This window comes from Cinclus cinclus, chromosome 6, assembly GCF_963662255.1.
Source record: "Cinclus cinclus chromosome 6, bCinCin1.1, whole genome shotgun sequence".
Taxonomy (NCBI): Eukaryota; Metazoa; Chordata; class Aves; order Passeriformes; family Cinclidae; genus Cinclus; species Cinclus cinclus.
In genome coordinates, this window is record NC_085051.1 from 59,168,191 (window position 1) to 59,240,279 (window position 72,089).

Genomic DNA, 72,089 nt, shown 5'->3' on the forward strand with positions numbered 1-72,089 from the left:
CTCAGAGCAGGAGGGATTTCTCAGTGAGCAAACCAGCGAGGCAAAGCTTTCCAAATCGGAGATGAGTGGTGTTTTATCCAGGGCTGGAGAGGACAGCGAGATGAAACAGCATCCTTCCCCCTTCCCAGTGCTCCTGGGGAACCAGCCTGACCTCTCCTCACCCTTCAGAGAGGGGATGAGGCTGTGCTCAGCTGAGCTCTCCAGGGGAATCTTTGCACAGCAGCCTTTAACACCTCTGTTCATCCCCTAAATCAAAACGAAAACCTGTGCTTAAATTTCAAAACAAAAGTATCTCCCGTCCTCCCCAGGGAGAATTCCTGCCATGAGAGAAAGGGAATGATGCTGCAGATCTCTCCCCTTTTCAACTGAGCACTGCAGCAGGACCTTCACCCTCTGCTCTGCAGATCAGCCCTGGACACACAGCCAGGCTCCAAGGGCTGCATCCAGAGGCTCTCCAGGCACTTGTGTCTGTTCCAAAAGCATTCATTTCTTGAATGAGGCACCTCCAGAATTTGTAAACCCACCTTTTTAAGGAAGAAAGGACATCACTGTACCTGCAGAGCCCAGGTCCCACTGGGATGATGCTTCACAGTTTCCCGGTATGGGTGGCCAAGGGGACTCCCCAAGGGGCAGGAAAGAATCAGAGCCACAGGAACACCCCCAGCCCAAACCATCACCACTGAAGCTCCTGGGTTATGTTCTCAAATCATTTCAAACCAGTCAAACCTGCATGGATCCACCTACCCCCCCAAAACAGGTGTTTAGACCTGCTAAAGCCTCTGACCTCAAGTTGGGCAAGTGTGGAGACCCTCCAGAGTTCAGGTTTTCCTTGGATCTACAGTTGCAGGAGTGACTTTCTACTTTCTACACCAAACACCTATACGAGTCAAGCTAATGGCATTTGGGTTTTAACTCCATGGAATAATATTTCCATGGAACATAACACAGCTGGAGAGCAGGGGTAGCTCCTGCTGTGAGGAAACCACATTTTCCAGGTTTTTCTCCCTCTTCTGTGCTATTTCACAGCTCTCAGCAAGACTTGGCATGATCCAGATCACTGGAACTATGTGAGACAGAGGCTTTTTTACCTCCTGCCTGGTGAAGGCCAAATATCAACTAAAAAATAGCACAGAGGGGAGTGTGAACAGCTCAGAGTGAGAAGCTTGATCTGTTTCACCTCTGCCATTAACCCCCAATTAATGACTGAGCCCTATTTTATTGCCTTCCCTCAGATAATCACGTTCTCAAGTGTTTTAAAAAACCAAACCACCCCTCACCTTGCCCACCACAAATCCCACAGGACTGAGGCTCCTCCAAGACACACAGAGGTTGGGCCCCCTGATCTCCCCCTGCCCCCAGCAGAATCCCTGTCCCATCAAAGACCCTCCCCACATTTGTTCCCAACAAAGCACAAGGTAACAGAGCATCCAAACCCTCTCACAGAACTGCTTCCACCCCAGACTCCCATCCAGGGGGTGGATCTGGGGCAAAGGGACACACTCTGCTCAGCACATCCAGTGGCTTTGCCACATCCAGTGTTCCCAGCTGCTCCTCCCCCTGGCACTCCCTGATCTTTCCCAAAGACAACACATGACACAGAACCACAATTCACATGGCATGTTGATGGCAATTTCTTGTATTTTTTAAAACCCTAATACCTTTTATTTTTTAGAACAGAAACTTGCTCTGGAGTTGCAAAATATCCCCAGTTTGCCTCTTCTCAAGTTGATGCTTCCTCCTCTGCCAGAAAACAAGCACAGTGGGTGCAGCCTGATGCTCATTCTGGGGAGGGGAGAGGTAGAAACCTCACCTGAGTCATCCAAATTCACTTGAAAGAAGAGAGCAAGAACACCTTGAATAATAGCATCCCTTTATTTGCTGACACCATTACAAAAACTGATTACATTAGCAACCAAAAAAAAAAAAAAAAGAAAAAAAGAGGAGTGTTTACTTGAGGTTGAAGTCAGAGGCAGCTAATCCCAAAAATGTAATTAAGTAAAACAGTGTACAACATCAGTATTAAAATGTCATTTCCCATCGGTGACTTTACCACGTTGGAGTCTTCTGAATAAGTTTTATTGAGCAAAATAAGATAAAAGATTACATGTTTACTGTCTCTCCAGGAATGTAAAGGTCTAATTATCCAAACAGGTTTGTTTTTATTATAAAACTAAACTCTGGAGGTGTCTACAGAGTTGGGTTTTTTCTTTAAATCAGTAGTCTACCAAGGATTAGAAAAGACAAAACTCTGTTCAGTGTTTCTGACAAAGTAGAAAGGGTGAAAACATAAATAAGGCTTTAATTTGGCAAAATATAATACAATGCCTTCTGCTATCCTCAAATGAACGATTCCCCCGTGACTTCACCCTGCAAGAGAAACACAAATCACAGGTCAGAGGAGCAGCCCCCAAGGGAAAATCCAGCACCCTGCCTGCATTTCCTTGGTGTCAGCTCACGAGGAAGCCCAGGGGAATGAGCCTGGGGGTGGAGGCTGAGCAGGAACAGCCTCCCAGAGCAGAGGCCAAGGTGCAGCAGCACCTCCCTCCCACCTCAACACCCAGCTATCCTCTACCAGCTCTGCTGCCCCTGAATTACAAAAGCAGGGACATAAAAACCACCTGAATCAGGAATACAAGTCCCCATCCCCAGCAGATGAAAGGGAGCTCTGACACTCTTTGTTCACTGCTGCTTTCCAAGACAAGCAGTTCCCAATTCAGACCCAAATCTGCATCACCTTCCTTAAAAGTTGAGTGTCCTGAACTTATCCAACCTTCAGCTAACTCTGGATCATTTAACTTTATCAGCACAAAGGTTTAGGTTTCTAAGACAGCTGTGTATTTAAAATTAAATTGTAATTTAATTGTAAAATTAAAGCCTTGTCCACGTGTCTGTCAATGGATGAAGAGCTCATGCCAGGCTGATGCTTCAAACACCCAGAGCCAGCCACTGCTGCAGCTCAGTGAAAGCCCAGGGGGTTATTTTATATCCTCCATCCCAAAGCAATCCGAGCATGGCAATTCAGAAAGTTTGCTGGTGGAGCAAAGAGGAAAAAAGGCACAGGCTCTGGAAGAACAAAACTTGGGGCACCCTGCTGCAGGAAGCAGCAGGGAGTGGAAGGGAGGGGGGGAATTACATTCCTACAGAGGGACATGGAGACTCAAGATCAGTCTCAGCTAACTGACACCTGCATACAGAGAAGAACAAATCCAGTGCCTACCAGGAGCTCTTTATGATTATGTGGAATTTGGATCAGTATTAGGAAAATATTCTTCACTGAAAGCATTACCAGGGTCAGGCATTAGAACAGGGCAGCGATGGAATCTCCATCCCTGCATTTAAAAGCCATGTGGGTGTGGCTCTTTGGGACATGGTCAGTGTTGGGCCTTGGCAGAGCTGGAAGAATGGCTGGACTCACAGTCTTAGAAGGCTTTTCCAACCTTAGTAATTCACTGATTCTATGATCTGATTCTAAAAAGTCTCATACTCTGGCGTAAGAGCTGTTAATTTGAACAAAGTCCCACCATAACACACCAGTGGCCTTCTCAACAGCTCAGCTGGGGGGCCACTGTCCACACCCACCTGGCTGTAGTGTCCTCATCCCTTTGACAGCATTTGGCTTATTGATGCAAGCAGCTTCTTGAGATGACCCACATCCTGGGTAAGATTCACTGCCACATTCCGCCTTTTATCACTCAATTCCTGGAAGAAGGGAAAAAAAGGAAATCATTAAAAACTCATTTACAATCTAATTACCAAGAAAGCCTAGATTTAGACCCTCTGTATAAAATTACAACTCATGGTACAGATGGGAACAATTCTTGTCAGTCGGAGGGTTATGGCCACGTTTATGGAGAACATGGCTCAGAGTCAGGGAGCCCTTTTCCTGTTCCAGGGTATCACCTGCACATCCAGCTCCTATCCTCCCTGCCTGGGATTCCAGCACTCCTTGCTCCCAGGAATTGTGCTGGTATCCCCATCTGATCCAGCCTCAAGGGTTATTTCCACACCAGCCTGGCTGAACCCCAAGATGGGGTTTATTACACAGGTCAGAGTGCACAGCAACCACTTCTGAGCCCACAGCTGGAACTGCAAAACTGGACCACCAAGGACTGGATGGGACTGAGGATCTGTGGGATGGTGTCTTCAGCAATACCCAATGCCCCAGCACAAAACAGCTCCAGCTATGAAATAGCATTTGGAACAGCTGCCTGGAAATCCACACCCTTCCCATGGATTCACCCTCTGCTCCAAACCCCTGGAAATTACCACTTGCCAGCAACACTTAAGACTTGGAGGAAGGCTTCACAAAGCAGTCCAAGCACCAGAAAACACAGAAAAAAGGAAAAATGAAAGCTACCACAAGCTACAATGTTTCCTGTGCTGAAATGAAAATGCTGAGCTTGTGTTTTGAAACAAAAATAAATGCCTTTTTTTTTTTTAGGAATTCAACAGTTTATTAATCAGGAAGTGTCACAGCTGAAGATGGACTCCCCCTTCTGCTTCCCTGCCTGTCAGCCTTGCTGGGCTAACAGTGCTGTGTAATCCCTGTTTTATTAGCTTTATTGATTACCTCCTCCAGAGATGCACAGAGCACTCCACATCTAACACACACCTTACTGCTCCTTATTCAGCTCAGAACACAGACATGCAGATCACCTGCAGGAGAGCTTTTCCTTGAAATTTAACAGCTTAAAATAAGCAACTCTGCCATGGTGCCAGCAATGCAGAAGTACCCAATTCTCCACAGGAGCACAGAGGTGCTTGCAGGCACTTGGCATCCGTCAGCCCCACTCTGGTGTTACCCACAGAATGAGACTGATGCATAATGCGGGTGCAAATCTCTCCCCAGAGCTCCAGGGAAATTAGAGAGAATTCAGGGAGGGCCATTTTCCCTGCTCCCATTTGGCTGGAAATGCAGAATGAGCAGTAAATCAAACTCAAGCACCTGCACCATTACAGAAACTACTCCGAGCTCAGAAAAGAGAACAAAAACCCACAGCAAAGCCCTTACTCCTGTGCAACTCATAAACACTTGTCTACTGTAAAAATATCATTGGGATCTGTATTAGGGTAGCCTTAACCTGTTTTACCCTTATTAAAGTAGAAAATTGGGTCTGTCAAGGCTGAGACTTGGCTTAGCAGTCTCATACAGACTAATGGAAGTGGAAAGGCAAAGGCAATTAGCAGCCCAGTACATGAATTAATCCAGCACTGACCAGCAGTGAGGCTGCCTGGGCAGCAGCACAGAACCAGCAGGAGCAAGCAAGGAGCTCTCCAGTCCACTCCCAGGCTCCTCTCTGGGAACAGCTCCTCCCTTCCTCCTTCATTTACTGCATCTCCCTTCTGTTTTGTGACCTCACTAATCTCAGGCAGTATTCACTCACAAATTACAGACACATCCCCAATCCCCCAGGGGCCAATCCTGCCTAGATCCCAATGGATTTGGGCTCAGCACAGTCCTCCTGCAGCTCCTGCTAACCCAGAGTGCACAGCTGCCTTGCACAGCCACTGCTGAGCCCCAGCCCTGTGCTCTCCATGACTTGGGGGAAAGAGGGGAAATTTAGGTCAGACATAGAGAAGAAATTCTTCCCTGTGAGGGTGGGGAGGCCCTGGTACAGGGTTCCCAGAGAAGCTGTGGCTGCCCCTGGATCCCTGGAAGTGTCCCAGGACAGGGCTTGGAGCAATCTGGGATAGTGGGAGGTGTCCCTGCCCATGGCAGGGAAGGGAACTATAGGGTCCATAAGGTGCAACCCAAACCATTCTGGGATTCTGTGACTCCACTTCTTTGGGACATGAGGATGAAGAGAGGAAGAGGGTGGTAGTGGGGATGCCCCTGTGATTTCAGACCCAGCAGCTAAAACAGGAGCTGAACCGTCTGGACAGATTCCCCTCTGCTGTTTCACACATATGGCATTCCCAGTTGCCAGTGATGGAGTGTTCTGCACTGAGATTTGGGGGGAAAAGCACATTAGATTTCACATAAGCCTCAAAATAAGCTCAGTGCCTAAGCAAGCTGCTGAATATAAATGACTTCCTTAAAGCATGCTAAAAAGCCCCCTTTAGTCATCAGCTGGTCCCAAAAGTGACAAAGCAGCTGATTAGAAACCCCAAATGGTCTATTTTTAAATAGGAAGAAAAGGAGTCTAAAGAAAACTCTGAGTGTGTTTGAGGGTTTATGCAAGTATCATTTTTCAATTTTGTGGGTTGGTTCCAGCACCCAGAAGGAACAAATATGTTCATTTTGAGCATGTGTTTTCAGGTCCTACATTTAAATAATAAAAAAAAAAGGCACTGTTGCTAGGTGGAAGTGGCTGGAAGACTTTCTTTTTTGATCTCAGAGCTATTTTCTGCTGGGTTTTTAGGCTTCTGGGGAGACAGTTCCCTTTTCTCCCCACAAAAAGAGAAAAAAACAAGGCAGCAGAAAAGGCTTGGAGAAAAGAAAGTTCTAATTCCAGCCTCTGCCAATGGCTACCTGTCAAGAGCACTGCTTAGACAATTAATGTATTTTTACTAATGAAGGCTTAATTGCAGGTTTATTAGGACTGTTTTTCCACACTCCTCTTTAGAATAAAGCCATGGATATTCTGGCAGAAACCTGGGCTCCACGATGTGCAGCAAGAGCAGAGCCATGCGAGAGCCAGAGGGGTTTTGTGAGTTAAGCCAATTAAGCCAAACGAGCTCTTTTGGGCCACCACAGAGCACTTCTAATGACAGCCCCAGCCCAGGAGGGCTGCCCAGAGCCACCAGCCACGAATGCCATGGCTGATGGCATCACTGTCCCCATGCACCACATGGACAAGCCATAAGGGCACAGCAGAGAGAGCTGGGCATTGGCTTGAGGGGGGCTTTTCTCCAGCCTGCTGCACACAGGGACACACAGCACCTGACTGGTCTCCCCCTGGCAACACAGGGAGGGCTCAGCAGCCTTCCCATCTTCCAGGAATCAGCTCTCAGGGTTGACACATCTCAAGTCTCACAGGCCCAGCTGCATCTCTGACTCAGACAGAGCAAGCCCAGTGCAGGGGTCCATCAGCATCCATGACTGATTAGCCTGGAAAAGCCATTTCATTCCTGCTCTTGACTACAAAGGTTTTTCTGCAGCTCTCCTCAGAGGACCCCAAACTTCCTCTCGCAGCTGATGAAGCCCCTTAAAGCCACAGCAGCTAAAAGGAGTTGCTACAGATTATTTGTCCCATCAGCAAGTGCTCCTCTCCCCCTCAAATTACAGCAGCTCCTTCCACTCTGTCCCTCAGAAGAAAATGGGTAATGAGTTCCAGTGACACCACTGAGCTGGGAGAGAATCCCCTTTGCCTTCCCAGCTGCCTTCTGGAAAGCCATTCCAGGGCTGGTGTGAAAGTTCTTTTCTCTGGAGATGGAAAAAGCCAGAGACAAAGCTCCAACCTAACCCCCCTTGTGCATGTGGTGTCTTCAGGGCAACACTCTGAGCACCAGCTCCACAACCAACCCACAGGCTCAGGTGAGTCACCTGCAAAACTGCCCACCCAATTCCAGATCTTAAAAGCTGGAACGCCATTGCTGGAGGATACAGGAACACCAGCAGTCTGCAGAGTCACCCACTCACAGCACTCAGGGCTGTTCCCTACTGAAGCTCATCTTGGCAAGATTTTGCTGCTGGGCTACATCAAGGTCAACACAAATTCCCAGGAGCCAGGACCAGCTGAAATCAAGTTCTGGCTCTTGGCCACAGCTGCAGAGGAGCAGAAGGAACCATGTTCTGGCAACACAATCTCTGCCTGAGTGTTACAGGTCATGCAAGACTGCCTTTCTTTCTGACATTACTGATGTCAGAAGGGCCAGCCCAAGAGTGTTTTTTTCAGCCCACTGAAGTCATCAGCAGAGTTATATTTAGCTTCCCTTTTCTCTTCTTGAAGGGACAAGCCTGAGGATCTCCCCACTTTTGCCCAGACCAAAGCAAAACCCATCAAAAGCCCAGAATCTCTTCCCCTCCCCCTCCTTGCAAATCTGAGCCACATGAAGGAGGTCACAATCCAGACAGCAGCAAAATTCCCAGTGAATCCTTGGCAGCCTGGCAAGCTGTAGCACTGGAATCTTCATAAAGCCCCAGTCACCCAGCAGAGGCAAGCATCCTGCTCCTCTGCTGGACCTCACTTCCCAAAGTTGCCACTTTGCTGAGATTTGTGTGAGCCCTGAGCAGGAGCTCCAGGGAACACTCACCGAGTCTGTGCAAACGTCGCTGTTTTCAATAACATTGGCATCCCCAAAAACCTTCCCCATTTCTCTCTCCAGAGCTGCCAAAGACTCCTGGGCCTGTAAAGGAATGATGTTATTAAAATAAAACAGGGGAAGCACAACAATTAGTAAATCCCCATCTCCCTGAGAGCACCAGAGACACAGGAAATCACTGCTCAGGAGGAAATCTGCTTTATGCCAGATTTGCCCCAGGGACCAACCCATTCGCCAAGACTAACATGTCTCCTCACAATCAGCATGTTGCATGTCAGCCTGTCTGCATCTGAGAGCAATCCTATAGGGAAGCTTTAATAGTTTCACATCAAGTTATTAGGTAAAAAATCATGCAATGAATTTCACAAGTGCAGGTCTGCAAAATCCTAACCCCAGCTCTGTATTTACATAGAATATACCATGAGCCATGGAGATCAGCACAGCTGGCTTTGTATGTCAACACCCAACATAACTGCCCAGAACAAAATGTTTTAAATTCTTTATTATAGCAGGTTTCCTTTAGCTTCTCACCTCCTCCAGTGCTTTTGTGATCATCTATCCCTGTCCAGGACAAGATATGCTCCCCCAGCAGCATTTCCCACTCCAACCCTGGAAGAATTCAGCCCCACTTGCTTACTATGCTGAAGCAACAAGGTGTTGTAGAATCTGGAGCCAGAGCCCAGCCACTCCACAGGCTATTCCTGGCTCCATTTATCAATTCTCCCATGACAGCACTGAGACTTTTCATGCCTCAAGATTTTCCATTCCAACCCATCTTGTAAGAACAGTCATTGAGGAAAAGCACAGGAAACCCACCTGTTTGCCCCACAGATAAAACTTTTAGGACTTGCAGTCTCCTGAGTTACAGTGGGTAAGTCACCATGTGCAAAAGGGCAGATGCTTTGTAAACCAGCTTGCAACCCTTTGCCATTTGAGACTGGATTTAAAAGCCTCAGGCTGTAGCATAGGTGGAGGGCTGTGGGATGGGCTTTTTGTTAGGCTGGGGTTTCATTTAAATAGTTATTTGTCAGCCCCAGATCACCACTTGTTCCTATTGGCATAAAATTATCATGAACAGAGGAGTCTTTCAAGAAGGATGATTAAACAAGAGCTTTTAGTTGCAGTTTCATCATTTCTGCAGACATGCAGCTCTTACAGTCCTAGCCAGTGGAGCAAGACACCCCACCAGGCAGGCAGCTCAAATCAACTTCCTCCAAATTATCATTTCCAGCACTGCAAAACTACAGACATTGAGGGGTTTTGCTAACATTTCTATGTGCAGCTGCTAAGGGTCTCTGCTTACCTTGGGCAAGTCACCAGCTACCTTTTCTCTCTCGTTTTGATCAACTTTGAGTTTTGATAGTGTTTCATTTAGCTGTGTTTTCAGCTGCAAAACAGTAACAAAGCAAATCAGTTCTCCTCACTCACACAGACCTCATCTGTCTGTCCCAGGGATTAACCCAGCGCACATGGACTGCAAAGGGAGTAAGATTTACTAACAATTACTGCACACACTGGATTAGTCAACATGTATGATGAGGTTTACAAGAACAGTCAAGGAAGAGAGACTCCATCTGTAAAGATAAAGAATGGAAACTACAGAAGACAAAAATGTGGTTGGCATTGGCTTCCTTACAAGTGGTTTTAATTCTGCAACTCCATTCCAGGAGAAGCATCAGCCTCTCCAGCATCCTTATCAAAGGAGTCACCCAGACTCCAACTTAATTCAGGGCAAATATGCAAAAATGAAGATTGTCATCTTCCCAGAGCGAGCTAAACAGTCTCTCTACTGCTGAGCAAACTAAAAAGCTCTACTTGTCATCTTAATAAAGCACCTCTTACTACAACTATGTTGACTTAACCAGTCTGTTAATGGCACATCAAGGCATGAGTCACTGACAGGGGGATATTAAGTTGTCGATTGTGTTTAGATTCAATCCAAAGAACTGAAACTATTTCAGTCAAGAGGGATGAATACATCCTATACTGGCTGCAGTCAGTACTTAAACTGCAGGCCTTCCAAAGGATACAGTTTTTTTTAAGGATATTTCAATTGCTCTTCAACACAGCACACAGAACCAGCCACAGCACTTGAGGCTTGAGCCTCAAACAGAAGTGCTAACAAGGAGCTCGAGTGCCAATTTTGTTGGATTTGTGCCTCTGAAGTGTGCTGTGCTAATGTTCACTATTCCTGCTGTCAATCTTCCTGGAAGGCAGCAGGAGATTAAAGGAGGGAACAATGGGCTACTCAGAGCCCTGAATTCTCACTGACTCCAAACCTACACATGGTTTTTGTCTCACCCTTGGAAGGCTTCCCCCTTTGGAGCACCTGGGCTGGTGAATGCTGGGCTTATACACATTTTGGGGAAGCTCCTCTGAAATCTCAGCTTCTCCTTGCTTACTTTTTAAATAGTGGGGAGCCCATTCTGAAATCCCATCATTTCTATTCCCCAGCCTCCTGCAAAAGCCACTCACACACACTCAGGACAGCATTCCTGAGCCAGCTGCATGGAGGTGGTTGTTTAACACATCCTCACACTCCCATCAGCACAGCACCATCATATTGCACTCAAGCTGCCCTAGCAGGGAGCTCAACTTTTTAAGCTTTTGTTGGGCACAGACATAATAAATTGTTGCCTCAAAGAGGTTAGTGTTTACTGATTAACTTCAAGATATGCATTCAATTCTCATTTCCCTTGTTTTCAGAATGAGAGGCTTTGCTTGCTGAGGCTAGTGTACTATTAACTTAAGCAGATTGTTACTGTGGTGGTGGTGATTTGTCTAAATCAACTATTTCAACTCAGTTACATCACAGGCAGTGGCCTGGTTGTCCCATCATACCACAGACATGGTGACAATGACAACCCTCCCGAATTCTGGCTCAAAAGCAGGAAAACACTGGCCAAACACTAGCTGTGGAAGGCTCTGACTGCTCCTGCAGCCTTAAAAAAATAGGTCAGTGAAGGAAGTGAGAAGGGAAAGGGCTCAAAATGGAAAACCATGCATCCTCAGGTCTACCCTGTTAATCCAAATCCTTCTTGAGAAAGCTGCTATAGGAGCATTATTGGCTGGAAGCATTTCTAGCCAAACACATTGTAACACATGCAAGCACCAAGCCAGCACAGCCATTCAGCCACAGCAGGGTGTCAGCAGCTGAATGACTGAATACTCTGAATTAATCCAACTTTGGGTCTGGCCAATTTCTGTTCCTACAGAGCAGGATGGAAAAGGCCCTGCACAGTCAGAGCACGGATAGCACTGCTGCATCCTCAAAAGCTTTGGGGCAAAAAAAACCAAAACAAAACACCAGAGAATTATCCTCCAGTTAAACCAATAAGAGATTGAGCACCACTTTTGTTGCTCCAAGGACCATTACATTTGCTGCTGCATATGCCTACACTGCAAAATCTTCTCAAGAAGTTTCAGGAATTAAAGTCTTACAGACTTTGGGAAAAAGTCTTAAGAACCAGACATGCTATTGTTAGGAGCAGAGAAAAGAGACAAATTGTAAAAGTCAAGACTACATAAATGATTTCAATGGACAAAAATATCAAGCTGAAGAGGTTAGCAGAACAGACAGGATTTGAAATAAGTCTCCGCTTCATACGTATGCTGGGAGCCTCGTTTGTGCCCAACGGAGAACAAGCTTCTTACCAAATTTAACTCTTCATTCTGTCTTACTGCTTCAGAATATGAATCATCAAGTTTTTTCTGCAATTCAGTCAAGAGATCTTTGAGCTGAAATGAAGTTTAGAGTTTTAGGATTTGTCTCCTTAGTATGCCTGTTCTCTTCTGCTCAGTTATTAGTGTGCTGCTCTAGCCTAAGGTCACAAGCATACAAACTCCTCAGCCACAGAGGCTAAGCACTAGGTTAGTTTGCCAGCCAACTGGTAATCAAAAGGGAAAAAAAAAAAAGGTACACAGCTTGGACAATTATGTTTACCTCTCTGACTTCTGAAACATAAGTAGATCGTTCTATTTCTGCCTTTTCTAGTTCACTTTCCAAATGTTCTCTCTCTTTTTTAAGCTAGAAACAGAAAAACAGAATTAAAACAGATGTTTTCAGTGCTTTCTTGCAGTAGCATTTGCTTGATTTATAATTTGCTTTAAATTTCTATTAAATATTCCATGACATTTAGAAAGCATTTCAAGCCCAGTGATTGCACAGTGCAGATTTAAACATCAAAAATAAGATAAAAAGAATCAAGTCCATGATTGCCAACAAGCAGTGTGAACTGCTCGGTCTCACAAGGAAGAGCTCCAGTGGGTAAGTACAGAAGTAAAAACCAGAACAGTTTTTCAGCTTCTCAGCCTTGTGAAAACACTGCCCCAAAGGCTCAGGTTAAACTGCAGCACAGGCTTTGCCACTGGCAGGAGGGAAGCTCAGATTTAGCACAAACCTAAACTGTGTTTCAACAACAGAAAGCTTCAAAGACAAGAAGAAAAAACCACCTGCACGTACAGTTTCAACTTCTTTGTTTTCTTCCTTTAACCTCTCCACCTCGTGCTGCAAAGAAGTGACCACGGAACGCATCTGCAGTTTGAGGGGAAAATAGAGATATTTATTTGGGTTGGTCTATGACAAAGTATGCACAAACAAACAAGATTAGATCTTGTAGATCTAAGAATATTAAGGATGAAATCAGAGTGGCTAAATAAGATGCTCACTCAAATAATTCAATATACTGAGCCTACACCATTCCTACCTATTCCCAGCCCAAGTTCTTTGACATATTTAGAGCCCACATGCCTGAAAGATTTAGAATATAAGCCCTAGTCCAGTTGTTCATTAGCCATGGTAAGGAATATAAACTTCCCCAGACTGGGAATAGCCACCATCCACATACCCAAACCCAGCATTTTAACCTTTATTTGGGGCTGTGTAAGTGCAGCAGATGGCAGCACATCTATAGTTGGAGATCTGAAAGCCTTTATAAGCCCCTCAAACAAGATGTTTATAAATAATCTGTTTGCTGCCAGGCTCACACAGTGGCACCCGTATTTACTAAGCTGAGATACTTCAGAAATTACTTCTAAAAAAAAAAAAAAAAGGCAGTTTGACCTATTTTAATTTGGGATTGGAAAAGAAACATAAAAGCCTTTTTTCTTCCCACTTTTGCTATCAACAGAGCCTTCCTAAAAGGAAAGCCTTGCAGCCAATTTCAAGTGTAATTAGTTGACCATAATGGCTTGAGCATTACTTTAACAGCTTTCAAAAAACTGTTATGATTCCATGATACTTCAATTTTAGCACAAAGAGCCCATACCTTCTCACAAATATACTTGGGGGGGAAAAAAACAATAAAAAGAGAGTCCAAGTTACCAGGATTAGAAAAATATATATTCCTGGACACATTAATGGGACACTTGTACACTGAATCTTTGGCTTCCTATCCCATCAGCATTAATATTACTTATTATTTGGCTGTTTCCTGCAGCATCTGCAAAGGATTCCTCATCCCTGGAATTGCCCAAGGCCAGGCTGAACAGGGCTTGGAGCAACCTGGGATAGTGGAAGGTGTCCCTCCCTATGGCAGGGGTTGGAATTGGATAAGATTTAAGGTCCTTCCAACCCAAACCACTGTGATCCTGTGACTGTGACACAGATTTATCATAATGGTCAAAGACTTTATATCTGTGCTATTTGTTTTTCTTGCTTCTGTAAAAATGGCAACAAGAAGTAGTGACACAAATCTAAAGATATCAACAAATCCTCAGTTTTTCAGTCTATTCAGTGAAGATACACTCGTCCAAAAATGAAAACCTGGTCTTTATGGCCTTTAAGTAGCAGAGCACCAAAATACCACTGATAGAGGAATTATTCCTATTATACTTGTTGCAGGCTTCACCTTTTTCATCCCCTGATCATGCACACATCAAACCAGGCAGCCAGGGCTGTTCCACACCTGCCTTCACAGAGCTCAGACACCCTCTGTGACTTTAAGCAGAACCTGCCTGGCTGCTGAGGAAAAAAAAAAAAAAAACAACTTCAGAAATACCTGTTTAAGTTCCTTCTGTGATTCTTCAACTTTTATCTTCCATTTGCTTTCTTCCTCTTCCACACTCCTCTGTAGCCTTTGTAAAATCCCCTCCTAAGAAGAGAGAGGGATTTGAAAGCTCAGAGCAGAAGAAAGGTAGCTGGAACATCACAGAGGTGACCAGGCATCCCACTTACTGTCTCTGCCAGAACAGATTTGTATTTTTCACACTCCAGCTGCAGCAGGATGTGCATTTCCTCTGCCTCCTTCAACTTCTGCTCCATAACCTGGCAAAGGAGGAAAGGGACCACAAGAGTCACATCTCAGTGGATGGATTTCAGTTCTATTCATCTTATTTCAACATGCTGCTATCACTCCTGGGCAGGTCTCTCTTTCCAACCCATGAAAAGACAACAGCACATGCAGTGCTCACCTACAGTTCTCAATACCCAATAACAAACTTTGAGTTACTGGAAAAAAGCCCAGTTACTTAAAAAAAAGAGAGTGGAGACTTTCAATTTCACAAACTCACAATTCTACAAGGTACTTATCAAAGATGCAAATACATTTCTGTCAATATATAAACAGCAGGTTGCCCAGAGAAGCTGTGGTTGCCTCATCTCTCAAAGTGTTCCAAGGCCAGGCTAGATGAGGCTTGGAACAACCTGGTCTAGTGAGTGGCATCCCTGGGCAAGGCAGGGAGTAAGAACTGCATGATTTTTAACCCAAACCATTCTAGAATTAATATAAAAAAATTTTCTTGTGACTTGTCTGAGAACCCGAACTTCCCAACTCACAGCACCATTTGTGAGATTTATACTGGACAAATACATTATGCCACACACCAGCTGTCCATCTTTTGTGCCTACCTTGACATCTTCAGATCCTGAAGCCTCTCTTAAGTATTCTTTAGCCATCTTTTCAAACCCACATATCCATTCGCTGTGGCTCTGTTGGGAAATCATTCAGTAAAGGCTGAATAACCTCAGGAGAACTCTCCTCAGGACATTTGGCTCCCCAGTGCAGGCTCAGGGAGCAATGTCTCAGTGCCCCAAGCTCCTGGAGCTCACACACAGCCTGATGGTTGTTGTTCAGCCAGTGCCACACACAGCTGGCAGCAACCCAGGAGCACGAGGTGATGAGACACACACAACAGTTCAGGGGGGCCTGGATGAGCTGAAATACAGCTGGATGACACAGGACTCCCTGCAAGTGTCAGGGCTCTGCATAAACATTTGAAGATTCTAAGGAATTTTTCCCAAAATCCCTGAGCACTTCAAGCAGATGCCGTGTAACTCTAAGTAAAGGTTGTTTCATAACCTTACAGAAATTCATTTTGAAGACTAGTTTACCAGGACACTTACTTCAGCACATTGGGGAACAATTTTAAATATGAATACTCAAAACTTCTGGAGGCTATAAATGAAATGCACCCATTTTTCCAGGGTCACTTGATGTTATTCACCCCATCTGAACCCCATGACCCCAGGGCATTTTCCCTGCAAACCACTGAAAGCCACCAGAAATATAAAATTAGAAATCTGTGCTTGGGAACAAAGTAAACCCCCCTTAAACTGTATTAACTGTCACTGAGGCACTGCAGCTCCTCTGGAAAAGTTGGGAATATACACATCCCCATCATGCCAGTCAGTGAGCAAACACAGCAGGCATTATCCACCCCTGAACATCCACTATCTCAGTGAGACACAAGATATCACAGACAGGTAAATCAGATGTTGGAGCATAAAAACCACAAGATAACTTTTATTTTGCTCTTTTAACAGTTCTTGAAGCAACCTATCTGCAGCTTTGCCTCCCTGTGCAAGTACAGGCATCACCAGCAAGAGACACTCTCACCCCACTGCAAAAACCTTGGGATAGAGGGGCCGTGAGGAAACACTCCAGGACTGCCCAGCACAGCAGCAGGTTAAGAAAAGCCACTTCTCTTACCATGTTGGAAGGAAGAGAGACTTTGGGGAAGAGCTTCTGGAGGAGCTGGCGCGTCTCCACCTCGGCAGCTTCCAAATGCTGCTGCTTCTCCTAAAGCAAGAGGAGGGCACAGGTGAGACTGGGCACCACTCTCACCCACCTGGCAACAGCCTCTCCTCTGCCTACAGCTATTTGCTTAACCCAGGAAGTCTTTTTTTCTAAGTCAAAAAGGTGCTACAGTCTCTAAAACTGCCAGTAAATTGCATGAGAAATGGGCACGGAATAGCTTCAGAATTCACATTTGTTCTCGCTTAAGCTTTTATTTGCTGAAGTTCTCCTCCAATCTAACCTGTACAGAAATTGCACCATTGTTCACCTGTCCACAACACAAACTGCACTGTGCTGAGTAACTGCATCCACAGATCACACCAGCCCTGCCACTCAAGTTAAGTGAGCTCCAAATCAAATAGTTTGGTCAATCAACTATTTTTATTTTTTTAATCTGTACTTTTAAAATAATTTTAGGTGTGAAAAAATCACTGTAAGGTAATGTCATCATATCAAAAGCAGAGAATTAAAGTCAAAAGGAAACTTTGTGTTAATGCACATTTGAACCAGGCCAAGAAAGTAAGACTTTTAAACATTACTTTTAAATACTTAGGAGGAAGCCACTTACATCCTCTTTTCCCAACCCTGGATGCAATGGGAAATAATTATTAGAGCTGTGTGACAATCTCCAGGTGCTTTGTTTGTTAGTGCTCTGCAAACATAAATACCCAGAGCCACAAGCACCAGAGACATGTCCTTCCATGTATTTAACATTAAAAGCAGAGCAGCCACAGGACACGTTCTTGCTGTGCTTGTGGCAGATTGGGTTACTTTAGCCATACAACACTCGGGCTCCCATTTAAAATTAAATGTAGAAAGCCTGAAACACTGCACAGAAGGGCAGCTTTCAGCCAAAATCCTCCACTGGTATTTGGGATTGTTCTTCCCTTTGACATCAGTGCTACTGCTTGGCTGCTCTGAGTTCCTCTGCTGCAAGGTACCAGTGGCAGGTTGAGATTCGGACACAGAAACACAGGGGTGGTGAAGCTGTGCTAAGTGTGTTAGCTGGCAGCAATTTAGGAGCCACCATGAAGTGGCAAAAGGCTGTTTTGCTGAAGTTTTCCAGCTGCAAGAGAAAGCAGGCAGGTGTTAGCACACAGCAAGAGCAGGGACAGGCTCTTCTCAGAGCAGAGATGGCCCCAAAACACAAACAACCCCAAACCAGAGCTCCTCTGCTCCTGGCTGGTGTTCTGAGAGTTAGATGGATGCTTTTTTTTATTTTTTGAGTTCTGCACAGTGGCAATGAACACTGAATCAGGCCCACAGCAAACACAAACTCCTTTCAGAGCAATTCATACCCTGTATAATTTTGAACATTCGTTCAATAATCCCTGTCAACTTTCACATGCCTTCAAGGAGGAAGCTCACAGCTGTGGGCACATCATTTTTCTGAGAAGCTCCCAGGTTTATCAGTAATAATACTAATAATAATTCAGTCCTGGTTCTTCCCAAGTCCAACAGATTTGTTCAAGCACAGCCAAAGTCCAGTAGAAGAAAGCATGTTGCTCACCAGCACAGCTTTTAATCTGGAGCTCCCCACAAATCAAAAACAATTCACAACAGCTCTAACAATTAATTTTGCAAACAGAAATCAAAAGTCAGCATGCCCACAAACTAACCATTTAAAAAAACCAAAAACAACAAACAACCTAAAGACAACAGGAAGCAGCAGAGGTGAAAGTATATGAATGATCACTCAGAAGAGATTATACTTAAACTGCAGTAAAAGTTAAACGTCTCCATTTCACTTAGAAAAACCAGCTGCAGATTTGTTTCTAGCTTAACGCATCATTTCTAGCAGTCAACATTACAACCTTGGCAGTCTTGTTCACTTTGTCCTGCAGCAATTTTTCAGTTGATGCCAATGCTTCCATTGCTTCCCAGTTTTTCTCCCGAAGGTCCTAATCATTTTTAGAAAGAATGATTTCAGTTCAGCCAATATTCAAACTGTTTTCGCTTTTTACTTCAGAGAAATATTTTGCATTACATTCCACCATTTGCATTTAAATGCTGGTTACTGCAAGGTGATTTTGCTGGGGAGTATGACATACACTAGCAAAAAACAAGTGTGATGTTCAAAGAGTCTGAATGAAAAGTTGGGGGGAAAAATGCCAATTTCTGCCCAACCTGTCCCAGTGTCCAAAACCGATGCAAGTGTCACTGCAGAGCGTTATCACTACTGCGACCCCACACTTTGACTGCACTTGTAAGAAGAAAGAGGGAAGTTTTCAAAAGTAGTGAGGAACACAGACACCAAACCACAGATCACACAACAGAGTGTTAGGCATGTTGCAGTGCAGAACCCAGCATGGACCCAGGAGACATGGAGGTGTGCACAATGATCCTGCAACCAGACCTCAGCCCAAACCCGCTGCTGAGCCGCGGCTGATTTCGGGAACACGCAGCTCTGTCTCCACTGCACCCACAGAAAGCTGGGTTGGTGCTCACCAACCCTGCTGGGGAGGCTCTGGGATTTCAGCAGTGGTGAGCACATCCCAGATCCACGTGGGAAGGCCACGGTGCAGTGCTCCTGTGTCTTTCTTGGCGAGGTCGTCAAACGTGTACTCCACAAGATGTCAACACAATCAGCTGAGCTCCTCTAAGAGCAACCTCACAGCTCTTCTCTAGGAAGGGTGATGGGGCCTTGCAGCAAGGAGATTACAGTGCTTGGGATTTAGATTTTTTTCAACCCTCTGAGCAAATCTCCTTTAGCAAAGGGCTATTTTGGAAAGGTTGCATTTTAAATTCAGCAAAAGCCTAGCAAGCACCTACACTAGTTTTACTTTACCACTTCTATTTGCCCACAATCCTAAGGGCTGTTCACAGAATATAAACACAACACTGGATAAAACTGAGAAAAAGCTGGGACCTACAGGCCTGGTGTGCCTTTAGCAGCAGCCAGACTTCAGCCTGCAGCACAAGGGGTACTCAGACCTTGTGAAACCACGGGAAACAGACCTTCTGTTCTACCTTTCCAGCTCATCTGTCTTCTGAGACTACTCAGCCTCTTTCTCTCTATTTTATTACAGCTCTTAAACAGCACTCCTTGCTCAAAAGTTCTCAGCATTTTCCTTGTGCGCTTTCCTTAGATTGTCTGACTATTTAGAAATCAAGCTTATTGCCTGGAATTCATTGCATTTTACAGGGTATCAAGGAGAGACAGGTGAGATAAACACCCCGTATTTTACTTTCTTCCATTTAACTTAAAAGATAACACTCCCCTGCCCTGCACAGGTACTGCATTACGAGGAAGTAACTCCACAGCTCTTCGATGGAAGATACAATCTTTAATTCCATCTACAAACAACCCACACTGCACCATCAGCAGCTGTTGTAAAGGAAGGCTCAGTCCTTCACTTCCTTTGGAACACCAGGATTAGTCATTCTTAGGAATGGGAAGAGCCAGATGTGAGCACTCTGAAGGTAATGCTTCCCCCCATATCATCACACAAGGACCAGAACCCCGTCAGAGCACAGCACCTTTCCTCCTCCCATCATCCCTGCCCTTGGCAAAGGACACATTTCTGAACAGGGTTAACAAGGTTTGAACCCAAATCCAAGAACTTGCTGTGGGATGTGTCCCCTAGCAAGTCTCCCTCCTCTCCCCCAATCAACAAATTGTGCAGGAGCTGACACAACTCTGAGCAGGGAAGTCAAGTGTGCTGAGTCACTCCCAAGAGGAAAGGAGTGCCCAGGGACAGCAGACAGCTGTCAGAAACACTCTCTGCAAAATGCCCCAGCCTTCAAGAGTGCTGAGAACACAGGTTTGGTTGTTTTGAGGGATTTTCCGGGGTGGTGGGGGAAGAATTTCCTTACGTTGTTCTTTTTCCTCTGCTGCTCAAAAGCATTTCTCTGAGAGGCGAGCTCGCTCTGGAGACTGGCAATTTCCTTCTCTTTGCCTGCAACCCTGAATTAACAAAGGGAACCACAAACAAGTCAGGAGACATTGAAGAAATTTCCAGTGAAGCACTGACACCCTTTCCCACACACTAACTTGCCTTCCCTTCCAACAGCACGCTCTCTCTGAAAAGCTGTTTTCACTGACTTGGCAGCATTGCCTGCTTCCCACTGCTCCCTCAACCACTCTGCCTGAGCAAACCCATTGTAAAGCTGTTGTTTGCCTACAACAGGCATCTGCACACATTTATCAAGGCCATGGAAAGGCAACACATTAGCTGAGGGTAGAGTCAGCCAGCCCACACCAGTACGACACCACAGAACAGGCACTGCCTGCTGGATGAGAGTGTTCCTTTCAAGCACCTAATCCACAATTTGTAAGTCATTTAACTTGAAAGACAAATAATTCTGCCAGCCAAAAATGCATGACAGTGGCAATTTGCTTAGCACAATATAGCATTAGCTTCCACATAGTTATTTAATGTGCTTCAGCCTCACATTATAACACACTTTTACCCCTGAGATTTTCCCCTGGAAGAGATTCCTGGATGATTTTATAATAGTAACAACTCTCTGCTAAGCTGAAGTTCCAAGAAAAAAGGCTGTCACTTTTGCTTGAAACACCAACATTTAACTCTTCAGATGGCATGCATTCAAAATAACATCAATCAAGGCTTGTTTCTATGGTGGGCACAACACACTGCCAGCATTGTCTGTCTGCAGGAGATTACACCTGAGGATTAGCAGTGTGAGCAGACTCTCCCAACTTTTATTCGACAGGAATTTAATTTTTTTTTACTGACCACTTCACATACTCTGATATTGTACATTTGGCATTTATTTCTAAATTTCCTGAGCAATTAAGTGAACTGAATCAATTCTCTAATGCATTCAACCCCTGGCAGTACTCACACTTGCAGAAGCTCCTCGCTTTGGACAGCCAGAGATGCCTACAAAGAGATCAGAGATGTGTTAGGAGCAGAGCAGCAGCAAAGGCAGGATCTGCCTTGGTCACCAGGCACTGATGCAACACCAGAAATCTGCACTCCAGGCCTCTGAGGGAACACAGCAGGCATCAGAAAGAACACAAGGCTGCAAATCCATATGAAAAAAGAAAGCAGGAATAGATATGCAACAGCCAGAAAAGCTGGCTCAGTGCAACCCAACCCCAAAGGCGTCCCTGGATTTCCATGGGCAGTACAATTCCTGGTTTTCCATGCCATCTATGCAAGCTACCACCACCCACTTCTGACTTCACTCAGTAACACTGCAACTGGAAGCTGTACCTGCTTGCAGTTCTCCTGCTTTAATTCCTGTATTTGAGCTTTGAAAGATTCATTTTCTTTTTGCATATCCTGTTGAAAGAAAAATGGCAATATATACTCACGTATAAACAGAGATATACACTCACAATATACACACTCCTCAACAAAAGTTTCTATCAAAACTTTACCTGCAACTGTTTTACTTGGTTTGCAATTTCTCTCTCTTTTTCTTCCACCACAGCTTTCAACTTCATTTGCTCTTCTTCACCTTTCAACCTGCAGAGATGGTTTAGAAAGTAAGGAGAAAGGGTTAAGGTAGGGAAAAAAATGTTAAAGTAAGAATTTATGCTAAAAAGGGACAGACACTCAAACTGTTACAGTTTGTGCAGTAGAAGATAAACACATTTTGTGCGTGGAGGCTGCCTCAGGTACCACACACCGGCTGTACCAGAGCTCTGCTGGGACAGCAGCACCTCCCAGGAGCTGCTTTGAAGACAGAGCACAGTCTGGCACAGTCTCATACAACCTTCCTCTGACTTGGAGCAGCCAGACAAAGCAGAGTAAAAACAGAGGAAAGTCTGGCAGCATTTCTCCATAATACAGGAGCAGGAGAATTGGCTGCTGCATCTCAACCTGAAAACGGCACAAACCGGATCTGTTCGCTGCTGCTGCCGACTGAGCCACAGGCACTGCAACCCTTAAACATTGCTGAACAGAAGGAGAAATTAGCACTAGACACGAGAAGCAGCAGCAGTTCCACTGCTTAATAGAGCCCTGGGTGCACATTCCCAGCGTGTGAGCAGCACAGCTCAGGGCAGGCACTCCAGGCACTCCAGCAGCCGCGCTACAGCCACCGGCACTAACCGCTTATTTTAGCAAAACCCATGAAATTCCTGACACCAATTCAAACATTCCAGCTGAAGATAAACTCAATGCATGTTCCCAGCAGGCACTTGAGGAACTGCTACTCTGCATACTCACAGATTCTCCACGTCCTGGACTTGGGATGCAGCAGGTACCTGAAAAAGTAATTCCCGGTCTCATTTTGATGGCACAGTTTTCAAATTAACAGCAGCTCTTTGCATGAGAAGGAGCAACACACAGCTTGCAAGACACTTGCCAAGGAAATATGAGGGATTTTGCATCAGGCATTGCTCCAAGAATATCTAAACATTTAAAGGATTTCAGAAACAGAGCTTACACCAAGCATCCCAAACTTCACACCAGCCAATTGCTCTCCATTCCATCTTTCCCCTGGGATAAATGCCTGTGTCTAGACATCCACCCAAACTAAAAGTTCAACTCAGACTCCTCCTTTCACCATCAACAAAAATCCAAACTCAGCCAGAATACCACCTTATTGGAAAAATTCTTCCATTAAGTAACACCTGGCTTCGAGGTTGTCCAGTTGTCTGCTCTCAAGTCCAGTGCAGGAAATCAAAAGCCAAAATATTGCAGCCCCAGGGAAAGGCAGGAAGGAATCACAGCACAGCCTGACCACTTCAAGAGATGCTGTTACATTCAGTTACAGCCAAAGCTCTTGCATGACCAGAGCCCTGCAGAGATGCTGCTTCAGCCTGGCAAGGAGGTGGCTGGGACACAGCTGGGACTGTCTGTGTGCTCCAAGGCTTTCAGACCATCAAAGCTCCTCTTTATGCACAGTATCAACCCAGTTAAAACCTCCCATAACTTGCTATCCATGTAAAACCTGTTTTGGATGAACACAGCTGAACTAGTGGGCTCTCTGCATTGCAAACAGCTTAGTCAAGCAGGATTTAAAACATCGCTAAGTTGAAGCCAATGAAAATCCTCTGTGTGAGGTAGAGGAGAAAAAACAGCTTCCTGTTCAACCAAGCAGCATTCCCAAAACACATCTACTCTGCAGGCTGTACCTGTTGGAGTTGTTGCAGGTTCTGTTGTTCCAGCTCCTGAACTTTACTGGTTAATTGTGCAATTGTGTCCTTCTGACCCTTTGGGTAGATAAAAAGCAGGGTCAGAAGTGTGAATTTATTTTTCCCAGCCAGAAATGCTGCAACAGAACTTATTTCCCTTCAGAATATTAAAAGCAGCTTACCTGCAGACATTCTCCTTTCTTAATAACCTCTTTCTCCTTCTCTTCCAATAAGACCTCCATGGTTTTCAACTGCTTTTCCTTCCCCTTCAACCTGTGCCATTGAACACAGACACACAGCATAAACCCCCTGCTCTTTCATCCATCTGAAAATAAAACATCCTATGCTTTGCAACACCCAACAAAAGCAGCATCTGTGATCAAAGGCACAAGCACAATTCACCTACTAAAAATCAATGTGTGAACACTTCCACTTCAGCCTGGGTTAGCAGGAGATGCCCTTGATCAATGGCACTGCTCATTAAGTGAAAGCAAACTCTGTGCTGACACATTGCAGGGGTTTCACAAATGTGTGTTCTCCTCACCCAAAAATACTTCCTTGCCCCTCCCCAGCTGAGGATACACAAGGGACTGACTGATCACTTCCCCACCCCTAGAGCTCAGGTATTACCAAAGTGGGTTTTCCACTATGCCTTGCCTACATTCCTTCCATCCTGACTTGGATTTAAGGGGTCAGTAAGGGGTGCACAGGGCAGATCAGACACTAACAACTGCACTTACAGAGACTGAAGTTCTTTGACTTGTGATGTTATTGTCACCTAAAGAAAATAATCAGCACTTCAGTTCAATGCACATGGAAAAGGCACATAAATGCTAAAAATTGCTCTATGAAAGAACAGGGAAAAGCTATCAGACATTATCAAAATAGGCACCATTTATTGCAATAAGCATGAACACACTTTTTTAAATTATAAGGCACTGAGTGTCTCCAACTATTTACATTTCCCACATTTAAAATGTGACTTCCAGAGCAGCAAAGGAAACAGTGCAAATGGGAACAAGCAGCAGGCCCACAGGAGACACAGAGGAAGAAGCAGAGTGTGACTGTGACCACCATCTCACTGGCAGCTGCAGCTCCAAACACAGAGATCATCCCTGGCCATTGAGACCTTTGCATAAGAAAGTGCTTTTTGGGTCCTCTCTGAAAATTCAGCACTCCCTTAAATTCCCATTCGAAGGCTGAATGTGGATTGAAGACATTTGATTTAGTAGGAATGTTACTTTTGAATGCTGTGTGAAAGCCTGACACTGCTTATGTGTCAATCCTCTACCACAACATGGCAGGAATTTCAGACATTCCCAAAAATCTCTTCTGCTTGCAGGAGACCAAAAGGTGCACAGATACACCACCTTTAGAGCAAGCATCCCTCACAGAGCATTTCAGACACAGCAAACCTAAACTGCATTTTTCTCTGGACTCTGAAAGTTCCAGGGAAGAAAACACAAATAAATAACTCCCTCAGGTCCTGGAAATTTGCTTTGGAGGAAAAGCCCAAGATGGAAACACATTCTGTGAAGCCTTGACTAAAAAAGGACAAGATTCTAACACTGAGAAGGGGGTGACATGTTGGAATGTAGCTAAAGGCACTGAAAAGAGTGCAGACCAAGAAACACAACCCACACAAACAAGCAAACTTCCTGACAGCACGATGGATTAAGCTGCCTGCACAATGGGCTCCCTAAGGAAACGTGGGCTTCCCTTGCTTTGGATTCCAGACAGCAATCATGCCAAAGAAGCCCATACTCCTCCATCCCTGCATTCCTGATAGCTAAAGTAAAACTGACTGTGCCAAGACTGAACTCTTTTTGGGCACTGAGAAAAAAAACAGTCCTTGGTTTACCTGGAAACCAGATAGTCTCTGGGACTGTAAGTATTGCTCCAGCAATATAGAAAGGCCAACAATAGGAGCAGTAACTTCAGCACTTGAAATTTCCAAGTTGCCAGCCCCCCAAGGATGTCCCAGGGTTTCATGTTTACTGCAGGGACAGTGTGCCCAGGCAGAGCTAATGTTACAATGCATTAAGTTATAGCATTTCTTGCCAAATTTCATACTAATGATCCAAAAAGCTCAGGCTTCCAGAGGTGTGTGGATTCTGAAGGACAGCATGACTTATCCTACATTTTTATGGCTTAATATCCAAGAACAGTGTAGCTCCAGCACTAAAGAGTTCCCTGCCCAATGACATTCACCAGTGAAACAGAACACACTAGAACAGAAACAAGTGAGCAGCACATCCAAGGCAAGGCTGGTTCACACTGCTGGCACTAAAGTATTTTACCTGTTTTTCCATCTCAAGCTGGGAATTTCCTACTTCTTCTTTCAGAGCCTCTATTTCCTGTGTCAAAGCCTTTTCAATGACAAAACAAGACAGGGTTGGACAATGGAAACACAAAAACGCCACAAAAATGGATGCTACAAATTGATCACTGTAGAATGCCATGCAGTAACAAACAAATGTGGTTGTGGCATCAACACAGAAAGGAAGGCAGGGTTTGCACAGAGATACCTGAACAGTCTTCTCCTTGCTTGCTACTTTTAGGATTTCAGCTTGTAGGAGTTCTTCCACCGATTTTATTTTTCCATCCTTCTCGTGGATCCTTAAAAAAGGAGCAGAGAAACAACATTAGCTAGCTAAAAAAAAAATGTGCTACTCAAGCGCAAACACAACATTTGGTTCTGCTATCCCATCACCAGCCTCAGGGTTCCACAGTGGGACCAGGCAGGAGGAACAAATAGGAAGAGTAAGACTGGAATTAGTGCAGAACCACCTGGCTTTATATAGCCAATAGTTTACAACCTAAATCAATAGTATTACAGTCAAACAATGCAAATTAAGATATCAAGAGTGCCTGGAATGACACACACCTATAATCAGCCTTCACTGGACATTCCAGCAAAGTACTTACCAACTTAAAACACACAGGGGTCAATCCCACTCCTTTTTAAGTGCCTACTGTACAAAAATGATTATCTGACAAATCAGAGTAATTCCTCATCTAGTCAAAGTCAGGTTTATGAAATTAACTGCTTAGCAGAGAAGCAACTGGATTTTCAGCAGGTATTGATCTGGTGTGACATGTTTCAAAAATGAAAATGCTTCCTGCCACACACACATACTTCACCCAGTTAAAAGCCTATCATTTCAGGGAAACAATACACTTGTAGTGATGGAATAAAGACAGACAGAATTAGCAATCAAATTGTTAAATTGTTAAATTAAACCTGTGCAGTAACTTACACTTTCTGCAGTTCCTCCACCAGTGACTGGAAGGAAACCTATTAAAAACAGAGCTTCATCTTAGGACAAACAGAACAGAGTAAAACAATCTGAATATTGAGGGGTGAGGATGGAGAGCTGGAGTTCTCTGGCACTGGATGAACTATGTAGCAGCCTAATGATTTCATTTATCTGGCTGCTCCTGAGAAAATTAGCTGTCAGTCTCCAGTTCCCAGCAAACCAAAAATACTAAGCTTGCTGCAAGTTTCAGGAAAACAGAAGCAAACCCACACCATCATTAGCAGGAGAGAGTGAGGTTCAGGACCAGCATTTCATCAGCTACCCTTTAATACTGACACTACTGTACATCTCCTCAGGGTCACTGTGCCTCCCCTCTCCCATAAGTGATTTTCTAGGAACTAATTGCCCTCCTGAGGTGTCCAAGCAGAGCTGGATGTCAAGGAAAGGCACCTCCTGATCAGCACATCAAAAGTGACAACACTGTGACAGTGGCACTGATCAGACACAAGGAGAAGGGGGACAAGTGACACCTGCAGAGTGTGGATTGACACTGGGAAGCTCAAACATCCATCATGAAGCTGAGGCAGTAAAAACTGCCCGCCAGCCATGCCTCCTGCTCCAGGCTTCTGGAAAAGGAGATCCACAGCCAATTCAGGGCCTGGCAAACTCAAACCAACCCCCAGCCAGCACCGACTGGATCCTGTACATCTGCCCTGCTTCTGACACTTCTGCAAAGGAAATATTTGACAGAAGTATCAGCTCCCAGACCAACGCTGAAAGAAAACAGGATGCTTTGCCAACAGGCTTCAAAGGCATCTCCACCTTCTTCCCTCGACTTTTGCAACCACAGCAAGATTCTTTCAGATTGAGTTTAGGTGTAATAAAAGTTTTAGATGAAAAGTACTACCTGCTCCGATTGCTGAATTTGCAGGCTTTGAAGTTCTTTTCTGAGAGATGAATTTTCCGTTCGCAGGGCCTTTGAAAGCAGACACACAGATAATGAAAGCCTCATTTGTGGGGGAAAATAGTGTTAAGCTTGACAGAAAAGTAATTTCTTTTAGAATAAGTGAAAGACTTTGAAAGTCTGAAAGAGACCCCACCTCTGCAGCTGTTGGAGGCAAAGTACTCAACAGATTAATTATTCACCATGGATAACTTGGAGTGGGCACTAATTTATAGGAAATTATAGAGCAAGGTGGAAATGCTGTAACTGAGCAGAGAGGTCAGAAAGGCAAATGTAACAAATCATGTTACAGACCACCTTTTGAACAACCCATTTATTTATATATATTTATATAATAATTGGATTCACCCACAGACAGGCTTTTCACCACTTTGGGAATACAAAAAAAAATTTATGCAACACCATGGGCTTTAACAGTCTAGATCCTACTCTGGAGTCAATAACAACATCCAAAACATGTAAAAATTCAAAGATGCCTTTGTACAGAAAGGCCCTACAGGAATAAAAAATCACATAATCTAAGCATCACAGTCAGCATTATTAAAAATTGTAAAGTATTATTTCCAGCAAGTAACTTGCAAAATACCAGCATCCCTGGAGGGATTCAAAAGCCATGTGGATGTGGCACTTGGGGACATGGTTTAGTGATGGGCTTGGCAGTGCTGGGGAATGGTTGGACTCGATGTTCTCAGAGGGCTTTTCAGCCTAAAAGAATCTATGATGTGCTCACAGCTCTGGCTGCTCAGTAACCTCAGGGTTTACAACCCCTCCCCAGCACAGGGGTGTCAGCAATGCCCCTGGAATTTAGGCACTTTAAGAAAGGGAACACTGTCTTGGCTATGCCCAGGTGGACACAGCTTTCCAGCAAGAGCCAGCTCAAAACAGGGATTTCTGTACTGGCTCTCCAGGCTTCTCTTATACCTTCTTTATAAATGAACAGGAAGGAAATAACTTTATCACCATCTCAGAAACTAGTTTATAATCCACTTAACCCTTCAGATTGTCAACTAAGCCAAAAAAACCCAAGAGTTTTATAATACCAAGTTTTTACAAAACACCCTTTCCTAAAGGGAGATTTATTGGAGATTAAACCAAATGTACAGCTCTAGAAATATACTCCCATTATTCCAAAGGGCATCCTAACAAAATCTGCCCTAGACTAAGCAGAGAGAAGCATTTATTCTACCCCTCTGATGCTCATGCTTAGTCTATTTTACAGAAAAAGTTTCAACCTCATCTCCACGAGGTGCTTTACCTATTCAGAAGAAATTCAGACTGAACTATGAGCACTCTAACATTCAGTTTGCACAAGTGCACTTCATCTCTATTTCCCCATTAAAAGAAAAAGCAAGGAATTTTACCTTCAGCTCCTCCTCTTTAGTAGCCACCTGGATGAGTCCTGCCTCAAGCAGCTCTTCAACTGTCTTGATTTTATCATCCCTTTCTCTCATGCTGAAAAAGCAAGAGTGAAAATTAAGAAAAAAGCAGTTGAACTTTGAAGGCAGTTAGCTATCAACAGTAACCTTACTGCCACAAAAATCTTTATTTTAGCCTCTGATTCAAAATAAAGTTTTTTACCTTTTTTCCATCTGCTCTATCAAGTCTTTGTTTGTCTATGAAGAAAAAAAAAAATAGGGCCATCATTAATTGGATCAATAATGGTTTAGGATTTAAAAAACAAATAATTGGAAAGCATCAACTTAACCAGAAGCTTGGTTACAACACTAATCCAGAAAAGAAAACAAAGTAAGGGAGAAAGTCCTCATGGCATATGTGTCTAAAATTGATGCTGGAAAGAAGACAATCTTTCAGGGGAGGGACAGATCCAGCCCAAATGCCTCGATGGTTTTACACTGATGAACTTGCAGCCAGCTCAGCACTTGAAAAATCTGGCTCTTTTGAGCATTTATCAGAACCACAAGCTCCACCTGAGGCTCACTCAACAGAACAATTACAGTTCCTCAATATTATCATACTGTGAGAGACCACGTGGGAAACATAAACCAGCTTCCAAGAAAAATCACCTCCAGTCTTGCAGACAGGACATCAGATCAGTCAGACCCAGGGGACCAAGGGCTGCAGATCTGCTTCTCCACCAGAGGAAAGGGAGCAGTTCCAGACAGGGAGCTCCTGCCTAGCAGGAGTACAGGGAAGTTTCCTGTCTTGACAGTCTTTTTCAGGAAGTTTTCTCATTCCACAAGGTTGAAAAGTCAGGGACGTTCATATGGGCTCTCCCAGGAAACATCCCAAAGGAGATGGAGCTGAACAACACAACAGCTTTGAACCTGCATCATCCTGTGAGCACCAGCCTAGCTGCAGCAGGTGAGCCACGGACAAAAATACAGAACAGGAGGCAAAAGACATACCCATGTAAAGAGTTTTCTATTTCCAAAGGTCAGAGTGGTTGCAGAAGTAAGTTCTTGCTTGTGTTAAGCTATATGCATCTTCAGGAGTGGAAAAAAAAAGTCTAGATTTTGTTTGGACACTCCTGACTAGGTCTACAAGACAGTCACAACTGCCTCATTTGATCCTCCATGTAAGAGAAAATACCTAAAAAAGCATCAGGTTTTGACATCAACCAGCTCAGCCTACAGCCAGGTTAAGAAAAAATACTTAAGAAATTAAAAGCACAGAAGATATTTGATAAAAGCTCAACAAACACTGGCTGTACCTGCTCAGACAGGAGAGTCTGCAGCTTCTGAACTTCAGCTTGCAGAGCTGCGTTTTGATCCTTCAGAACCTGGGAGAAAATTGAGGCATTTTATCAGTTCAGAACTGCAGAGCCAAAACACAGCTTTTCCATAATGGCAAAGAGGCAATTAAATAGCACAGAAGTCATTACACAGAGTTCTTTGGAAGCTTCAAGACTACAAGGAGTCCTTTCCTTCTCTGTCTTGCTCTTCTGTATTATAAAGGACAAAAGTATTGTCCTTATGCTCTCATGAGAAATTCAGCTGTTACCATCTCTATTCCCTGGCAGAGAATCAGACAGTACCAAATGTGAGAAGCTCAGGAAAAAAAAAATACATTTTCCTCCTAAAGCAGCACCAGCATCATTTTCAGACTTGATAACTACCTCTTACAAAATACTCATCTGGCAAAGCAAATGGTTCAAGACCCCCTTTTTGAGTTCCTTTCAGCTGCCTCAATGCACAGCAAGGGATTGGCAGTCCAGCAGCAGAGAGGTTTGCACAGCTCCCACACGTGGTCCCACTGAAAGCTGGGAACAGGTGGATGGAGAGGACAAACAGACTTTGCCTCTCCTCCTGCATTCCTGCTCCATACAATGGTCACAGCAGCCCTTAACAGACAGTATTTTAAAATCCTCCTCTATTACTGCTTTTTGTCTTTTTAAAGTCTGGCTTGGTACTTTACAAAAGTGAAAAGCAGGACACGTGCTCTGTGCCCCAGCCCCAAAGCCTTACAGGGAAAACACAAGCAGGAATGGACAGCAACAGTGAGGATTAAATGCATTGCTCTGTTCTGAACCTGGCTTTTCCCTCTCATGTGCCTGGGAAAAAAGCAGCACTTCCTTAGGTGGAAGCATTTAGAACAGCACTGCTCTGGTTTCTGCTTGGGATCAAAGAGAGGAGGAAGGAAAGAGCAGTGCAGTGCACATAATACTCATGCTGAGAGCACACCGTGGATTTCTGCACCATCACAATGATGATGATCTATATTCACTTCTCTATTCACTTCCCAACAACTGCTGGAACTGCCTGCAGCTGATTTTTGCCATTACTTAGCACTGAACTGATTACAGCACATAACCATTCACAACACCTCTAAGGCCTTTTTTCCTGGGAAACAGTTACTACAGAAACCATCACACTAAAAGGATGCTCACATTCCTTCTCACATTCATTTTTACCTCACCTACCATTTTATAATGTTCCACCACACTGAAAGCCCTGAGATTGTCACTAACTTGAGACTTGCCTACCTACCCCAGCCTGCCACCTTTCCACACTGTTGATGCACCTGTGACCCAGCACACACTTCACTGAAGATTAATCAACTGAAATTGTACTTTGTCTCCTAGTTCATTAATCGAAAAAACTTCTTCCCTCTTATCCCTTGGCAAGGGACTCTCATCAAAACCTCTTTGAAAGTGTCACTTTAATACAAGAATCAAGTTTACTACCTGCTTCAAAGAGCTCCAGGAGACTCCAGAGCTTTCTCCTACAAAAGCATCCTGCCTCTGCCACTGCCCACTCGCTCTGTTCCTCACTAGCAAACTCACCAAGGTGACAGTGGGAGGTTCAGAGGGACTGACCTCACACCAGAAACATCAGAGGAGCAGCAGCACCCACCACGGATTTTAAAGGAGTTAAAGGGATGGAGTCAGCTCCTCTCTTGGGAAGCAGGGCTGTTTCTAACAGCCCAAGTTCAGAAGAAAAAGGCCAAGGTGGCAGAGGGCAAGGAGGAATTAAGCTGCTGTCTGCACACACCACCCAGAAACAAGCAGCAGCTTTGCTGTGCAGACCCCAGATGTCAGAACAAAAGCTACAGCAGTTTAGCTGCAGCCTTATGAGAAAATGTGGAAAGAGGCAGAGTTAAAACAAGCATTTTTACATTTGCCTGTCAGAAAACAGAAGCTTGGCATGATAATCCAAGCAACAAAGGCTCCAAACAGAAGCACCAAGGCCTTGAAAAGGCACATTTGCAGGTGGAATGCGAGGAAATCACAACAGTTTTTACTGCACAATCTTCTCTTGCAGAATTCAAAGCCCTCTCTCTCCACAATTGCAGACACTGCATTTAACTTGTGCTGTCCCCACCTCTCACTCTGCTGCTACTACTATCACATCCCACATTGCTGCTGCCTTACAAGCACAATACTACAATTTACCTAGGCACCCAAAGATCAGTTTTATTTCACTGTTCTACAGTGAAGAGAAACTTGAAAACTTACTAAAAACAAGCACAAAAACGCCTGGTCTGTACCTTACCTTGACTTCTTCTTTTGTGTTTGAAATCTGAGTGAGTTCTTCTCTAAGCTGATCTTCAAGAGTTCTTATTTTGTCATCTTTTATGTGAATGCTAAGACACAGAAGAACAGTTAAACACGTTTCCCCATCCAAGTCTTACAAAAAGCATCATTGAAAAGAACATAAAAGACTGATAAACATTGTTTATCAAATCCCAGAGCTATTTACCTTTTCTGCATCCTTTCCAGCTCATGTGCAGCAGCAGCCTAGATATAAAGAGGATTAACACAGACTTAGGACACATCACATGATTCAATCAACCTTTCATTCCACATTATTAAAAAGCTAGAACAAGTCATTTGGCCTCCCATCACATGCCTGAAATCAAGAGTGAAAGGGGTAAGCTTGTCTTCATGCACTTTTACACCACCAATCTACAAACATGCAATTATACAAAGGGAAGACGATCTCCAGGAGATTCATTTGACAACTGGGATTATCTCTAATTAAACACTTCATTTCCACTTCTGTAATGAACAGGCCACATAGCAGCAACACAGGGACAGCATTTTGTTTTAGAACATGGCTCTAAAAACATCTCCATGGTGAGACAGGGGGAACATGGGCTTTGGGGGTTTTTATCAGGAGATGTTTATGAGTCTTGTATGCAAATCCAGGCCTGCACGTTCACAGACAGCCATGGTCACTCATGTGAAGTGTCCTGCACTCTACACCTGAAAATCTAAACCCACCAAGAAAAATGCTTTAATAACTTGGATATCCAAGTACAAGTCTTTGCTGGTGAAGGAAGGGGAAGAATTAGGCCTCCCACCAGCTCTAAGAACTCCAGGGAATCAGATATTAGCCCAATCCGGAAGCCTCACACCATTAATGTGCTTAAGCAGAGATTGCTTAAAGCCAACAGATCTGCATTTGCATTTATGACAGAATAGGTACTGGGAAGAGAAGAAAAATCAAAACAACTGCTTTACCTGTTCATTTGTCAGAGCCTGTAACTTCTGTACTTCTGATTTCAGGGAGAGGTTCGTATTCTGCAAGACCTAAAGGAAGGAAAAAAAGAAATGTATTTGCAATTCATACACAGATAGTCTTTCACTCTCCAGGGTGAAATTTCAGGGGACTGTTTGAAGGAAAATCCTCAGGTTTCCTTATCAACAGCCTTCCCAGCATCTATCATTGTCCTTGCCTAGAAGAGCAGACTTGTAGCTGAAAAGGCTGTTTCTAGACCCAAAGGCAGCAGCCTTGGGGGCTTCATTTTGTACATGCAGCCAGTGAGCCTCTCCCTGGATCAGCTGGCAATTGAACAGGCTTTTATTATACCTTGAGCTCTTCCTCCTTGCTGGATAAGTTGGCACGTTCATTGCCTAGTGAGTCCTCCATCTGCTTTATCTGTTTGTCCTTCTCTGCAATCCTGCACAAGGGAGGAACAGTGACAGATCACTACAGAAGATTTGGGTTTAGCCTGATGCTTCTATCCACAATACACCCTGGCCCTTTAGTCCAGCTCCTACTCCAAATCACGCTGACTGCACACTTTGGGTTCAAAAGCTTTTTCATTTTAGATGCTGTCTGCTTGCCAAAAAATTTATGAGACATTCCCTAGCTCTGAAACACAACTACCACCCCATCTCCCAGAGGGAAAAACCTCCTGGCACAGCCCCACAGCCCAAATAACAGCAATTCTCACGGTCACGCACATTCCTGCACGCTGCACTGACCCTGCACACGGGCAGGGATAAACAGCAGAGGAGATGCTGCTTTCTCTGGAGCTCAGAGCTACAGCAGACTCCAAACCTGAGGGCAGGCACAGAAGGGAAATCCGTAGGAAGCAGTTTTCCAGCTCCCAAGTTGATCTCATGAGAAGTTAAAAGCACAGACAGCAACATTTCCTTCACCAGTCCCTCCCATATGCTCTGCGCGTGAGTAGAGGGAAGGTGGCAGGCACTGAAAGCCAGCAACACCTCCCAAATCCCAGGAGAAATGGATGCTCACACTTCGTGAAGTTCTTCTGCCAGGACTGAAGCTGAGGTCTGCAGGAAGAAAAAAAAAGAAACACGAAAAACAAATAACTGGAAGTAAAGCAAGTCAAAGAATCCTCATCTACACTGAGCCAGGAATAGCATTTGTCTGGTTATTTTAAACTGGCATGGGATGCTTCCAACTATTTCCTGGCTAAGGAACATTGAAGGAATACCAGCACATACCAATGTCCCTTCCTCTCTGGCCTGATGAAAGATGAAGGGAAAAAGGACCCCTATTATTTGCCTCTCACTGGATTCAAACAAGCCATGAGGCTCACCAGCAGCTCCCTCTTCATGAACTAAGTGCTTTATGGGACATTCTGCTGACAAACACATTAAAAAAAAAATTTAAAAAAGAAAACCCTGCACAGTGCATCAGGAACTGTATTGTGAACAGAAACAGCACCACAAAATGAGCAAGTGGCATTTTTCCCTCTGAGAAAAGCCTTTCTTTAAGCTGTCACACACATGAGGGCAAGAGAGACCCACCACACTGGTTTTGAAAGCCTCAAGGGACCTCTGCAGACTGTGGCAGAACTTTCATGTCCACAATTCCAGGCCCTCATAATAACTAAAAGAGTTTCATCACCCCTGATATCCAGAGCAACATACAGCCCCAGCTCACTTCTCCAAACTGCCATTTTCACACCCACTGTCCATGGTGGGAAAACATCCCTGAATTTTCATGGCCAACTGAAGCTATCTGGGGAAAGCACACACTTCCAGCATCCTCCCTGGGTAACTCAGAGCTAAAAAGTAGAATTTCCCTGGGAATTTATTTCTGAAGCCCTTAAAGGGATGAGAGGAGCAGGCCATGAAGATGCTGTAAATCTAGAGTGGCTCTTCCCTCACTACTCACCCCACCCAATGGGTTAAAGTACTTCAAGCAAAGCCATATTTTCAGCCTGATGTCGAATTTAATCAAATTCCATCAAGCACATCCATGATTAAAAGAAGGCAGCACCCAAAGCACCCAACTGCATAGGAACAGCCTCCACCACTTGTGCCCCCAAAGCCTTTCTGAGCTGATTTCTGTGACCTTCCTCTACATGGAGACAACTCCAGTCATCTTGAGACTTTACACAGTGTTTACAACAGAAATGATGTCTCAAACTAGTCAAACCAAAATTTTAAAGACTAAAATAACTGAGAAAGGCATTGTGCAGGTTTGGTTGGGTTTTGGTGTGGGGTTTTTTAATTTGTTTTGGGTTTTGTTTTGTTGGGGGTTTTTTTGTTTGTTTGTTTTGGTATTTTTTTGTTTGCTTTTTTGTTTGTTTGTTGGGGGCTTTTTGGTTTTTTTTTTTTTTTTTTTTTTTTTTGTTTGTTTGTTTTTTTTTTTTTTTGCTTCTGCACAGAAATCAGCAGTAAAATGAACAGACAGCTTGATACAGGAGCTACCACAAGGGAAAAAGCACAGTCAGGTGGTTCACCAGAAGACTGCAGAAAGACCAAAAGAACCACAAGACAGAACTGAAGACATGCAAAGCTACAGGAAATAAACCACTGAAAAAGGTACTATATCCTTCAGTCACAAATTAAAGCCACTATGGGAAGAAATAAGTGGATTCCCCCCCTTCCCCCCCAAAAAAAAAGCTTGAAGTTTTAAAACAGTTTAAGGAACATTAGAAAAAGAGGATGCTAACAAGTCTCTGCTTTCAGCATTACATCTCATACCCAGCTACAAAAAGTCTTACTTTTAATGCAAGTTCACAAGTCATGACTACAAAAGAAAGTGTGAGAACATGCTGTACCTGGGCTGCCATTTGTGAATGAAACTTCTGAAGCTGAGCATTCAAAACATCATTCTGCTCTATCAGCTCCTTGTAAGAGAGCACAGAAAGAAAAGCAGGCTGAGATCTGCAGCTACTCCACTTTTGCTAGGATTAGCTTTTAGCCATGATCATGTTAGTAAGAACAGTTTCGCATTTACATGTCAGACACTTTACAAAAGATGCTGGTTTTTTTTCTCCCCACTACAACCAACCAGTTGGAGTAGAAGCACCAGAACCTATTCTGTATCAAGGAAAAATATTCCCTGCTCCACCACAATCCATCTGGTTTCCCTGAAGCCCTCAAGAGTTGTGTCCACACTGCCTCTCACCACCTGATGCCAGGAGGGAGATCCCACAAACACCAAAGGTTCGTGGCTGCTCTCCCGGGGTGCTCCCCAAACCATGGAGCATTTCACAGCTTGGGAAATGGGGTCAGCACCTTTTCCTGACTTGCCCCAAGTGCTTCTCAGGTGTGAGGTGGCCCCACACCTCCTCAAAGCACCACACACAAGGTCTCACTTCACAAGCAAGGTTTTTTTCATCCTTTATTCAGTGGGAAAGCTTTACTGAAGTAGCATTTCAGGGATATTTCTGTGTTTCCACAGACACTAAATGAAAGAAGAAACCCCAAGCCCTTAAAACACTTGAGGAATACTACCTGCACTTGCATTTGCATGGAGTCCTCCTCAGTAGCTCTCTTTTGCTCAGCCTCCAATAACTGCAGCATCCTCTGCTCCAGCTGCTGTTTTGACACCATTGTATCAGTAAGTTTACTGTGCAAGCTCTGGATTTCATTGTCTTTGGCCACAAGCTTATTCTGCACATCTGTAGCAGAAATGTCAGGATTTTAATTCAGAAGTCAATATTTAACTTTGGGGGAAATCATTTTCACTGTAAACAGGGAGGCTGAAGGTACAGCTTCCCCATCAGCATTCAGACTACCTGGGATCCCAAAACACTTTCCCCAGGGTGCTGAAGCAGGGTTGACTTCACCTGAGTTTTATTTAAGAATTTTACTCAATAATGCCCCTTTTTTACAAATGGCAACAGCCAGTTCACTGCAGCAAGCATTACTTGGGAATTTTGTGATACGTGCCTTGTTGTGCTGCTTCGTGTTCTGCTGTTCTTTTCCTGAGATAAGCCTGGATTTCTTCCCATCTTCTCTCTGCTTCCTGCTGCTGGACCTTCACATTGAAGAAAGAGTTGATGAGAAGTTGTCTAACCTTTAATTTATCTTTGAAGCATTCAGAGTGCATCTCCTCTGAGCTATTCCCAAAACATATGGCAATAAAGTGAAATTGTTTCTTGCTTCTATTAGGGCACATCAGAGAGACAGAGTGCTCTGTAATCCTCCTCCTAGACTAGTTTAGCCTAATAATTTGAAAGGCAAATTGTGAACAGGATTTCATTATAGGCTCTTAACAGAATGGTTTCTGTAATATGAAAATGTAGCATCTTTGCCCTGATAGTTCAGAATTAACACTAGAAGCCAGACCAGCCAAGCATCACATAAATCTGCATTCAGTAATTAAAACATCTCAACTCTAGATACCAATTCTCCACCTGCCAGGGCAAAAGGAAAGGAGAACTTCTGGTATGTAAGACTTAATTGTAAATATTAAAGAAATCATGAGCTCTGGATTGACATTCTCACCTGAAAACACTTTTTATTCTTAAAAAAAAAAAAAAAAAAAAAAAAAAAACCAGAAAAAAATAGGCAAAAGCCTTTTTCTTCCAAAGAAACAGAAAGATTTATCCAGTAGCCCATCCACTTACATTTAAACTCTTTAAAAAGTATATTTCTTTTCAAAATTAACCATACATTTAAGAAAAAGCATGTAGATTCAAATAAAAACCACACAAGGACAGTGCCACCTGGACGAATGGCTCTGAAGTATCAAATCCTGCTGGAATTGTACTCTCACAGAAAGCAAAGTAAAAAGCTTAACTGGTGATGTTGAAAATATATTTACCTGGAAGGTAAGTTTCACTTCACAGGGAGGTCTGTAATCACTCAAAACCCAGTGCACTGAATAAAAACATTAAACAAACCCCTAGGCTGCCTGAGCCCATCTGAAACGAGCAGCTAAAGCAATTCCCACACGCCTCACATCCCAGCTCAGATAAAACCCTGAGCACAACCTGACAGGCAGAGAAAACCCCAGGCACCTTGAGCTGAGCCACTGCCTGCTCTGCATTTTTCTTCTGGAGCTCCTCCTGCTGCAGTTTGCTGCTTTTCTCCCCCAGCTCATTCATCAGCCTCGCGTAGTCCTGGCGCAGCTTGTTCAGCTCGGCCGACTGCCTGCAAATAAAACATTTCCACAAGGGTTTGCCACTCCAGTGTCAACACCAAGCCCTGTACTTGCAACCAAATGGCTGTACAAGGTGGGTTTAGGGTGTTTTCCCCCTCTAAAATTGTTTTATTCTAGGAAAGGGAAGAGGGTCAGGTACTCCTGGCCATAGCAGCAAAATCATCGCTCCTGGTCATCAGTATAAGTCAGTAGCTACAAGCCAGGGTCAGGAACAAAAGGTCAGCAATAAGCCACAAGCATCAGCTCCTTGAAGAGGTCTGCAAGCTGACTGGCAAGATTTGGGCAGGCTGATGTAAACTCAAGAGGCTCAGCATCGAAATTTGTATTTTCTTCCTCTTCCCATAAAGGATTATTGATCTCAGGCTTGCTGAGGACTATTCCTCCTGGACTACTAACTGAACACATTTCTTCAGACTATCTGTTGCCTCCTGGCCTTGACCTGACTATTAACTTATAGAGGTATCTGATGCACTTTCTCAGCTGGGAGAGAAGATGCATTTGCTCAGCCCAAGGGAAGAATTTTAAGAGGCTCCAAGTAAAAAGCATTTCATTTTTACCTCAAGTTTGCTTGAATTAAAGCTTTTCCAGGATAACTGTCTAAAAGAGACTGATACTTCATTTATAAATGAACAGGACGCCTTAAAAGAGGGTCCCACACCCTTCTCTGAGCACTTGACATTCAGTAACAAATATCTGTCATATATCTTCTCAGAGAGAGGATATTGTGTCAGTTTTGTCTTTTATACACTTCAACCAGGGTGCTCAGCTTTTACCTGCACAATGCACAAAATCCTCCCTGCCAGCTCAGGGGTAGCCCAAGTCATAACTCATAAAAGACAATTTTGTTTCTCCAAACATCTGCACCACCAGCAGATAAATCCCAGTACCACCACAGCAGTATCAGTAACTGCAGGGTATTGATACTGTAAGTTTAGAGCTGCTGTTTTCCCAAGAGGCCACAACCAGCACCTCTCCTAAAGCCCCAGGGGAAGGATACACACCTTACCAAAAACACCAGAGGTGCCTGAGCACTGCTGCACTTCTTCCTCTTAAAGCCTCAGCACCACAGCCTAAAAGCTCAGGCTTCCAGTTGAAAAAAGGTAATTATTTGTTCTGAAAGCCCTGACTCAATGCAAACACCACCAGCTACCCGTTCAGCCCAAAATATTTGTGTTCCCAGTTTAACCACTAATTCAGAGACAGCCAAGGACTTGGAAACAAAAGAAGCAGAAGCCAGAACAACTCTTCAGGGGAATCTCAAAAACACAGAGAGCTCCAAATAGCTGCCAACATACTTGCTCTCCATTTGATTGGTGGAAGTGCTGACAGCATCTCTCAGGATACCATTTTCCTGCTTCAGGTGGCTTATTTCTGCCTCCATCTGCTCACGGAGCTGCTGGAACTGATGGGGAAAGGAAAGATCAATTCCATAAAAGATTAAGCTAAGGAGCAATAAAAACAAAAAAAAACCCAGCTTGTAGAAGTAGGTAAGATACCACAATAGTTTCAGTAAATAAAACTAAGTGGATTTTTTGGGAGAGGGGGAGCTTTTTTTTCTTTCCTCACACACCAATTCTTAAACTAAACTGTGCTACTGAGACCCTCATGATCAAATCAAAGCACAGGTTTCCTTTGACATCAATGCATCAATCTATTTATCAAGGCAACCTGTTTTATTGTTTAAAAGACTGTTTAAGTGTTACTCAGAATACCAATTGCTCAGCTACATAACCTGAGATATCTATCAATAACTGGATACCAATATACTGCTTTTCCAAAGGGAAATAAAAAAAACATGCTCTGAATTATCATTAGATAATCCTTGTTTGCTGGTCCTTTCAACAAACCAGGAAAAGTAACAAATAGCTAACAATAAACAAATTACAGCATGCAAACTGCAAAAGGCTAGTCCTCGTCTAATAGTCTGATTTTCAGTAAGGTTCCAAAGCTGAGGCAGAAAGAAGCCATGATAACTCAAGGTTCAGAACAGTGTGAATAAAATCAAGACAGGATTTAAAGAGAACAAATGGACTCTGCATATGCAGACACAGCAGAGCTGGTCTTGGAGCCCAAAAGTCTGCTCTGAAAATCCTCAAGCACACACAGCACTCTTCCTTTATCAGTGCCAGTTTGTAGATATGGCTGACACCATTCCACAACCCAGTTTCATCAAGTGGATGATTCATCAGTGAGTATTTCTACATTAGAAAACCCAAATAAATGTTTGTGTAACAACTCAGCAGCAGGGAGCAGTCCAGTGTAGGGTAGCCACCTCCAGTTGTGCCCCAACAAACATAACAAACTGGGTCTTGGATATTTATTGGGGAGTTCTTTTCCTTGCCTGTTTTGTTTTTTAATGCCAACAAGATCCCAAGAGAAGCAGGGGCAAAAACTCCACCCAACTGGAAGCTGGGACCATTTCCAGCTCCTCTGCCATGCTGCAGCACATCAGCAGAGGGAGCAGGACCAGAGCACTGGATCTTTTGTATTTCCTGTCTCCAGCTCAGCCTGGGACAGCAGCACTTGCTAAAGTCTTCCGGGTGTGCCCAGGTGTCCTTCCCCTTCCCCAGACAGCAGCAAGACCCTCTCCTTGTACACTTATTTACACAGGTTCCAAGGAACTTTGCTCCACAACTGCAGAGATGCTACTCTCCAAGGGGCCAAGACAGAAGATACAATTTTGAGGTTGGGAAGTTCACCTGCTGGGCTTGATGATGTGCTTTCCATACAGGAAAGAATGACTAGAATGAAATCTAAGCATAAGATGGGCCAATTTCCTCAGAAAAAAACAAGTTAAACTTTTTAATCTCATGAAACAAACCCTTCTAAGGTCACTCCATAAGGCAACTAAAATAGAAAGCAACAAGGGTCTTAAAAAATACGAGTGGCTGCTCTTCAAGCATTTCCAGCAAAACACTGCCTCAGGCAATGATATTTCATGTGTATTATGCTATGTTGTCAACTCTCTACTGTAATCTTAGTGACATTTATCTGCTGGTAAATGATCATCAGCATTAGTGGCTCCCTTAAGCTGAGGGTTTCAATTAGACTTTACCCTTTAATTGAATAACATTTCAGCAGAACACCAGGAAGGAAAAGTAACAAGATCAGGGACCAGCTGCTTGGCCAGCACTGGGCTTTACACACCACAGAAGTCACCTGTGAGAACTCCCTATCTTTCTTTTAAACCAGGAAGCTGCCACAAAGTTTTGCAGTGATTCCTCAGCAGTCATCTGCTTGTGCACGAGCAACAACTCCAGCAGTTTTGGCAAAGCATTTACCTTGATTTTCATCTGCTGAGACTCCTGGTAGCTGACGTGTATTTTGCTCTGGAAGGTGCCGTGCTCCTTCTCCAGCGCGTTGATGCGCTCGCGCATCTTGGCCGTGAGCAAACCATTCCTCTCCTTCTCTGCAACCAGCTCCTGGGGTGGGAAAGACAGCAAAAGGGAAACAAGTCACCCACTGCTGCTTTCTAAAGGCTGAGAGCCTCCAAGATAACTACAAATGCAGCAAGCGTGCATCAAAGCGAAGTCAGCATCTAATCTTCGTTCAGTGAATTTAGAGAACCAGATCAAACTTACAAAACCTTACCCTGATCCTGTATCATCATAAACCTCACGCTTAATAAAGTTTGTCAATTTAAACACTGATCTTGTGCTGTCTCAGAAGAGATGGGAGTCTCATTTCTGTTAAGTCTGGCCAAATCACAGAGTCCTAACAACTAAAACCACGCATATCACACAGGACAAAGCTTAGATTTTCATCCCAAGTTTAGCAAAATTGAAGAACGCAGTTAAAGCACATACAAAATAGAGTACTTTAGAGCAAAATAATTGCTTTGTAGCAGGTTGCAAAGCCAACAGCTTTGCCACAGGAGATGGGCTATTAGTGCACTACAAAGGCCAGAGAACCCCTGAATCCCACCAGCATGATGCCATATTACAGCTTTCAGATGAAAATACACATTGCTTTTTAATCTTTTATTAGCCAGTAATTCAACCCAGACACCTGAGAAAACCACAGAGCTTCTCCTCTGCAATATAAATGCACTTGCTGTAGTAAGCAAAAAACATTAAGTGCAGCTTTCAGCAGCTCCCATCACACCAATAGGAATTTGTACCACCAGAGCTTCAGGTGTTTCCAGCCACACAGCTCCTAACACTGCCAGGGAACCCTGACAAAATTTAAGTGCTCTAAATTATTAGCCTGAATACCCTCCATCTCTTTGGAGTAATTACAGTCTTTTTCACCTTTCAGTTTAAATAAAAGCTATTCTGTCTTGTAGATCAAACTCCAAGTAAGCCACTTCTGCAAATATAACACAGACAGCTTGAAACAAATCTTTCTCCATGTTTTTTTAACTAAGATGCAATTAAAAGAAGGGAACCAGGACACACTACAGGCCACTTTCTCTGTCCCTGCACCAATCCCACCATTCACTTGTTGTTCTCTGTAACTCGGCTACCCTGTCAAGGCAGAACCAGAGATCCTGGGAATATGAACTTTTCCCTAGTTTGTGGTTTGCCAAATACCTCTGAGTCTTGAGGTACTCAGCTCTTGCTCTCATTTATCCTCTTCAGGTATTATCTTTATCAAGATCCCTGCAGGAATCCTTCTGCACCTTAAAGCACCTTTAGATTTGACAGTGCTTTCAGAGAAACACATTAACTGGAAGATAAGAGCTTTTATCAGTCAAGCTGAGCTTTATCCCTTGTTTGTCCTGATACTTCAGCATTGCAGCAACTTTGCTTTTATCCATTTTCTCCCAGCTTTTCCCTTCCCCAGTTCAGATGGGAAAAACCTTTGATGACTTCTACCTCTCTACAGCTCCTGCCTCTCCTTTATAAGCACCACTTTGCAGATGTTTTTCCCCAACCACATCTGCATTTCCCACTCAGATTCCTTCATCTATTCCCTCTGCTCCTTCAGCAGCAGATCCCCCTCACCAATTTGACTCTGCAGTCCTGAGCCAATTTCTATTTTTCCTCCAAACACATCACAAGCCCCTTCTCCCTGTATTACACACTGACTATCCCAAACCTCTTGATCCCACTTGTAAACACCTGTGCCCAGCCAGGAGCTCACACAATACCCACTCTCTTCTTCCCTTCTCATCTCCCAAGGCTCCCAACTCCTGCATCCTCTGGCCACTCTGCTCCCACCCTTAGCAGCCCAGCTTTCTGTGCCCAAATTATGTCCCACAATGTGCCCTTCCAAAGTCTAATGCTCATATGCTTCCAAACCAGCCAAAACACACAAATCTGTATCCCAAGATTCCAAAATTCAGTCTGTATCTGCCTCATTATTTGGTCTACTGTAACTGTTTTCCTCTGAAATGTTCATAAAAAAGTAAATTTTCATCAACTAGTTTTAGTGATGCATCAGCATCCCTCTAAGTCCAAAGCAATCAGAGCTGCACCTCCAGGGGCTAAGCAGGCACTCTGCTCTTTCTGCATCTTCCTTCTTGAAGAAAACCAATGATTGTTGTGCATTCACAGGCACGTGAATGCCACAATACGGCCCAAAATTAAAAGTGTGATGCAGGAAAGACATTTAATACTAGCATCCACAGAACAGTCTCGTAGTACTGAAGGAAGAGCTTTTAAAGTAACAATTTGAAAAGAAAAACAGGCTCAGCTTACAAGTCTCAGTAAATGAAGTCCCTGGAAAAACTACTGGAAAGTAACTGCATAAATACATTTTAAACCAAATTGAGCTTTTACAGTAAAAATATTCCACCTTTTGGCTTATACTGAGCTCAGTAAATCAGCATTTGCTGCCTGCTAGTCCTACAAATCCCTGCTCCTCTCTACACCAATGAACACCTCAATATTTACCTGGGAGAGCTGTTTGCACTGCTCCTTTGCAACAGCTGCCTCCTCCTTCATTGCTGAGAGCATCTTCTCCTTGTCCTGAAGCTGGTGCAGGGCTGCAGCTGTCTCAGCCTTGCTGGCCTGCAGAAGAATGACATAAAAGTAACAAGTAGTGCCATAATACACTAAAAGGCAACAGAGCAAACCTGAGACGAGGAAACACCCCCTTCCTGCCACATCTGCAGTGCACGTGGCACCACCAGTATCCAGTTCTGCTGCTAATGGATCCCATTTCACCAGGGGAAAAAAAATGCATTTTCAAAGCATGGAAACCAATTAAGAGGATAAATGGGCTCTTAAGGTGCTTCCCACTGGAAGAGAGCTGCTGTGGTGGCAGTGGGGAAAATAAAGAACAGCCATTAAGAGAAATAATGGCAAAAGATTCAGGGATGCTGGATCAATCAATAACTGTGGCTGGAAGGACTTCCAAGATCAGCAGGTCCAGCCCACTCTCAGAGCAGGTATAATCCAAAAACAATCTAATTGCTTGAAATATCTCACCACAAAGGGAAAAGGAAACATTTATCTGGTGTCTCCTTCCATTTCCCAGGAGAGCCTCCAGCTGATGTAATTATATTTCTGCTGGCACACTGACACAAAGTTTCAGAGAGACTCCAGGGAACAGACCTAAAGAAACAATCCCAGTAGTCCTCCAACATGCATACTGGTCCTACAAATGAAATAAATGTAATAAAGAGCACAAACTCTATGTGTTTGTGCTCAGATCTGACTCAGTGAAGTGTGATGGCTGCCCAGAGTGGTTGTGCAGCCTCAGCCCTTGAAGGTTTCAAGTCCAGACTGGTAAAGCCCTGAGCAGCCTGTGCTAACCTCAGAGCTGGTGGTGTTCTTACTTGGACTTCACTCATTGAAGTCTGGTAACTGAAGAAGGAAAGAAGTGCCAGTTCCATAAATGGACCCTGAATTTGTTTGGAAATTCTCCTTTAGTGATAATGTGCATGCCTGCAGTACAAACACACTGTGACTTGCATGAGCTATAGAGAGAACACAATTCACACTTCCACCTACAGAAACCTACATTTTTTTGTTGTATACAAACTCAGGAATTCGTTTTCATCCTAAAGATTCAGCTTTAATATCAAACCTTCTTTTAAAAGGAAAAAAAACCAAAACCACATCAAGAAGTGTGGATGCTTGAACAGGCAACACCACTCCAAGGGTAGCATTACTGGGTTTTGTCCTTGGAGGTTTTCAAGATGCAACTAGACAAATCCCTGAGCAATTTGTTGAGAATTCAGTGTTGTATCTGTTCTGAGCAGGCAGCTGGACTGCAAAGCCTCCTGAAGCCCCTCCCAGCCCAAACTGTGTTATTATGCTGCTATATTGCATTAAGTGGACTGACACGTAGCCAGTTCTGCATTTCTGCTCTGGTACAGTGTCTGCAGAGGAGCACAGGACTGCAAGGGTTCAAGTGTGACACACAGGATGTGACAAGCACAGAGTGACACCCACAGTGAGTCACGGCAGGGAAGAGTAGGTGTGTGCCCAGCAACAGGACCAGGAGCAGTGGCCACAAACCAAAACACAAGTTTCACCTCAACATGAGGAAGAACTGCTTTCCCTGGAGGATGGCAGAGACCTGGAACAGCTGCCCAGGGAAAGGGTGGAGTTTCCCTCTCTGGAGACATTCAAAATCCACCTGGACACACTCCTGTGTCACCTGCTCCAGGTGACCCTGGCTTGGCCAGGGTCTTGGACTGGATGGCCTCCAGAGCTCCCTTCCAACCCCAAGGACTGTGTGATTCTGTACTGGCAAGATATTGATGGACACCATTCTCTTCTCTCTTGACTACAAGAATTAAGAAGAACGGCCAAGCACTGGCACAGGTTGCCCAGAGGGGTTTTGCAGTACCATTCCCTGAAGGCTTCGAGATATCCAGACTGGATAAAGCCCTGAGCAGTGTGGGCTGACCTCAGAGCTGGTCCTGCTTCAAGCAGGAGGCTGGACTGCAAACCCCTTGAGGTCCCTTCCAATCCTGAATTGCTTTACAACCCTATGAAAAACATCCAAAGAAGTCAAACTACATTGTACAGACTCGCAAAACACAGAATTAGCTGATCAAGTGCTACAGCCAGAGCAGCTTGCTCTGAATTCCTCCCATAGCTTATCCTATTTACACATTTGGGAAAGATCACTCCCAAAAGTCATCAGCCATCCTTCCCTGTGCCAACACACGTGTCAGCAGCAGCATTACTGCTTTGCTCCTTGTCCTCCATGGCCATGCCTGCTCTTTCCAAGTGGCCAGAGCCACCCCTGGCATGGCAGATGGCAGCACAAAGGCATCTGACAGCTCATTCCTGCATGCAAAGCAAGCACAGAGCAGCTGGAGAGAGTCTTCCAAAGACAGATCACAAGAGAACGCTGACAGAGCTCATCTGACAGCACCTCTTCCAATTTCTGTTTGTTTAATAAGCTTTGTCTTCCCCCCACACTCCACAGTCATGCACCTTTTGCAAGAAATCATGAATTGCACCGGATTTTTCCTTTAACACCTCCACTACACAACGAGCCTCGTCTTCAGAGAAGATCATATTCTTCATGGATGTTACAAAATCCTTGAATTTTACTTCAGCATTCTCTGCAACACAGAAAGGAGGATTTATTTACTTTGGACTCCATACAGAATTATTTATTTTGCCTTGAAACAGCATGTGATGGGGTATCATTATGCGTTATATTTAATTCCAGTCTGAAATGCCAAGAAGCAAGAGGTCATGAACATTCAGCAAAAACAACATCTCTCCAATTTAAACCCGATAACAATCTGCCAGCTGATAATTTTGAGAAAAGAGAAAATCCCACCACTTTGTTTGCACAGTTGGTAACATTTATAGCGTTGCTAGCAAGAAGACAAAGCATAACACAGATTTTAGAGGAGAAAAATAGCATAAATGTGAAAAATTGAAGAGTCCTTTCCAGTGTATCATGACAGTAATTTAAACTGAGCTCTCAATTTGGAGGACAGCCTGGCTGCACAAGCAATATGCACATGACAAGTTAATTAATTTTAAAACTGGCACATTTTTGATTACAATATATGGAAGACAAAAATATTAACTTCCAAATTTAGATTGAGGGAACTGCTGCAAGAGGAGTTTAGCAGGAAGAAGATCAATCAGTAAGATCCCTCTTAATGGCTGACCAAGTGTTTAAAAAGACACACACAAGGAAAAACAATTCAACTGAACTATTCCCTGACAAAAAAGACTGCTCACAAACAGGCTGCTCATAGACAGGTCATTAGGTGGCCCTCTGACTCCAGGAAACAGGAGCACAAGACCAAGGCACCCCATATCCCTGTCAAATATTCACCAGTGCCCAAAAGTATGTGAAGGGATGGGATGAATTAAAAAAAGTACAAGCTTAGAAGTGATGCTTGGTCAGAACTTGTCCCATAGATCATGAAGACAGGTCTGGGTTTCTCACCACAGGTGCTAAACATGCCCCTGAAATCAAGTTACACATCAAACCCAAAGATCTGTCTGAGAAATAAATGAAGAACAAAGAAGCAGCAGTGACACTGTGCCCTAAAAGAAATTATCAAGCATAAAATCACTAAATGACAGAGCATGGGGAGGGAGTGCTGAGGAATTCTAGCACACTCTCTCCCAGTTCTAAATCCAACTTAGTCTTCACTTCAGCTCACATCAGTGCTGCATTGACATCACCAGTGATGCTGTTACCAGGAATATGCCAAAATCCTGAGAGCACAGCCCAGTGAGCCAGGAACTGATCACAGCTGGGCCAGGACCAGCCCCAGCCCTGTGCTCCCTGAAGGCACAGAGACCTTCCCCTTGCATGCAAGAGCTTACAATTAGAGCAGGGCAAGATTTCTATATTGGGAGGGCAAATCCCAGCTGACACAGGAGAATTAGGAGTTCGTGGAGAAGGTCACAGGGTGCCAAGGAAATGAGAAGGGACGGGTGCACGTGAGGGGTTTTGATGCTGCAGGACAGTAACATGCAACCACTGAGCCAGAGGCTCAAGAGAAGCCTCAGAAATGTAGGAATCCAATTAAAGAGCTGCCAGGAAGATTTCAAGGGGGAATTTCAGAAGACAAGACCAAAAAGAGAGGTTCCAAGTGAAGTGAAGAAAGGCTGAAGAAACAGCCTTCTGCCCAAACCTGAGCTGGCTGTCACTGCTCAGCTGCCTGGCTTCTCTCTGGCTGCTCACAAATTTGAGGTCTCACCTCATGGCTCAGTAAGTTTGTCAGGCTTTCAGATGGTCAGAGGCCTATTTAAAGCTTCAGGGTGGAACACAATGCTCATTAATCACTCCAGGCATTTGTGGGAGAGTATAAAGGAAGTTCCCCTGTCCCAACCAATTCCAACTGCACTGAACGGAAAATTCAGTCTCCCTGGAAATTGCCAGACTTTCTCCACTGACAATCTGCTTCAGGTCACTCTGTACTGCACTGGGTCAGCCTCAGATAGCTCCATGAACAGCCCTAGAGCATGCAGGCTGCCCTTCCAGCCTCCAGCAGACCCCAAGAGCTTGTGTTGAAAGCCCTGGGTTTGGAGTCCATCCGTGTGAGCAAAGTCTGAACTCTACTGTGAACTCCCCCGCTGCATCTGTGTGGTCTGTGATCACCCCTTTGCTCACTGGGGACACAAAAGCCTAGTCAGAGCAGAAAGGATTCAGATGGCACAGAGCCCTTCCCACAGTGCCAAAGACAAGGAAGAAACAAGCACACGCACAAGAACATCCTGCAGCCACAAATGTTTTCCTCAAATCCCTTCTTCACATTACATCTGAGAGGATCCCCTTCCCCACACATCTTCCCTGTTCAAGTTTGAAAGCAGGCTATGCTAGAAACAGACTGAATTATCAGTTTCTTACCTTTATCTGTTTCATTCTTCAGTTTCTTGCCACTGCTCTTCTGGATGCCCTCATTCACATTGTGTTTTATAACTTCAACCGGCTCACGCTTTTCCAAAGTGCCTGAGTCAGAATTATCCATCAAAGGAATATAAGTAGTTGCTTGAATAAGAGGTTCATCCACCAAAACTGTAATCATAAGTCCATAGGATGGGTTAAAGCTTCATAATAACTGATACTAACATTTTTAGAAAAGGTGCCTAACATATTCAGAGTTGAAGTAAAGCATCTCTAACCTCAACAATTAGTTATAATCTCCATTTCTATTATCCTTCACAGTTTAACTCACTAAAGCTCTTCAGGTAAGTCCATTAAATAAAGGCCTCTAATGCATAGTAATTTAATAGCTTTAACTAAATTTCTACTTCCAAAGCTGTCTTTTAGCATTTTAACAGGAAGAGAAGAACCTTTACATTTGACTCTCATTTCACTTCAGTAAGAAAGTTGCACATGGCATCAATGAGATAGTTTTACTTGTGGCTGTGGAGGAAATCATTCAGCACCCCTAAAATATCAGTAAAGCCTTTTGTCCTTATTCTGTTAAAAGCTGGCACTTCTCTGCCAGCTTTTTCATGGATTACATCACCTGTGAACCCAACCACTTAGGCAGAACATGCAGCAGGGGCAGCAATCGAGTTTACTTTGCATGCAGACTCCACTGCACTTAATGAAGATCTCTCATCTGCCAGGGCAGGCTTTGGGCATCATTAACATGCAGAGAGGTACCCAGAGGTCCTGCCCAACCTCAGGTCTCCACTCCCACACCACTGGATCACCATGGTGAGGAGCAGCCTCTGTCTACAGAGCTCTTCAGCAGAGACAAAAGCAGGCAAGGGAAGAGCACGAGTGACATACCTGGGGCAAGAGGCACAGCCAGAGCTGCAGCTGCTGCTTGCCCAGGTCATGCTCCACACTGCCTGCAGGATGCCAGAGGCTGTGCATGGCCCAGCAGGCAAATCCCTGGCCCAGCCAGCCCAGACTGCAGGGCTGATGGGCAACAGATGCCAGGCAGCAACACAGAGAGAAGAGGAATTGGGTGGAATGCAGGATTTGGGCTTCAGTGCAGAACAAGCATGCTCTCCTGGCTGCCACAGAGACAGTTATAAAACACTCTTAAATTCTGGCTGGTGTAAAAGGAAGAGAACAGGCCAGAGGGACCTTTTTGTGTCACCTGGTGTCTCTCCATTTAAGCAGCCAGCAAACACCTGCAGGTACACTGCAAGCTCAGAAGAGAGGAGAGCTCTCCTCTAGCAGAAACAACCACCATCTAGTCCTGTTGCTCTCCTCATATTTTCCCTTCTCCTTATTAACTTCCCCTCCTTTCAAAACCCCTTTAATATCAATGAGACATTCTGCAGTATGAAATCCCTACAGTCATGTCTTGGCTAATCCTGGTGTCCACCACAGCTCATTTTTACTCTGTCATTTTGGAGAGGAGGCTTGAAAAGAAAACAGTTTGCATTCAAATAATTGCTTGAGCTATTGCCCTGTAGCACTGACAGCTCAGCTCTGCTACTGGCTGAGCTTGTACTGACATTTACTGCCACGTATAGACAAGTTGTGGCCCCTAAAAAAGTGCAATGCACCCATTTCCACCAGGAAAAGCAAACATCCTGAGTTCCAGGCTTTTTCCAAGAATCATTTAGGTGTTTTTCAGTTATACAGGATCCCTACAGTGCTTGGAACTCCATCCTGGACTGAACAGGGCACACGACAGATCTGCCCCCTGAAAGGCTGACCAAAGTATGAAGGGGACAGTGGGCAACAGTGTCTCCTCCAGGAGCAGCCCATCAGCTTCCAGCTTCATAGGTGCCCCAGAGAAGAGTCTTGAGAAGCTAGCAAGGTGGCCTCAGAGAACTTCATGGTCACACTGTGTTCAAAAGCCAGACACAACAGCACTCATTGTAAAAAAAAAAAAAAAAAAAAAAACTGAGAAAAACACACACACACAGAGGCACAGTGAGCCAAGAGGACACAAGAAGCAGCATCTTGGCAGAGAACAAGGGATGACAAACAGTGAAGGCCTTGACAGCAAAGATGAACAGTTTATGTTGGAGCAAGAGCCAGCCAACAAAAGGACAATAAGAGAGGAATGTGGTCAAAGCAACTGGCTGAAAAAACTGCAGTCTTGTTTGGGGCAGATGACTGCAGCAGTTCTAGACATGCCTTGCTCAGAGCAATGTAGAGCCTGCTCAGCTTATACTCTTAAGTCTGCACATTACTCCTCATTCAAGCGTGGATGTTTGGATCCAAGAGAGCTCAGAAAGGTTCACAACATCCATTATCCTGTGCTCAGTGGTACCAGATTTAATAAGATCCCAGGCTCAGCAATCTTTCCTACCTGGAATTCCTGCTTTGTCAAATACAAGAGTTACTATTCTATGAGTTCCTTTTCCAAAGGAAGAGAAATTGAAGCATGGATGGCCAAAAGGGTTTAACAGTCAGGTTTTCCTGAGCAGTGTCACAGACTCAATTCTTACCATTATCAACTTTCTGCTTCTTCGCAGACACCTTCTTCTTCCCTGACACATTTTCTTGCTTTATCTCCTGGTGGAGCAGCACTGGTTCTTGCTTTTTGGCAGGGGACACAACAGAATCAGTCTTACTATCTTGATCATCTGCAACAGACAATTGGAACAAGAAAATATACGCTCTTCTGTATATTCTCAGCATTACTTTTCAATCAGCAGACCTGTAATAACCAAATTCTCCACTACCAGGAAAACAGACTCACATATTTTACATTAGAACAGAAATTTATCCACATACACATACAGAGACTCACACACACAGTTCCCAGATCAGGTGAGACCCCAAAGCAACAGGAAGGTTTAGCAGAGTCAAGAGCCACAGCACCCAGTGATTTTTAAGACAGGAATCTCATGTGCAAGCAGAACATACAGCAATGCAAGGAACAATTTAACAACTCCAATCCAGATTTCACTGTGACAGAGCAGACAGCACGTATTACCTGTATTAGTTTCTTATTTAGAAGTGTATTTTCCCCTCCATTAACCCACTCACGCACTTTAAATACACACCCCCAATAGCTACTGGGACTGTGAGAAGCAGAAAATAAGTGTTTCCCATTAGGGAACTGTTCTTTTTAAAAGCAGTTTCTAGTGTGATTTTTCTTTTTATCATTTTGGACAGCCTGTGCTATATTAAGATTCTTGTCAGAGCTGACACGCACAGCACAGGGCTCTGGTGTCAGCTCCTGTAACCAAGGATAAGAGGTCCTTGTGGCTGCCCTCAGAACTGTGCTTGGAGACCACATTTTAACTGTGCCACAGAGATTTTCAGAGAACACCCACAAACAAGATTGGATACTTTCTCTGTTGGAAGTGGGTGGGTCTTTTTCCTCCCTTTCTTTCTTTCAGAAAAAGAAAAAAATCTACCACATCAAGCAGCAATGTCATTCTTTTTCCTCACTCCCTGTGCAGACCTGCTATGCCTGCATCTCACAAAAGGACCTGGAAATATCTCAGATTTCATTTATTTCTAGAACTGGGCATTTTTATTCTTCTTTCACTTCTATTCCTAGTCAAAACAACTACACTGAGACACGTTAGCTGCTAAGGATACGGTCAAGACAGTTGGAAGTGATTCTGACAAGTTTTTTGTCTGTCCTAGGTTGGATATTTCAGTCACAACAGCCAGACCAGTTTTAGCACCGCTTCCATTCGGTTAAAGAGGTGTAGCAAGTGGGCAGCAATGAATCAACCACCAATCCATGAATCAGCCACCAAACACCTCTCTGTGCATTAAGGCTGCACTTAAATAGTGATTTATTTCGCAGACTGCTATGAGGTTTCTTGAGATGCCCTCCCTTATCAGAGCAACCACTCTTAGGACTCCACTTTTTCACAGCCTGGCTCAGAATGCACACAGCAAAAACCATCTACTGACTTCTCTCAGGTAATCAAAATTTTGATTGAGAGCAAAGTAGCCAAACCACAGAGCAAAGCACAGGAACAAGCTACTCTGTTTCACTTCATCTTTAGTAGAAGAAAGCAAGGACGGGAGGAGGAAAACCAGAGCACTGCTGCCAGATGAAAAACGGGGGGAAAAAGCATTAGCTTGTAAAAAAAGAGAAGGTGAGAAGGGAATTTGCCCCGCAGAGATCAGGCAGAACAGTTTGTGAGAGACACTCTGTGGCCTTGCAAAAAGCAGAACACGGTTTTGGCGTTCTGTTCAAGAAGCATATGCAACATCAGATACCCATTCCATTTTTCTGCTTCTTCTGCCCAGGCTTCTTCTTAGTTGCTGTTGGTTCAGATGGTGGAGTGGGCTGTTTTGTAACAGGGACTGGATCTACTTTCTTGCCTGAAGACTTGGATCCTTCCGAGTCCTTAGTTACGTGATCATCTTGGTTGGCCTTGTGCTTCTTCTCCTTCTTCTTGCGCTCCCTGACGCCGGCGGTGGCCTCGGTGACGCCCGAGGGGACAGCAGGGACATGCTCTTCATCCGTGCCCAGGGCATCAGACAGCTTAAAGTCCCGAGGGGCACTCTCCGAGTCAGACTCGTGGACGTTCCCGTTCTGAGCTTCTTTCTTCTTGTTCTTCTTCTTCTCAGTTTTCTTTTTGTCAGCCTTGGTAGGCGCAAATTTTAGGTCCCGTCTCTGTTTGGCGAGGACTTCATCGTATAAAGTCTCTTTCATGAAAAGCCAGAAGAAGAGGAAGATGACTGTAATAACCACAGAAGGAATGAGGATGATGAAGTAGGTAGACTCGTAAAACTCCATTGTGCTTTTTCTTAGCTATGATTTCTTTAAAAACCTATAGGAGAAAGGAAAAAAAAAATAGGTTTTCAACCTCAGTGTTATCTCCTTCACCAATTATAATAATAAAAGAAAAGATTTCTCTTTGCTATGGAATAGACTCAAAGTAGCTTTAATAAAATTACCAAACTACATCAGCCATGGAACAGCTTCTGGAATCATTTACAACTTGCTCTACAGCTGTTGGCCTGGATAGGAAGAAGTGCAGTTTGCCAGACTGCTGATCTGGGAAAGAATAATTCCCTTCCCTCGCTTTTCTTCATCTTCCTCACTCTTCCTTCCCAAGTGGCTTTCATCAAGTTAAAGCTTTTGATTTTAGAAATACATGAATGACACAGCACTTCCAGAGGCTGTGAAATAAGGACCAGTCTATGTGGAACATCACTTTTTTTTCTATTTTTTTTCCACAAATCAAACATAATGAATTAAGATTCTTATCCTGACAAGTGGGAGTTAAATTTCACCCTCCTTTTGTTCCCAGATTTATAACAGCTTCAGAAGAGGAATGAGGAAAAGACAGGAGAGAGCCCTGAATTTTAGTCAGCCATAAAGAATCAGGTATTTCCAAAACTGCTTTTTGAAGTCTAAAACCCAGCTTTACACTCACAAAAATTCCATACGTTCATGGGGAAACAGGAAGATCTGTTACTTATTTTGAACACGTGATGGTATAAAACTTCCAGGGCGCTTACACAAACCAGATGATTCCAGGATAATTTGCTGAAAACAGTATTTTTGTCCCCCCCAAACATTACATGTATTTTCTTTTTAAAAAGCAGGAACCACGGAGTTAAAAAAAAAGGTCAAAATTATGTTAAAGCGTCTAACTTTGGGGTCAAAACAAGCCAGATTTTCCCATTTCACAACTAATTGCTATGAACAGACCTGGATTTTTGCAGGAAGAATCCAAACTTCTCCAGACTGTTTCAAGAACGAAAAACCCCCAAAAAAACTAACCACCACCTAATACAGAAAAAAAATCCAAACATAATCCAAACTAATTAGGCAAACACAATTCCCAATCCACCAACTCAGTTTAAAACCATCATGGGAAGCACATGCCATAGCTACATTTTCTTCTACAAGAAAAAAAATGACTCCTCAACTCGAGTGTCCCTTGGGACACTCGACCTCTTGGGAATGAAAGGCAAGGGATTTAACCCAGGTTGCTCAGAATATTTCCACTGCTGCTTGAGAAATAAAATCAGATATGCCCACCGAGGGCACAGGGAATAAAGTCCATGGAGAAGCTGCATGGTGCAGGGAGAGAACAGGCTCTCCTTGCCTCTGGGCAGAAAATGTACTCATTTAAAGTTGTTTTACCTCAATTCCTGAGTGTTTTGGAAGCTGCTATCACAAACTGGCTTGTGCCATCCTGCCACACTGCAGAAACTCGGTGTGGAGTCTGGCTCTGGCTCAAGAGAGAATAGTTGTTATATAGAATAATTTCTGGACACAGAGGAGTTACTGTGATAATATATTTGCACAGTGCATTAAGCAGCACAGAAAGCAAGGCTTGGGAACTCTAATTTGGCTATTAAGTTATCCAAATAAAAGACTAGCACTTCAATTAGCTAATTATTCATCAGTTGTCTTAACATTAAGTCTCCTCCCAGTTTGTATTTATTTTCTGCATGCACAAAGCTCACTGAAAATTACAGGGTCTAAAATTACATCCAGCACAGAAAGTTTTGGAAGGGCTGAGAGGGATGGGAAGAAAAGCTTGTCTTTTGGGGGGGGAAAAAAAAAAAGCACAGATGCTTAAAACTAAGCTGGAGCTTTCAAAATGATTAATTACAGCTACTTGATAAACCCAGCTCCATGCACTAAGTGATCTAATATTAGTCATCTCTTGAAGGAAGCAGATCTTGAAAATTTGTCTCAGCCAAAGTCAATATTGAATGCTTACAGGGAAAAGCTAATCCCCAAAGCAAATATGTAATTAAGCAGATTTTTCACAAGTGTAATTAAGTTGATCATTACAATACATTACTGTACCAGTTAGAACACAAGGAGCCCAGCACAGCCCAGCTGATGACACCAGCACACAGCCAGACATGAACTCATGGCATGGACAGTCACACCCTACACATTTCCCAGCATCTGACACCAGATGCTCAGAGGAAACCCACAGGGTTTGTGCTTTAACATGTGTTTTAACATGTGCTGGTGAAGGGGTTCAAGGCTCCAGGGTCAGGAGGGTATGATGGCCATGGAGGCAGGACATGTTCCACAAAGTGACTGCTGTTCCTAGGCCAGAGAGGAGAGACACTTAAAAGCTACAGCTGCTTCCAGAGGAGCCATAAAGACATAATTACGACAGCTAGTCCGGGTGGGGAACGTGTGCTGGACTAGCTGAGGTCTGATCTCAGAGCTGGACAAGCTCTGCTGAGCCTCCATCCCCCGCCCTGCTCCCCGCACTTCACCAAAAACGGGATCGTCTCCCACATCTGGAGCACGACACTGCAGTGATGAGGTCCAGAGCCTCCCCAGGCTCCATTCCTGCTCCTCAGGGCAAAGCCAAACACGAGCCACATAGACCCTTCCACCCCAAGACCCTTCCACCCCTTCCACTCCACACTGAGCAGAGGAAAGGAGATCTGATCTCTGAACTCCATACAGAAATCCGGTTCTGTCACATGAAAGCAGAGTTTAAAAAAAAAAAACAAAACTAAATCTAAATGAAAGTCTCAGGGTATAACTAGAATTGATTAAGCACACAGGAACATCAAGCAAAAGCTCTGCTCTGATGGCAGCACACTAATTCCTCATCTCAGCCCAGCAAGGGCATTTAAATCTCACTCTAGGAGGATCTCACTGCTGCTGGCTCTGTACAGAACAACAAAACAACATCCATCACACCACCCCCTGTCAAAATATCTTTATAAAGTGGCATCCCTGCCATGAGGTAAATTGGCAGTGTTTTGGCTCACGCACAGTTTCCAGTTGTCCTCCGACAATCTACAATTACTAAAACAGTTCCATCATTTCCATTTATATTTCTGTATTACGCTGATAAGCCACCTAGGAAAAAACAGAACCAATCTATGGGGGGGGTTGGAATTTTATGCTATTCAGAAAGAAACAGGATGAAGAAACTCATTCTGTTAAAGCACAAAAAAAGCAAATGCTCCATTGACACACCTTCACATACCAGCTTAACTGCTCATTTAGTTTTACCATCCTGGTTAGGAGACACTGTCACCAAAAAAAAATAAATAAATAAAATAAAATAGATTCTCCCCCAGAAGTGCTGCAATGGGACTTTTATGACTAGCAGCTCCTTCAGAGAACTCTCCAGGGCGGCTGCACTGTTCCCACAATCCCAGGCAGGGCACTCCCAGCAGCAATCACAGTGCACTCCCCCTCCCTACTGCCTACAGAGCCACAGCGACTTTAGCTACACTTAAATTTCAAGGTATTTGGTTAAATACTCACCTTTCATTCCTATTTGACACTCAAACCTGCTCTTGATCACGTTTCTTAGAGTCCAGCACCCGTGCCAGGCTCCCGCCTTGCAGACACGCTCACCAGTAAATTCCAAACCTCACAACATCCCTTTAGTCATTCTGAAAAAGGGGAACAAGCTGCATCTGTCCCAGGCCGTGCATAGCCCCAGTTACTGTTCCCATCCTGCCTTTAACAAAAGAATTGCACTTTTGTTCCCTGAACAGAGCCCGTGCCACAGAAAAATAACTATTTCTAATCTCCAGTGCCCTATTACTGCCTGCACCTGACAGTTCATGCTGCCCTGGATTTTCTAACCCACCCTCTGCCTTTTCTAATTTAAATCTCAAATTTCACCCTGTGCAGATACTACATTTCACAGGATATTCATTCAGTTTAGGTCCAGGGGATTAACTTACTTGAGAAGATAGAAATAAATTATAGCTCCATCTGGTTAATGAGTCACTCATAGCTTAGCCCCAGCACATGAGAAACGGCTTCTATAAATGCTTGGGTCCCCAAATGCACATAATCTTCAGGGATTTGTGCCTCTTTGAACAACTAACACTAAAGGGGGGAAATACAGGTACCAAGGTGTCCTTTTTAAAATACTAAGCAGTTTAAGAGATACCACATTTGATTTACCCAAGGCAACAGCTCCTTTAATTGGGATATTTTCCTGGGATTTTTCTCAAGCTGGCAAGCAGACTCTCATCCAACAGAACACAGCAAGAAGTCTCAGAGCAGTATCTGGACTCAATAAATTCCTCAAACAGATAACACTATTTTTGTTCTCCCTAATCTGAACGCAGTTTGGAACAGGCTCCGTATCAGCCAGCTGCAAAGAGGATCCTCTTGCAAACAGCTTCACTCCCAAGCTCATCCTCCCCCAGAGCTTTTCCAGAGATGGTGCCCTGCAACTCGGGCAACTAAATCCAGATCTGCCACAAGCAAGGTATGAAATTATACAAGAAGTTCAGCCACTCCATGCCTATTCCACATTCATACAGAAGAGCAACCAGCTCTCTGTGACCTGTTCATGAGTATTACCTGATTACAGCCCTGCTGGGATCATGCTCTAGGAAGGGGGGATGCCAGAAAAACCTCAGGGTAATTCATTTAACATCGGTGTTGGTACAGTGCATGGGAAAACTGCAGATTTGCAGCTTAGGTTGGTCTCGTTCTGGGCTTTTTAAGCAGTGCTGCATATTACTGAAAAAACAAGATGGGTTTTTCATGCCCCAGTACAAGACACAAAAGGCCACAGAGCTGCTGCTAGGTGACACAAAAGAACTGTCAGAGCAGGCAGGGATTTTAGCCCCTCAAACTTGCTTGAGTTCATTAACACCTGGCTAACATCAGCAGGTGAGCCACACTGGGAAGGAAGGAGTCCCTACAGTGCTCAGCCTTCCCAGAAACACCCAGTCCAGAGAACACCAGCAAGGAGCTGACTGCACCTGAGCAGCTTTTTCACAGGAGATATAAGGTACTGCACATCAACTTCACCTGACACCTATGTAAAGAAAAGGCACAGCTTCCAGTAAGATCACACCCAATCTTCTCACGGGTCACTTTTAAAATGGCACAGTTTAAAGTCATACATGAGGTACTCAGCAATCAGAAACGCTGAAGGTCTAAATGGATGTGTGAGTGTTGATCCCAGTAGCAAATCAGAAAATTACAGAGGAGAGTAATAGAATACTCGAGTAAGAAGGGTCAGAGTCCAACTCCTGGCTCTGCACAGACACCCAACAATCCCCCCCCCGTGCATCCCTGGGAGCGTTGTCCAAATGCTCCTGGAGCTCTGGCACCTTTGGGAATGTCACCATTCCCTGGGGAGAGCCTGGGCAGTGCTCAGCACCCTCTGGGGGAAGAACTTTTCCTGATATCCAACCTAAACCTCCCCTGGCACAGCTCCAGCCATTCCATCTGGTCACCAGGGAGAAGAGATCAGCATCTGCCCCTCTACTTCCCCTTGTGGAAGCTGCAGACCAGGATGAAGTCTGTCCTCAGTCTCATCCCCTCCAGGTTGAACAAGCCAGGTGACCTCAGCCACTCCTCTCAAGGCTTCCCCTCTCAACCCTTCACCACTTCCACAGCCCTTGGGTACTCTCCAATACCTTTATAACCTTCTTATAAAATGCACACATTACTCAGCGTAAAATTTATGTATTTGTATTTTTTCTAAAGAACACAGTCTTAGTATTATATCTGTATTTCCATGCTCTGTTTACTCCAACCCTCCCAAACCCAAGACTGGGGGGTAAGCATAATAAACAGCATTTCAAGCTCTGAATTTTTCATTTCAATACTTGCCCTGACAGCATGATTTGTGCAGCCACAGGAGAAAGCTGTAGACACTCAAAAACACCAACTGAGCCATTCAGGTGTTAAAACTACTCTTCCCAGGAAGGAGACCTGTTCAAGGGAAGCTCAACAGTGCTTGACACCCCCTCCAAGATGCTGACAGCAAGAGCAGAGCAAAACTTGTCAATAAATATTGCTCTCCGCTTTATTTCACTGATACAATTAAGCCATTTGCAGAGCACAAGCTCAGTGCTTCAAAACCCCTCTAGGTAAATATTTTCCATTCCAAACATGCCGCTGTTTGTACCATCTGTTGGGCTCTGTCTGCTCTCAGTCGCTTGATGTTAGTTAACACAGACAAGCTCTTTATTAAATTCCAGAAAGAGTAGCTTTGCTTCAACAAAAGCCTTTACTTTCACAGGGTTTTTTTTTTAATACAGCTTCAGAGCCAACACCTGACAAAATGCAGCAGCAGAGGAAGCCGGGGGTGCAATACGGCTGCCACCAGTACCCAGGTGATGTCCTTGATCTTGTCCCAGTGCCCACAGCAGGGAGCACCCAGGTACCTCCTGCAAGAGGTTTCCACCACAGCCAGGCTGCTCGGGCAAGTTCCTACAAGATAAGGCAGGGCAAGGATTCACCAGGTGGCAGCTGACGCCCTGAAACCACCTGGGCTGTAGGATAAAGCCTAGAACTGGAATTAGCACCAGTGAAAGTGGAGGGAGCATTTAGCCAGGGATAAATGCAGGCACACCTGCTGCTGCCACGGAGTGAGGAAAACCATGCTCAGCATCCCTGCCTGGCAGCTCACACAAATATCCCAAAACTGCACAGACCCTGGCACAGCAGCACCCCACTGGGTTCACCAAAGCATGGGCACAAACACACTGAGATCAGGAATGGTGTGGCAGCAGGATCAGGACAGGGATTGTCCCCTGTGCTGGGCATTGCTGCAGCACCTCCAGTCCTAGGGGCAGTTTTGGACCCCTCAAGAAAATAAAAATGTTGAGGAGCTGGAGCTTGTCTAGAAAAGGGAGTAGAGCTGGGGAAGGGTTTGGAGCACCAGGGACAGCTGATTCAGCCTGGAAAAAAAGTAGCTCAGGGGAGACCTTCTCACTTGCCACAACTCCCTGGAAGAGGGGGCAGCCAAGGGGGCTCAAGCTCTGCTCCCACTGAACAAGGGACAGGACAAGAGGAAACAGCTTCAAGTTGTACCAGAGGTGGCTTAATTTGGATATTAGGGAAAATTTCCTCATTGAAAGGGTGGTCAGGCACCGGCACAGGCTGCCAAGGGCAGCAGTGGAGTCTCCATCCCTGGAGGGATTTAAAAACCGTGTGGATGTGACACCTGGGGACATGGGTTAGTGGTGGCCTTGGCAGTGCTGAGGGAATGGTTAGACTTGTTCTTACAGAACTCTTCCAATCTAAATTAATCTATATTGTTCAGCATAGGAAAGTCTTAGGAAACCAAAACATTTCTTGCAGTATTTGTGAGAGGCTGTTACTTGGGATAAAAGCCAGCATGCATCAGGACCAGCGAAAAATGTCCTTGGCTCCACCAGACTCCAGAAACTGCAAATTTCCCCTTTAAATCACTACCAGCTAACACACACACCCCTATTATCTCCAGAGTCAGAAGATAACAAATTATCTTTACACTACCTTTTTCCAAAGTGCCTGTAAAGAATCAAAGGTTTCTTTCTTCCAGCAGGAATTACTCAGCAAGTCTGCATCTTCCCATCACTACTTCCAAGGAGTCCCTGAGGCTTCCCCAGCTCCTTCCTTCACACATTCATGTACAGACAAGCTCTGCCCACATCGCCATGAACTATCTGAGAGGCATTTCAACTCCTGAGCAGCCAGCTCAGGCTTTTGGGTAAGCATTTCCCCTTTCCCTGCTCTCCACGCAGGCAGGGACCAGATCAGACGTTTGCTCTTCAATCACCACCCGCTTCTGTGCACAGGGAACTGGGAAGTGATACTTCTCAAAATAGAAAGGCATTAAAAAAAAAAAAAAAAAATCACAGAATTTTCTCAAAATACTACTACAAATAAGAGCCAAATCTAGCAGACTTATGGCCAAAGCTGAGCTTAGGTTCCCAGTCTGAGCAGCAGTTCCATATGTCGTGTAGTTTTTGAGCATCAAGTGATCTCCTGCAACATGAGCCCATCCAAAAGCACAAGCCAGGTGCAGATTGCAGCCAGGACTCTTGGGTCAGACAGGCAAAAGTATTAAACACACACAACCACACCTGAAATCTGCTTCTGCCCAGCACCTGGACAGGAGGGAGGGACCAGGCCACACCTGGTTTTATTCTAATTAGATGTCTGGGAAGTTTACAGGGGTTTGTACAAGTTGCCGTGACACTCCATAGCAGCTCAGCTTTACCACACACAAAAGTCATTTACACAGCTTTAAAGCTGCTGTGCACCTCAACAAAGGCTTTAAGACAGCTGTTGTGGTCTAGTGTATAAATAGACATTCACGGTATAATCTTCACCGTGGACCCACAGAAAGCCTCAGGGAGCAGCTACCAGTCCCTAAAAAGCCTGGGCAGGTACAATACAGGTCTGAGCCCAGCTGGGTTTGCTCACTCTAATACAGCTTAATCCCTTTGTGACGCAGGAAGAAGTTGCTTTAGCGTAAGTAGGCTCATTCTGCACCTACCCCAGCCATGCTCTATTACTTTAACTCAATTAAAACAAGGTTTGCAGCACTCATGGGAATAATGCACTTGACCACCCTCTGCTCACAAATGAGGCAGAGCCCCAACTTCCAAGTGAAACAGAAAAAATTAAGATCATCACTTGAGAAATTTAGGGCTGCTTCAGCCCTTTCATCCATCTCCTTACACCCAATTCCAAATGTGGAAGGAAATTCTTGGCAGTGAGGGTGGTGAGGCCCTGGCACAGGTTTCCCATAGAAGCCATGGCTGCCCCACTCCTGAAGAGTTCAAATACAGTTTGGATGGGGCTTAGAGCAGCCTGGTCTAGTGGAAGGCATCTCTGCCCATGGCATGGGGTGGAAATAAGATGGTTTTTAAGGTCCCTTACAAACCCAAATCATTCCATGATTCTGTAACAGAGGAGAGCAGGTATGAGCAGTAGCTTCTCAGTACTCAAATTCCTCTCATACCTTCACAGCAATCTGCAAAGAGAAAACAGCTGGAATGAAACATTTTCCCTTTCCCCGTGTATATAGCAAATATAACTATATAAATATACATTCCTTTATAATGAATTCTTGTTAACATTTTAAAAAATAAATGTAAAATAAGAGGAGAGAAACAAAAGAAGATAAGGCCTTTGGTCCAGCTTTCTCTTTTTTTTTTTTTGCCTTAGTAGATTCTGTGAAAGTATGAATGGCATCCGAGTATTGGGAGGCTAATGCTCATTCAAAAAAAAAAAAAAAAAAAAAACAACCCAGGATTTTATATACAAGAGCTACAAAAAAAATCAAGGAGAAGACTCAAGTGTATTACCTGCCTCCTGTGTACCCCCGGAGAGGTAAAATCCCATAACTGCAAGCTTTGCACATCCCAGCACCAGAGTTTTGCCCCAGACTGTGTGGCAGCAGCAGCCCTGCTGCCCAAGCCTCACCTCCCCAAGCAGGCACAAGCTGTCCTCCATCTGAATCCAGGGCAGAGCAGACAGGAAAACCACGACAGATTGCTAAAGAGGATGGCATGTTGTTTATGAGTTGTGTTTGTAAAATTTGGACATAACTGAGAAGAGACCAGTCTTAATTTATTGCTTTATTCTCCGGATCTCTACTCAACCTTGCCCTTAACTATACTCACCAGGCAACTTTTTAGCTTGTTCACTTGAATTCCTCCACACAGAGAAGAAAGTTTTAAACCCAACACTTGTTCTACAGCTCTCCAGACTGCCTGGTGCTAAAGCTTTTCTCCCCAATTTCTCACTAAGGCAGCCACAGCAACAGAGAAGCAGAAAATATCCAGCCTTCAGGGTGAGCAAGTCACTCAGAGCAACTTTAGCAGGTCCCTATAAGTTGGATTTATTAACCTTTATACCCCTACACCCCGAGGTGTGCCAGAACTACCCCCAAACTGAGCCATGCACAGCCCAACAGTGTGACACTGCTGCTTTCACCAAGTTTGCACCCACACTGAATGAGGTCTCACAGGAGCTCAGGGAAGGAGGAATGTGTGCACAGAGGTGATGGCACAGGAGGAAGACAAGAAAATAAATTAATTTGGAAAATTTCTTATAGCAGTGTATCACCAAAGGTCTTCCTGCAAGTACATATTAAATTCATGGTAAGAATATTAATCTTGTTCATATTAGAATTTCCTTCCACTACAAAAATAAATCACACAAAGATATTCTTAGTCTGAACACCATAAAAGTGACTTTATCCACACGTATTTTTGAACATATGTTAAAGGGATAAGAACAGAATTCTTCTGCCAACAAAGACAGGTATCAACCAAGAGAATCTATTTAGCTTCAGACTTCTTAACCAGGCAAGATCTTACTCAAGTGTGCACAGGCTGTCCTTTATGCTGTTGCGAAAGGAACAAAAGAAGAGGAAATGACTAATCAAAGCACCAGCACATTAATATATTTTGGTATGTGGAAAGGGAAAATTGTAGCTGGTATTTTTAACATTCCCAACAGGAGAATGCAGGGCCATGCCACCTCAGAGGTTCTGCAGCTCCCAGGAGGGGAGAGAAAAATTAAAGAGAGAAAAAAAAGTGAAGTTGCATCCCAAAGAGGAATTCTGTGTTTTCCATTTTTTTCCATTTTTCAGCATGAGCTCTGCTGGAATGAGAGCCTGGAAAGGAGGCATGGCTGGGGCCAGCAGCAAAGCCTGAGTGATAACAGGTGCACTTTGCCTGAACTGTAGGGAAAACCCAGCCTGGAGAGGTGCTCTGGAGGGAAAAGGTGAGAGCTTCTTGGAGCACTGCCAGCAGCAAACACTCCTGTAAATCCCACTGCCACCCTGCTTTGCTGGGTGCCCTCATCCACAAGCTGATAAGAGATAGGGCAAGAAAAGTGTCCCAGGTGACACCCAGCAAGTCGCAGCTCACCTGTGTGCCACCTATCCCACACCATCCCAAGCTTAATTCCCCCTCAAAGCTCTCCATTCCCTGCATAAGCACCTTCACATCTTTCCTTGCAGTCCCTTTGTCACTGAACCCGCAGGAGCCAAGCCACTGATGTCCCAGTTCAAATGGATTTAACAACTGGATTTTAATGCCACGCTCTCCCCTCCCTCCATGGGAAGTTCTTTGGGGCAGCCACAGTAACAGGCTTGCTCAGAGCAACAGGGCAGGAGCATGACTACTGTGATAAACCCAAAATTAGAGCTTTCAAACCCCTTCCTAAAAGGGATCAAAATCAGTCAATCCAGCAACTGCCCAGCATGGTCATTTGTGCAGTGGGATGGCACAGCACAAAAGCTCTGCTCACTCAGGAAGAGGAGCTGGACTGCTGCCTGTCTGTCCAGCTCCAATTGTTCCCACACTTCATAATTAAGGGCTACAATTCACCCTTTTTCCAAAGCCAAACCCCAAAAGGCTCATAACAAAACCACTCTATATACTAAATGGGAGCTACTGCTGAACTGACTGTAATCATTCAGATTGTCTCTCCTTGCTCCAACACTGTTGGATGCAAGGAGACACACAGAAACTAATATTTAATGCTCTTGCAGAGGGATTTATGCTCAGCCACCCCTTAACACAGCCAGAAGCCTGAAGCTTAAGCAGGTCTTTACCCTGGTATCACAAAATGACAACCAAGGTCATTCCAGCAACAAGATTTTCCCATTATTTCTGTTCAGTGTGCTGTTCCACACAGCTATACAAAGAGGCTGGACCACTGACAAAAAAAAAAAAAAAAGCTTCATTAACCTCTCAGTGACTCAACAATCCTATTGTTGAACAGCAGTGGACAAAAGGAGAAGCCAGCAGCAGACGGATGCTCTCATCTATCCAAATTCCTAGAGGAAAATGAAATTGAGCTGTGCTGGGAACAGGCTGCAAGGCAGAAGAGAGTTGTTAGCTAAGAGAGAAATCAAAACTTCAGTGACTGTGAATCATATCAGATCTAGATGCTTTCATGTGGTTTCTCCTAACTACCTGGAGTCTCAAGATATTATTCACTGCACACATTATGTCTAAGCAGTTGAGTGATTTCAGTTGTCTCTAAAGAGAAAACATGCGAATGTAGTCTCAAAATTACAGTCAATGTGGCACAGATGTAGCTAAATGAGAGCATCAGAAGGCAGCAAGTGAAACAAGATTGCTGTACCCCATCATCAGACTGAGTCCTGATAATTCTTCAGCTGCAAACAGAGAGGAATCAACAAGGAAGATCTTTCCTTTTTTGTCACCGCACACAGTACAATAAAAGAACAGGGGAAAAAAAGGTATCCACCAGTTAAACAACCAAACCTCACAGAGTGATAATCAATTTTCAAATGTGCCAAGAGCTTAAAACTCAGGGGTATGCAGTTAGTTTCTCAACCCTTAAAAGGGCAGCTTCAGTTTAGGCCGAATGACTAGAAGAACAGAGACTAAACATAGAGAAGTCAAAGTTCCTGTAAGCTGACAGAGGCATCATAAATTAAATTATCACTCACATGCATAGCTACCAAACTAGAATTTAGGGAGTACTATGAGGCTGGAACTCCCTCCTCTTCTGCCTACACCTCCTGGTAAGCACTGCATCAGCAGTTCTATTTTTACTTTTAGTACTCTACACCACAGTCGTGGGTCAGAAAGACACAAAAACACTGGAAAATCCAAACAGCCAGGCTTGAGCAGGCATTACTTGCTACCCTCCCTTCCCCTGTGCACAAACAGCTCTGCTGCCCTGAACTGCACCCAAGGAACAGGACCCTGCCCAGCTTCCTCTGCTCCCACCTTGCAGGGAGGGGCTGAAGCCAGAGGACAATGCTGGCGTGGGAACAAATGGGCAGCAATGGGCCATGGCTGCATTTTGGCTGGAAGTCGGGAAAACACTCTCAATTGTCAATCCAACAAGGTGCTCAGGGCTGGAATGGTGAATCCGCAGCCTGTGCATGGAGCGGGGCACTGTGTTTTATTTCATTCTTTTGCTGGTAACAATGAATGAGTTTTAATCCATAGTCACATTAGGAATGACACCTCCAAAGAGGGCTGGATTTTATTTCAATCGTGCATTAAATTTCAAATCGTTAGCCAGACTAAAGCATTGTTCACACTCTACTTAAAAATCCTCCAAACACAGGGAATGTTAAGAGGTATGCTCAGGACTGAATTTGGACCACATCACTGCTGGTGATGGGGCTTCCTACTGCACTGATATTTTGACTTTCTGCTCCAGCAGAAATTTGCAACAGCTGAAGGTTGAACAAACTTCCATCATGAAAACTTCCATAGCAGATACGAGTTAGTTTGACAGCTCCATAGAAAAAGCTGTCCTTCAACATTTATCCTAAAGCACATTACCATGCAGGCATAAAGACAGCACTTCTATATCCAAGCCAGATCCCTCATGTTGTAGAATATGGTGCTGTTAATACTGTTAGAAATAAAATTTCAAAATGGTTTAGGATCAAAAGAGGCTTTAGAAGCAATACCTGCAGCACTAGCATCATACAAGCTACACCAGTGCATTTCAAAGTATAAAGTGCATCATGAGCTGGAACTTCTAACGCTATTTAAAAGCACAATATGAAGTTTTAGAAATTGCTGCTGCACTGTGGTTGTCCCCCTGCTGAGGCAGGTGAAGTGTTAAGGCCTTTCTCTGCTCTCCTTTGAGACACTGCACATATCTCATTTATCAAGGACAGCACTAAGAGCTCACATCATCCACCCAAAACACCTCCTGCACTACAACAAGAATTTCACTGGCTACAGCTCCACTGAGATGCCATCCTTTCAGCTTCCACAAGATGTGCCCCTGAACAGCAGCACCACCCATTCCTCCCCACAAGGCTTCTTTTCACCTTGTTAACCTCTCTGTGCTTCACTGACCAGTCCGCTGAAGGCACTCACAGCCGAAGAAATGATACACAGCTGGTGTCATCTCACTGTGTCATCACCCACATCCTTTAGGCTCTGGCAGGCAGCTTAAGAAGGTCACATGTTCTCAGGAATCAGTGCAGTGTTTCAGCACACCCTGAGGCAATATTTGCTTCTTAAAACCCAGAAGAGGAGACCAGACTCCCCTCCAGCAGCTCCACAGACTTGCTTAATGCTTGAATCACACCTGAGGCACGCGGTGAAGAAGCTTTCTTTGCTGTTTTATCACCTTCCTCATGCAGCTGTTCATGTCCCAGGTGAGTGATGCTGAGGGCTGCTAATGTTCCTCTGAGCAACAGCAGCTACCCAGGGGATACCACAACCCTCCTTACTGGTCCCAGTTCCACAGTCCAGCTCACCGGATAGCCCCACATACAGTGGGATTTCGAGAGCTGGGCAACACCACACAAGAACCCTGCAAAAAGTGTGTTCAAAGCACATCTCTAAAGGTTTCCTGGGTCTTTTCCACTTGTGACCATAAGGACCAAGACTGCAGAAGTCTCCTAAAGAAACTAGAAACTGTGAAATGCATATTTGAAGAGTTTGGAGTTCAAGTCAAGAACCCAACATCCCAGAGTTCTGCCCCCAAAGCAGCCTCCTAACACAAGTATACACACCCACCCCAACATTCTCAGCACTGATCTGAACTCAAGAACATGCCAGGTTGTTAAAAAGGCCTAAAAATGCTCAGCAGCAAATGCAGAGTAATTGAGGTCATTTCTCTCACGCTTCTCTGGTTCTCACTCCCTTTGCTTTGCTGTCCCACAATCTGCTCCTCCTTTGGCTGCAGAAATTGAACAAACACTTCACTGCAACCATACAGATCTAAACTTGCCTCCAACTTAAGGTATATCAACTATTACTCCAGTAGCCTGTAACGCCAAGCAGGGATTAAAAGATCTACTTAGAAACAGGCACAGCAGACCTGAAGCCCCCCCCAAAAAAAAAATCTTCTTTTGGCACACAAACAGCATAGGAAAAGAGGCAGAAACTTCGAGATGGAGGGTGGGGGGGCCAAAAAAGGCAGGATTGCAATGGAAACATCTCATCAAGAATTTTCACAAGCCTTTAAAACTTCTGAAACCCAACCCCATCGCCAGCACTTCTCACATGCCTCATACTGCAGACCATGTTATGCAAGTTCTAATTGTGCCTCCACAGCCCTCCCTGCCACCCACGGGCTCTGCACCTCAACAAATCCCTGTGTGGAAGTACACTGAAGCAGAGAAGAACCCTCCCACACCTGGCCTGGGGTGCTGCTATCTGTGCAAAGAAAGCCTGGCCTTGTTGGGCATCTTGAACCAGGCTCTAACCCCTTAAAAGCTGCTAAAACCCCCTCTGGTTTTACATACACAAATCAAGCTGAAAAAGCTTCACTAAATTTAGCACGCAACCCAATCCTAATGGTAGTGTAGCACAGGCTGAAGATAGGAAGTGACCTTAGGTGAAGGTAATAAGGAAAAACTGTCAGTGCTGCCACTGAGCTGCCATGGGAAAGCCCAGAGAACCCAATAAAATCCTAAGAAAACCTCCATAAATCCTCTGGGCACCTTGGTGGTTTCCAAAGCTTTGAGATGCCACCTCTGCCTCTCTTCTGGACAATGCTGCTCATGGTCCATGCTGGGGACAGGGCTGGGAGGAATCTTCTTAGCACACTTCAGGGCAAACAACTCTCCATGAGCTTGGAGAAGTAAAGCTTGATGGACCTCCACCACCACTGCTGTAAACACAAAACCAGGCAGTATGAAGAGAAAAAGCAGCACAGTCCTTTGTCCTTCCATCACACCTGGAGCCACACGTGCTGCCTAGAGGTGTTAAACCAAGCAAAGGTCAGTAGGTGTGACAGGAGATACAGCAATGAAACTCCATTTCTGTAAAAACTGTAGAAACTGTAAACTCTATTTTCTGCCAGTTCCCAGCACCACACCCCCTGAGAAGTGCAGACACTGCCTGCTCCAAAGACAGGACACAGTCTCCCTGGAGAACAGCAAGCCAAAGCAGACAAAAGAGTTCTCACCTAGTCTTGGGGGAAAGGGCCCAAACTGGCACAGCACCCTAAACTCTGATCACTTCCCTGATCTGAAAATGCCCTGTAAAAGCTCCAGTGGCTATGAGCTGCTGTAGCCATGGTGATGCTTTCAGGTACACCTGGAGCTGAAGCAGAGAGGAGCAGCAGAGATGCTGCAACTGGTTTCATGTACCTGTTTTTAGGTCCTCACACAGAATTAAAGGCAACGCCTACGTGAAAGCCAAGCTGGGATGTCCACTTGTAACATTAAGCGATGGCTTAGAGGGCAAAGCAGCACTAAACACCAAGGCTGCCTTTCAAACCAGTTTGGGAAGCAGGAAGCAGTATCTCTTTCTGGGGCCAGGCTTGGCCTTGCACCCACACCAGAAAACAGACCCTGAAAGGAAGGGGCACATGGGAACAGTCCTGGTTGCTGCAGGAGAGCAGATTCATGCTGTATCACAGAATGGTTTGGGCTGGAACCCAACCCTCTGCTATGGAGTAACTATCCCAGGTTGCTCCAAGCCCTAGCCAGCCTGGCCTTGAACACTTCCAGGGATCCAGGGGCAGTCACAGCTTCTCTGGGCACCGTGTGCCAGGGCCTCACCATCTCACAGCCAGGAATTCCTTCCTAATATCTAATCTAAATCTCTTCTCTCTTTGTTTAAATACATTCCCCCTTGTCTTGTCACTAACTGACAGTGCAGCTCAAACACACCAGCTGACTGCCAGGGGTTCAGGTCACAGATGGGACTAAGAAAAAGGCACCACCAGCTGCTCTTCTGGTGACCTGGCATCCTCACCTGCAGGTGCTTGGCCTCTGCTTTCCCTTCTGCAATATGGGCAGGTAAGTCCAGGCCAGACACCTGATGGAGAAACACCTATGTGAGCCAAATGCAAGACATCAGCTTAAACACTCCTGCCATGCAACACTTCCCTCCCAAGGCCTGGGAACCATTTGCTTCCTCCAATAAATTGGACTTTTTAATTTGTTGTCATCAAGTGTAGATTTTCCAACTTAAAACCTCACAGCAAATTGGCTGGGAAAGAGAAGTAGTCATGGCCAGTGGTCAGTTCAAACCAGTAATAATGAAATTAGGAGCTGCCTGATATTATAGGCTCTCTTAGGAGTCAGTCATGATCCAGTCCAATCCTGGTGAGCTCCCTGAAGAGCTGCACCTTGTGCAATAGCTTAGTCATCATCTTCCTTGACAGCTACGAACTTACAAATAGATTTTGAGTCCACTCACATTTTCCCATGAAAATTTTCCCCTCTGCCCTACTACAGGCAGGACAGAGCAGAGTGATACCAGCCTAGGAATGGGCAGCTTGTTCCTTGCATGGGAGGAGATAAAAGCTTTTATCTCTCAGACTCAACAACTTCCTTCCTGTGTGGTAGCAGGCGGACAAAAAAACACCTTTTCACACCACAGACAGGAACGAGATGTACTAAAATTTGTCACAACCCTGAAATAAAATACCCTGCTTACCGTTTTCATTCCACACAGGAGTGTAGAACAGAATTAAGCCAGCATTTCTTCTAAAAGGAACTTGCAGGGTGGGATTTGGAAGCAAAAGAATAAGGAGCCCAAAATAACTCGGGTTGAGTTTATATTGCTCTGGCAGCTAAAAGCTGATAACACTGGACTGAGGTACTTCCCCTCTGCAGGATGAGAACTGGATTGTTTTTGGAAGCACCATGAATCACAGGCATAAATATACCAGGCTTTAAGAGCCTTTGACACCCACGTAATTCTGAACTCCAGCTTGCTTTTCCCTGGGTCATTCAACACATGCTCAGCAAGCTGGACACCAGACAGGCAGGCTGAGAAGGTCACCTATTCAATTAATAGGTGTAATCCCAAAATCTCAAGTTGTGTTTTGCTGGATAACATCAACACACCTCTTCCGAAAGAAAAAGAGCCTTCCCGGATGCCCCGTTAGTCATTCAGCTGCAACTTGAAGGAAAACAGGAGTTTTGTTCTATTTCCTAACTTCACAGCATAAAAGGGCTTGAAGATGCTTCCTGCAGCAGGGGAGCTGTGATGCAGCAGCTCCAGCAGAGCAGCATTTTGCAGGATTGCCTGGTGTGAGCAGATCCAGGCAGGGAAGCCAAGCAAAGGGATCAGCCAGAAAGAAGAGTGTCCAATGGAAAAAGAGAAGAAAACCCTCAAGAGTCGTTCCCC

The 72,089-nt window shown here is 44.5% G+C and overlaps 1 protein-coding gene across 1 annotated transcript; it reads right to left on the minus strand.

Annotated features, from left to right (window-relative positions):
• Positions 1-1,607: 1,607 nt before the first annotated feature.
• KTN1 (kinectin 1) lies at positions 1,608-54,069 on the minus strand. The gene is made up of 43 exons (XM_062494978.1): positions 53,547-54,069; positions 51,806-51,943; positions 49,287-49,454; positions 46,895-47,025; positions 44,393-44,509; positions 41,837-41,977; positions 39,851-39,957; positions 38,413-38,545; positions 37,340-37,427; positions 36,902-37,068; positions 36,223-36,291; positions 34,443-34,480; positions 33,771-33,861; positions 33,422-33,490; positions 32,658-32,695; positions 32,451-32,541; positions 30,170-30,238; positions 29,077-29,111; positions 28,860-28,950; positions 27,442-27,510; positions 26,535-26,572; positions 25,803-25,893; positions 25,575-25,643; positions 24,015-24,052; positions 23,457-23,547; positions 23,275-23,352; positions 22,364-22,401; positions 21,571-21,658; positions 21,404-21,472; positions 21,030-21,067; positions 20,037-20,127; positions 18,035-18,121; positions 16,134-16,223; positions 15,053-15,133; positions 14,381-14,470; positions 14,205-14,297; positions 12,668-12,739; positions 12,149-12,232; positions 11,860-11,943; positions 9,509-9,592; positions 8,197-8,289; positions 3,580-3,699; positions 1,608-2,367 (listed from the first exon to the last, which is right to left on the minus strand). Exons 1-42 carry the CDS (start codon positions 54,067-54,069, stop codon positions 3,595-3,597), a joined length of 4,065 nt encoding a protein of 1,354 aa, XP_062350962.1. The 3' UTR covers positions 1,608-2,367; positions 3,580-3,594.
• Between the last annotated feature and the right edge of the window lie 18,020 nt (positions 54,070-72,089).

Bases quoted from the DNA above. Each gene is read 5' to 3' on its own strand.
- KTN1 (XM_062494978.1), bottom strand. From the start codon at position 54,069: ATGGAGTTTTACGAGTCTACCTACTTCATCATCCTCATTCCTTCTGTG. The intron at 44,510-46,894 runs GTGCATGACTGT...ATTCTTCTGCAG, and splicing joins TTCATGATTTCTTGCAAAAG to GCCAGCAAGGCTGAGACAGC. The intron at 14,298-14,380 runs GTAAGTGGGATG...CTCTCTTCTTAG, and splicing joins AATCTGTTCTGGCAGAGACA to GAGGGGATTTTACAAAGGCT.